This window comes from Hypomesus transpacificus, unplaced genomic scaffold (assembly GCF_021917145.1).
Source record: "Hypomesus transpacificus isolate Combined female unplaced genomic scaffold, fHypTra1 scaffold_48, whole genome shotgun sequence".
In the NCBI taxonomy this organism is placed as follows: domain Eukaryota; kingdom Metazoa; phylum Chordata; class Actinopteri; order Osmeriformes; family Osmeridae; genus Hypomesus; species Hypomesus transpacificus.
Genome location: NW_025813996.1, coordinates 1670089 through 1737591, shown reverse-complemented (window position 1 = coordinate 1737591; position 67503 = coordinate 1670089). Strand labels below are relative to the sequence as shown.

General features: G+C 45.0%; 6 protein-coding genes across 7 annotated transcripts in view; 4 read left to right on the top strand and 2 right to left on the bottom strand.

The window, feature by feature from the left end:
• The first annotated feature begins 31818 nt into the window (after window positions 1-31818).
• On the top strand, window positions 31819-33805 carry LOC124465352. The gene is made up of 2 exons (XM_047017081.1): window positions 31819-32079; window positions 32966-33805. The coding sequence occupies exons 1-2, from the start codon at window positions 31819-31821 to the stop codon at window positions 33803-33805; spliced, it is 1101 nt and encodes a 366-aa protein (XP_046873037.1).
• An 8098-nt stretch (window positions 33806-41903) lies between these two features.
• Window positions 41904-47158, bottom strand: LOC124465374. Its single transcript, XM_047017117.1, has 2 exons — window positions 46181-47158; window positions 41904-43280 (listed from the first exon to the last, which is right to left on the bottom strand). The coding sequence occupies exons 1-2, from the start codon at window positions 46826-46828 to the stop codon at window positions 43254-43256; spliced, it is 675 nt and encodes a 224-aa protein (XP_046873073.1). The 5' UTR covers window positions 46829-47158; the 3' UTR covers window positions 41904-43253.
• LOC124465373 (putative nuclease HARBI1) lies at window positions 43517-46173 on the bottom strand. 2 transcript variants are annotated; one of them, XM_047017115.1, is made up of 3 exons: window positions 44770-46173; window positions 44307-44691; window positions 43517-44194 (listed from the first exon to the last, which is right to left on the bottom strand). In XM_047017115.1, the coding sequence occupies exons 1-2, from the start codon at window positions 45437-45439 to the stop codon at window positions 44321-44323; spliced, it is 1041 nt and encodes a 346-aa protein (XP_046873071.1). In that variant the 5' UTR covers window positions 45440-46173; the 3' UTR covers window positions 43517-44194; window positions 44307-44320. The 2 variants fall into 2 exon arrangements, with proteins under 2 accessions (XP_046873071.1, XP_046873072.1); XM_047017116.1 differs by having other exon boundaries at window positions 43517-44175.
• On the top strand, window positions 43541-44298 carry LOC124465375 (nuclear apoptosis-inducing factor 1-like). The gene is made up of 2 exons (XM_047017118.1): window positions 43541-43952; window positions 44063-44298. The coding sequence occupies exons 1-2, from the start codon at window positions 43541-43543 to the stop codon at window positions 44275-44277; spliced, it is 627 nt and encodes a 208-aa protein (XP_046873074.1). The 3' UTR covers window positions 44278-44298.
• A 14400-nt stretch (window positions 47159-61558) lies between the features above and the next one.
• Window positions 61559-62392, top strand: LOC124465351 (induced myeloid leukemia cell differentiation protein Mcl-1-like). Its single transcript, XM_047017080.1, has 3 exons — window positions 61559-61849; window positions 61937-62187; window positions 62279-62392. Exons 1-3 carry the CDS (start codon window positions 61681-61683, stop codon window positions 62390-62392), a joined length of 534 nt encoding a protein of 177 aa, XP_046873036.1. The 5' UTR covers window positions 61559-61680.
• Window positions 62393-64313: 1921 nt separating this feature from the next.
• Window positions 64314-67503, top strand: part of LOC124465350 (cyclin-dependent kinase 3-like) — a 3911-nt gene continuing 721 nt past the window's right edge. Inside the window, exons 1-2 of the mRNA XM_047017079.1 lie at window positions 64314-64945; window positions 66426-66528. Of these exons, the coding sequence (XP_046873035.1) occupies window positions 64314-64945; window positions 66426-66528 (735 nt within the window). The remainder of the gene's footprint in view (window positions 64946-66425; window positions 66529-67503) is intronic.

Here is a 67503-nt window from a genome sequence, read left to right as displayed (position 1 = left end):
GCTACTCTCTCACAATTCACACGATCACGACAGACAAAACAGGTTGATAACATTTTAAATTTTCTCAGATAAACAAACCATGCTGAAAATCCACCGTGGGAATATAAAGGATCATCTTATCTTATTTTACCACATTCTGATAAAAAAAAAAAAAGGTTCTCATATATAAACTCTGTCCGTTCCTCCACACTTCCATCCAGATATCACAGCAGCCGTCTATGAGTGTGAGTCCCAATGCTGGGGAGACTTTACTCTATCTTTGACTGCACGGTGTAGAGCTGAACTTTATTGAAGACACACTGGTACGTTGTATTAATTGTTTTATTGTGTAATTTCTTATCAATAAACCACAAAGAACTCGGTATGGAATTTAACATAGTTTTCATCTCCTCCTAGATTTGAAAACTGTCTTGATCGAGATTCGAACTTCGGAGCTTGGTAACGAAAGGCGGCTACTCTACCCCTTCGGCCACGGTAAGGAATAAACTCACAAGGAAAAATTAGATATAAAAAGTTGAACATAGGCTAGAATAGGTTGGAGGTTGAATAAATTCTATGTGCATTTCTGTGTGAGAGAGAGAGAGAGAGAGAGAGAGAGAGAGAGCCTGCCCTGCACGTTTTAGACGTTTCCCTCCTCCAACACACCTGATTCAAATAAATGGGCCTGATAACGACCCATTCATTTGAATCAGGTGTGTTGGAGGAGGGAAACGTCTAAAACGTGCAGGGCAGGGGGTCCCGAGGACCAGGATTGAGAATCACTGCCTTATGTTATGCCAGGTGCTTGCGTTGTCTGTCTTAAGAATTTCAATCCTTTTGTTACTTTTAGTTCCATCCAGAAATCACAGCTGCCGTCTATGATAGTTTTCATCTCCTCCTAGATTTTAAAAAAAAAAATAACTGTCTTGATCGAGTTCTGAACTTGGGAGCTTGGTAACGACAGACGGCTACTCTAACCCTTCAGCCACGGTAAGGCATAAACTCACGAGGAAAAGTTAGATTTAAAAATTTGAACATAGGCATTTCTGTGTGCGAGAGAAGAGAGAGAGAGAGAGAGAGAGAGAGAGAATTGGTTGGACCATGTGGCTGGTTGGATGTTTTTGATTAAAATCAAATCTTTCTCTTACCCATTTAGTAAAGGGCAATTATTAACAATATATGGGCGGAGCTAGTTCAGGCATGGAACTCGGGCAGCGCGCGCCATATCACCCATCGCCGTGTTCTCAGCCCATAGGCTCACCTTGATAGGCGGCGCTATAAAGTCGCACACATGCACGCACACCCGTCCTCGATTACCCTTGTGTTCTGCGCTGCTGCCATTGCTTGTCGCTCCCCGTTCTTTGTGTTATGTTGGCCTGTCAGTCGTTCGCGTTTCCCTGTCTGTCTCTTCGGTCCCGGACGCCGTGTGCGTGTTTTGGGGATCTGAACGAAGGTTTCGAGCTGCTTCCCGATGATTCTCCATCCGTGAAGCCCTGCACCGATGGGGTCGGTGGAATTCGGGGCGCCGAGTCAGGCGCAGTTCCCGTTTGGCCTTGACGACCAACAAAGGACTGTCCGTTGTACAACATGGGGTTTGGCCACTTGGAGCTGTTCGGGGCCCCGGAAGCCGAGCGCTCAGGCAGCCGAGCAGGCGCTCCAAGCCGAGCAGGCGCTCCAAGCCGCTCAGGCGCTCCAAGCCGCTCAGGCGCTCCAAGCCGCTCAGGCTCTCCAAGCCGCTCAGGCGCTCCAAGCCGCTCAGGCGCTCCAAGGCGCTCAGGCGCTCCAAGGCGCTCAGGCGCTCCAAGGCGCTCCAAGCCGCTCAGGCGCTCCAAGCCGCTCAGGCGCTCCAAGCCGCTCAGGCGCTCCAAGCCGCTCGAGAAGGCGCTCAAGCCGATCAGGGGCTCGAGAAAGCGCTCAAGCCGAGCAGGCGCTCGAGAAAGCGCTCAAGCCGAGCAGGCGCTCGAGAAAGCGCTCAAGCCGAGCAGGCGCTCGAGAAAGCGCTCAAGCCGAGCAGGCGCTCGAGAAAGCGCTCAAGCCGAGCAGGCGCTCGAGAAAGGCGCTCAAGCCGAGCAGGCGCTCGAGAAAGCGCTCAAGCCGAGCAGGCGCTCGAGAAAGCGCTCAAGCCGAGCAGGCGCTCGAGAAAGCGCTCAAGCCGAGCAGGCGCTCGTGAAAGCGCTCAAGCCGAGCAGGCGCTCGAGAAAGCGCTCAAGCCGAGCAGGCGCTCGAGAAAGCGCTCAAGCCGAGCAGGCGCTCGAGAAAGCGCTCAAGCCGATCAGGGGCTCGAGAAAGCGCTCAAGCCGAGCAGGCGCTCGAGAAAGCGCTCAAGCCGAGCAGGCGCTCCAAGCCGCTCAGGCGCTCCAAGCCGCTCAGGCGCTCCAAGCCGCTCAGGCGCTCCAAGCCGCTCGAGAAGGCGCTCAAGCCGATCAGGGGCTCGAGAAAGCGCTCAAGCCGAGCAGGCGCTCGAGAAAGCGCTCAAGCCGAGCAGGCGCTCAGAAAGCGCTCAAGCCGAGCAGGCGCTCGAGAAAGCGCTCAAGCCGAGCAGGCGCTCGAGAAAGCGCTCAAGCCGAGCAGGCGCTCGAGAAAGCGCTCAAGCCGAGCAGGCGCTCGAGAAAGCGCTCAAGCCGATCAGGGGCTCGAGAAAGCGCTCAAGCCGAGCAGGCGCTCGAGAAAGCGCTCAAGCCGAGCAGGCGCTCGAGAAAGCGCTCAAGCCGAGCAGGCGCTCGAGAAAGCGCTCAAGCCGATCAGGGGCTCGAGAAAGCGCTCAAGCCGAGCAGGCGCTCGAGAAAGCGCTCAAGCCGATCAGGGGCTCGAGAAAGCGCTCAAGCCGAGCAGGCGCTCAGGAAGCTGAGCAGGCGCTCAGGAAGCTGAGCAGGCGCTCAGGAAACCGAGCAGGCGCTTAGGAAACAGGCGCTCAGGAAACCGAGAAGGCGCTCAAGCTGAGCAGGCCTCAAAGCTGAGCAGGCGCTCAGGAAACCGAGCAGGCGCTCGAGAAAGCGCTCAAGCTGAGCAGGCGCTCAGGAAGCTGAGCAGGCGCTCAGGAAGCTGAGCAGGCGCTCAGGAAACCGAGCAGGCGCTTAGGAAACAGGCGCTCAGGAAACCGAGAAGGCGCTCAAGCTGAGCAGGCCTCCAAGCTGAGCAGGCGCTCGAGCAGGAGCCCGAGAAGCAGCCGAGCAGGAGCTCGGTAGAAGCAGAGCAGGAGCTCGAGAAGCAGCCGAGCAGGAGCTCGAGAAGATCAGATCGCTCAAGCTGAGCAGGTCGCTCAAGCTGAGCGGGTCTGAGACCTCCGGTGACCAATGTGGTCCGCCTGTATCCTGTGGTTGGGTGGCTTCATACATTGCAAAGGTAGTATGTCTTCGGATCTCCATGCAGCCGTGGTGATCCACAGACTACCTCTGATGCGCTACGTCGCTGTCAGAATCCAGTGTCTACATGGGGACGTCGGTCCAGATGCCCTGGGAACAGCGGATGCACCGCTGATTTGTCTCACACATAGTTTTGTTGCTAGTAACAGTGGGATGTCATGTGGTCCTCCTGAGGCTCAGGACGAGCGACGCTCCGCTCTACACATAGTATAGACTGGCGAAGTGTCGGTGTTTTGGGGATTTAACTTGTTGCTCCCTGCCTCATGTCATGCATGCTGCAGTGAAGGCAGGGAGCGCTTCCCCATGTACATCCATTCCGTCAATGTTAAACCATTTGTCATGCGTATGAATAAATGGTGAAATCAATCACTTGAGTGTCTTGACTGAAATGTGCGGAGCTAGTTCAGGCATGGAACTCGGGCAGCGCGCGCCATATCACCCATCGCCGTGTTCTCAGCCCATAGGCTCAGCTTGATAGGCGGCGCTATAAAGTCGCACACTCGATTACCCTTGTGTTCTGCGCTGCTGCCACCCACCACCATCCCCTTCTCCCCCATGTGGTTTATCTGTTCTCCCCGTGGGGAATTTAACTTGTTGCTCCCTGCCTCATGTCATGCATGCTGCAGTGAAGGCAGGGAGCGCTTCCCCATGTACATCCATTCCGCCAATGTAAAACCATTTGTCATGTGTATGAATAAATGGTGAAATCAATCACGTGAGTGTCTTGACTGAAATGCTATTTATATTGCTTGTAATTGGGATGAAGTAAACATCTGTTGAGTATTTTACAGTTTTTTTTTACATTATACTCTGACTTTCCCTGTTTACACACTGATTTCAATTACACATCACCTTGTTGTCAAAACACTACACACAATGTTCAGTTGTTGCACACACTTGGAGTCTCAAGTAAAGTCTTGAGACTTTACTTCTCAAGTAAAGTCTCAAAGCATCGACCTACAACACACAACTATTCAAATCTCTAAACACTCAGGTCTGGTGAGCAATTTGCGATCAGGACTGCAGCATAAAAAGGGCCTTGAGCTTCTGTTTTGTTTGGTGAACAATGGAGAACTTAGAACATATCAACAACCAGAGAAGGAGAGGGGTACACAGCAAATATATGAGTGTTAAAATGTTAGGGACAGTGTTGAATCGAGAGTGTTGGTGTTGTTATAACACCACACAGTTATAAAATAGCACTGTTTGTATTGTCTGTGACTCATTTATGTTGTCAAATCAGAGTGTATTTTTCACTAATGTTAAAATTAAGTCCATTGGGTAGGTCAAAGCCACGCCCTCACACAACGTATCCTTGGAAAACGGCAGTTGGAAAACGGTCTCATAATTTTTCCACCTGCCCCATTTTCTTTCACGCGAGGAAGACAGTACATTTTATCACAAGGTAAGCGAGACTCTCTTAATCACATAATCGCACAATTATCATGTATATGATAAATAATATGTGTTTCTTAACTTCTGCTTTTTAAAGTTGTAACCATCTGTTTTTTGTATTGAACTAAGAGCAATTAGCTAAATGAACAAGACCTAGCCTAATAGCAACTCGGATTCCACTTCCAGAGCAAGGTGCTTAGCTACAGCCGTCAGGTAATAGCGTTATAAAGTTTAAAGTTGAGTCTACTGTAAAGTTATAGTGAACCGTTTACTCCCTAAAAAATGAACAGACTGTCTAAACTCCAGTAGCTTATATGGTATGCTGAACTGGAAAAGCGAAGTTAGTAGGCTGTGTTAGTTATATATGAGTTGATAGTTAAAATGCGTGTTTGGCGCGGGTATTGCTAGGCTAACTAGCAAGCTGGCTAACATAGCCAGCGACATGTGGTTGCTGCATGCTGAGATTGCTAGTAAAAACGTGTATGCTAGATTGGCGCGACATAATTTGACAATTACTCCGTGTCTGTCAGTAGTTTTATTTTTTAACTGATGTTGTTAATATCCGTTTAGAAAAAATAAAGCTCCCTTAGAAAAAAGGCAGTTACTAGATATGTGTAGCTCTATTATCGCTCAAGTACAAGCATCTGAAGTCTCTGAAAGTACTGTGCAGTCTTTAGTTGGTTCAATGGAGGAACTTATAAATGACGTCCATATCCAAGCACAGGATGCTGTTCTTAAATGTCTTTCATCTGAGGTAACTGAAGAAGCTCGAGATAAAGTTAAAGACTGTTTTGAGAAGCTTGAAAATTCATTTTCACTCCTCAATACGGAAACTAAGAGGCAAAGACATTTCAAGAAAAAATGGAAAATCGTCGAACCAGTAGAGCATGTTCTTGGTGTTCGCTCTGATGTACGCAAAGATAGAACTAGTGGTCTATACAGCAAATTCCAGTCAATGATAAATTTATGTATGTACCTATTTTGGGAACCCTTGAGTCAATGTTTACCAACCAGGAACTCAGCAACTGTTTCCAGCAAGTTAAGCTTCATGAAGATGGAATTTTCAAAGACATTAATGATGGTTCATATTTCAGAAATCATACATCATTTTCACAGCAAAAACATGCACTTCAAATTCAGCGATATTATGACGATTTCGAAACTGCCAATCCGCTAGGATCTAAAAAAAAGGAATACACAAACTTGGCTGTGTTTACTTCATTTTAAGAAATTTGCCAACAAAGCTGAATTCGGTTTTGATGAACATTCATCTTGTGGCACTTTTTCATTCAGAGGACTTTAAAAAAAAAATATGGTTTTGGTCCAATTCTACAGCCTTTTGTTGATGACTTAAAAGTTTTAGAGGTCCAGGGAATCCAGGTGCCCTTTTCAGATACACCATTGAAGAGATCTATTATTCAGGTTACTGGTGATAATTTAGCTATACATGGCCTTTTTGGTATGGTTGAGTCGTTCAGTGCAAGTTACTGTTGTCGATTTTGGTTAACTGACAAAGCAAGTTTGCAGTCAGTTTATTGAGGAAGACCCAGACTTAATTCTTCGCTCAAAGGAGCTCTACACTGAACACTGCAATACCATGGCACAAGATCCCTCTCTAATACACTCATTTGGTGTTAAGAGACCCTGTCCTCTAAATGCACTGCAGTTTATTCATTCCTCCGACAATTATGCAGTGGATATTATGCACGACTTACTAGAAGGTGTTGTTCAGTATGAGTTAAAACTTCTTTTTCAGTACTTGGTGAAGGACTTCATATGTTTAAACACCCTTTCACAAAGGATTCAGAGTTTTAACTATGGATACAATGAGAGAAAGAACAGACCCAGTGGAGTCAAAGTTAATGATGGTAGCAATGACCTTGGTCTCAATGCCATTCAGTCATGGTGCCTTCTGCGCAATACTCCCTTGATTTTTGGAGATTTAGTTGACCAGAACAACAGTTATTGGAACTTGATTTTACTTTTTCAGTTTTCACCTGACAATGATGAGACAACATATATTGTGCCCTACTGCAGTTTTGTCTGATATGCGTAGAATTGTTAAGTCTGAAATTGTGTAAAATGTATTAAATACAAAGGTCATTTTCTCTCCAATTTCTGCCATTAATTTTTTATTGAAGTTAGTGGGGTATGGGGAATTTTACACCCAAAAGAGTTATTCCTATTTACACCCAGAAGTGTTAGTATTAGTTTCAACACTAAGTGTTATCTTCACACTACACTGGTGTTGGTGTTAAAAAAGTGTTCCTTATTAACATTTTATTTTAACACTAACACCAGTGTAGTGTGAATACAGCACCGTAAAGTGTTATATAGTGTTGGTGCAGAGTTGATTTGTAACAATTTTGAGTGTTAAATCAACTAAACTTGTGTGATAGCTTTTTAACACTTTTAAAAGTGTGACTTTAACACGGTACAGAGTGGATGCATATAGACTCTTTTCTGGTGTTAAAATGAACACTGTGGGTGTTAATTTAACACTAGCGATTTTGCTGTGTAAGAGTGAGAGTAGGAAGAGGACAAGGAAGAGCAAAACTCTTTTGGCAAAACTCTAAACACATTCTCATTCACTAAATGACGTGGTTGACCGTGTGCTCAACCATGGTTTGAGCATGAGGGAGGCTGGCCAGAGGGTCCAACCAAATCTCAGCCGCTTCACAGCTGCTGCCATCATTAGAAACTTTAGAATGGAGAACGGGTATGAATTGTATTTGCCTTGTGTACTGAAATATGGCATATCAATAGAATACAGTGTGGTCACTGTATTTGTATATTGCAGGACTGAAAGAGAACCACGACCATGCCACATTCAGAAACATCCAGACCGTTACCCTCTCTACACTGTACCGTGTTCTCCGCAGGAATGCCATGCAGATGAAACAAGTGTTCAGTGCGAGAGAGTGTGAGAAAGTGTGAGGGCGTGTGAGAGCGTAGTTCTGCGCTCGAGCAGCAGGCTCTCAGGAGGAAGCGGAGCGGGCGCTCGAGCAGCCCTGACTGGATAAGTGGTTTTTATTTAAAAAAAAATCTTTGTCTTACCCATTTGGGGGTGGGGTGGGGATAAATGACGCATAGACAACTGAATAGCCATGAAGTTTTAATGAAATAACACAGATGGAGCTAAGCACAACAAAAAAAAGAGAGAGAGAGGAAGAAAAAGAGCAAGGGAGGGAGGGAGAGAGAGAATTGGACTAGTGGCCCCTAGTGAACCTGTGAATATCTGACAGTTTAAGTGGTTGGACCTTGTGACTGGTTGGATATATAACCCTGGAAAACTGGAGACACTGTCTACACTTCAATGGACGATGCATTGTTCATGGTTAGACGACCCGGGACAACTGGAATTTAGCAGTGTGAAGGTAGGAACGTTATTTTCCCACTATTGTCTTTCCGTAAGATATGTAGCAAATCTTTCCAATTATAATAGAACGTAGGTTTGTAACTACCGACCGATCCTTGAAAGTTGACAAGGTGCCCGTGACGCTCATCGATGCACACCTCGGGCACGCCGACATCTGGAGAAAGTTTGACATTGAAGTAATAAACGGGTCCATTAGGACAAGTCTCAAGCTGCAACCCGTCCGAGCTATAAATGTGTGCAACTGCCGAGGACTGATTAAACAAGAGACAGAGGATACAAGAAGACGGATTTATCTGCGGAGCCTCTCCAGTTGCCGTTCTACTTGCCACAAATTTGTTGTAAGAATTAAGTGTAATTAAGGAAGTTAGAGGCTCAGGATTGTGCTGACAGTAGACTAAATTACCTTTACATGAGCGTTGGTTAATACACAGAGGTAGGTCTTGGTCGTTCAACATGTCTATCAGCAAGGCTTTGTCGTAGACATTGCGAGCAATATTTCTGCCTGGTATAGCTCGTTCAGCGAATGAGGCTATCAGAGGACGTGGATTCTTGGCAAGCAGTTCCATCACGGACAACACGGGAGTGCAGCTTGTACACATGGAATTCGGTTCGTTGTTACACGTGCAGACTTGAGAGTTGAAACATTCATGAAATAAGATTCGAATGTCAGACGCGGACAGATGTCTACTTTGGTAAACCTTGCTAAAAACCTGAGATCTAATCAAATCCCTGTAATCTGCAATCCTCTCCTCTGAATACGTTACACTGGTGACTGGCTCCTCCGACAATTTATTAGACCAGCGCCACAGGTTGCGTGTTTGACGTTTTGAGCAGCCGTCCAATCTCCTGGAACACTTTGAACATAACGAATCTGGATTTTGACGTTCAGAAGAGCATCTAGAGCACATCCAAATGCAGCACACTTTCTCCTTGAAGCCTTCGAAGCAGGCACAGGCTGTGCAGAAAAATCCTTTTAGGGTTGAACATTTTGTAAAGTGTGGCTCCGTCAAATACCATCCCGGGTTGTGTTTGAAGCATGTGATACATACTCGAACGTTACAGTAACAGCTAAGTTTAATGCCAGACCTTTGTTGGTCTTTGTTGCTTTTAACCAGCGTGACTAAGCAAACGATACATTTTGAAGCGGAAAGTTTAAGATTTTTCCCACTGAATTTTCCAACGTTCCTATAGTTGACTGTGGATACTCTCCTGTATAAGTTTGTTGATTTTCGGACCGATTTCAGCAGTGCGGCTTTGCGAATATTGTCACTATCTTTCAGCAAGCCCTCTGGAACGTCACCGGAGAAGAAGGGGTTGTCTCTAATGGAAGCGACAGCTCTATGCTGTAGGCTGTTCAAAGCCCTGACTTTGGAGCCTGTCCCTGTGATAGAAGACATGGTATATGTCACTGGAGCTGAAGGTGTCTGTTTAAAGGATATAACAGAAGAGATGTTGACCCCTTGTCCCGCTCACAGATTTAATTTTAAACAAACTGTGTCAATGTTGCTCGACTGCGCTTCAATTAATAAGCAGTGTTCTTGTAAGTCATATCACTCTGCAGGTAATAGGAAGAAAATGTTGGCAGGCACTAAATGTTCTCCTAATGTACACAACAACCCTGAAAACCCCAGATGTAGCCCTCCAATCGGAGGATTGGTAGGCGTGAAGAAGAAGAATACTTCCGGGTGTAGCACTCGAGACCTGCAGGGTTACGAAAGTGTCAAAGACAAATCCAGGCCTCTACCTCTGTGGGGGTACGAAATTGACAGCCTAGTCACAGTGTACTGGTGGATTATGCAAAATAGAAGCCTCTATTATCCCAAATGTAGCAAAGCTGTTATTGTCTATCAAATGAAAAGGTCCACAAGCCTGCCACCTGGTCTGTACGTATATAGGACTCCCCTTTCTCACTTTGGATGCACAGTCGAAAGACCCTTGAAGGTACTGGATCAGTTCAACTTTGTCAGCCATTCAAACGACTTCGGAAAGTGGGACGAACTACCCAGCTCAATTACCATTGATATGTTCCCAGGTCATGACAACATCAGTGTTGTTTACAAGATCAAACGACCACTTCAAATTCATGTACCCGAATATGGGGACAGGCTGTATGGAGAGGCTAGAGCCATGGGGGTAGTAGACCCGAGTATGCCTGGCCACGGATGTGCGTATCACAATGTAGCCTTGCGGACGAAAGACGCATATGTTATTGATCTACGCTGGAAAGGCTTCCACACTAAAACAGCATGCATCAAAGCCATCCCTAGATTGAAAGGAATGCAGGCTGTAGTGTGGTCCAACCACAATGTCAACTGTCAGAATATAGAGTGTGCAATATTGCAGTGGATCTTAGGTTTGTTAAATGAACTACCGAAAGAAGTGCAGATGATAGACTATAGCCAGGAAAGGCTGGGAGTCATGTATATACAGATGGAGATGGACACGTTTCCCGGGCTTTTACCGGAACCTCCTAGTCGGAAGGAATCGTTCTTCATTCACGCATACTTTATTGGAGATTATCAGTTGGCAACAAATGCCATCGGCGAGATCACAAGCCCTAGAAGTAGAATAGGCACACCGTGTCTAAACGTCTCGACTCTCTCGGAATGGTACATCTTACCTGATTTGAAACACCGTACACCCACACCCTTTGACTGTGGCCTCAGACACGAGTGTGAATTTGTGATCACTGAGAAATTCAAAACGTCACTTCAAGAGTGGATTTTTAAACAAGACGGAAGCAGCTGCCAAGGACTGGCCGTCCAGTTCACTTTGTACTACGATGCCAACACCATGCAATACAAGACCATCATATCACACACAGTCATGGCCAATGACAGCTCATTGAACTTTTTCAAACTCTGAACCTTTTCTGAAAACTCTGAATTTACCACGCAGGTATGTTAGACAGCTTCAATATAAAATATAGACAAACGCAGTTTCGATAAGTTTCACATATTCACAGATGCGTCTACGATAAATGGCCCATTAAACTGTATAATTCTTGGTGAATCAACGTTCATTATTTTATTGTTGAGCAATAATTATTTTCTGCTATTATTTTATAGTGTCTCCAATGGATTACCAGGACGCTGTGGTCAAGTGGAAACGTGCCGCCTCGGCTCTCCACAGGGGAGCTCTCAATAATTGCGAAAAGTTCAAATTTACTGAGGATGTCATCAACTATTTGTGTACCTACCAAGAAGAAGGCCAACAGACAGCTATCCACCCTGGAACTGTCACACGTCAACATCGCGATTTCCACTACCAGTCTAACAATTTAACCGGCCGTGTTGGCCTTAGTGACTTTTTCTGGAATGGAGTAGCAAACTGTTGCCTACTGTGCAAGTATGTGAGGATGACTCAGACCGGTAGGTTTACGTATAAGATGTCAGATAATGTCAACCCTGAGAGGATCCCAGATGGAGAACTGGACTTGCGGCGCTTGGAACACCTGGCCGTAATGCATTCCCCTTACTTCGTCATGCTTTTTCTGGACATCGTGGAAAATAAACGCTACCGCTTTCACAAGAACGACAATGATAGACATTGTATTGCCAGCCATGTGTTTGCTAAACTCACAGAAGGAGAGGTTTTCGGAGAAGAGGAAGACTCCTTCAGATTTCTCAAGTCCTACTGGAGATTCCAGGATAGGCGCGGTTGTCGCGAACTAAACATCTCTATCCAGGACTTGGCGGGCCCGAGTGCAGATCTCACCAACGGGCCCCTTACCGACCTATCGTCAGGCGAAATTATTGAGTTTTCAGTTTAGCGATGCGCAAGGAAATTTAGGCTACTCATGATGTACAATTAAGGGTAACGACTGCTCCTTCTATGTGAAGATAGATTACGGTTTTTTAAAAGTGAACGGCTCTGACTCGCGAGTCTTTGGCTCTAGATTATGCTTGCTACAACACGGAATGAGCATAATGGAACAGTCAGTCATGAGCCGACGTATCTGCGACGTTTGAAATAGAGCACAGAGATGAGAAGAAAATCTGATCATTTACCGAGGCTTATCCGACGTTATGAATGACGTTTCGATCTGTCATGTGTGCTATCTGGGTACTAGTAAAAAAAAAACAGTCACTTCGATGGTGAATATTTAATTTTATGTTAGTTAGATATGCTAGTTTACATTTAGTCTATCTAGCTTTAGCTATTTTCCGACTACATCCTGCACAGTTTACTATATCTAACCTGGCCGCTGCCTGGTAGCCTAGGCCTATATATGCATTTTTATGACTTTTAATAGCCATGTCAACTGCATATACCAGACAGTAAACGTTATGTAATTATTAGCCTACCCTGGTGGCTGAGTTTCACACTCATTGCTGTTGCCGGGCTGGGGGTCAGACGTAGCGTCCTCTTCAACACGCTTCGCCACAATCCAAATGAGGATAGTTTTGACAGCTTTGCCATCCTTACATCTTGCTCTTTTCGTTCCTGCCGCTTTCTGGAGCCACTTTTATGTTAAAGGGCATGGCATGGGGTAGCCTAATTCGCTTCAAAACGCTAATGCAACACAACTGTAGTATCCCAACAACAACTGTCTGTGGTATTCCAACAACTGGATGGGAACAATCCTGTGTGGGTGGGCGGGAATCTTTGACAACAATATTACCCAGACACCTTGCTATTTTTCGAGGGCAATATTACTTAATAAAAACGACATTTGTTTTATTCTTCTTATCTCGAGTTGTACATTCGTGGAAATGTATGGAACCCCAGGATTGGCACGTTTGCTCACAGGAAACCTGAACCTCTTTACAGCTTCCTGGCGACAAGTTGTCTCTGTCATGAAATGTTGTCCAACTGCTCAGTTCCTTACTCTGGCCATGACAGTGTCTTACCTGTAATGAGCACAGTGTCCAATGGACAAGTGTCTACATTTTCATTGAGAGTTTTGGTTCCTCGGTTGCACATTGAAGACATTCTGAATTCAATTGTCAGGGCGTGCAATACCAGACGAACTCTGGGCCGTGGCACACATTGTAGCAGCATGTCGGAACCCAGGCTCGATTGTCTCGCTTTGGAAGACGTTGGCCATCCTAGGGCTGTCATGGTGCACGCTGTGACCACTCTGAATTCTCAATGGCAGACTTTAAGCTCTTGGATGATTAACCAACAAGGTAAACCTCTAGACCATCAACTGAGTTCTAATATCAACAATGTCTTTCTGGGGGTAATGGGCTCTCTTAGAGCTATATGTCTGCTAGACAAGAGACCTCCCCGATACCTGTATGCAGAGACACCGTCTCGAGAGTCTACACTTGCCACGGCATTCTTTGTCAAAGGTGAAACTGGAGAAGTTCTATCATTGTTGACATATGTATCATTGCCCAGAATGTACAGGTCTTCGAATAATAACGACGATGAAAATGATTTCCGCATGGCTTGTGCAAATCTAGCCCTGTGTACGTTGTACGCACATGAGACTGATGAGCGTTTCTATACCAAACGACAGGAGTGGAAACAACTATGGGAAGACGGAGGGAGCTTCTCTACAGCTGCACATTCAGGAGTCTCTGGAGATGGCGCAAGCCATACTACAGAGAACTATCGGCAGCGGGAAGCCTTTGCGATTGTTACAATACACGACTTTTGCAAAACTGGTTTGCTTGATCACGATATGTGGTATGCATTGGGGTCAAAAAACGTTGGATCAAGCGACATCAGCGGTGCCGATTCATCCCATGTTTGGTTGGGTGAACAGTCTAGAACGTTTGAAGCTCTGAAGAATAAGCTGCTAGCGTTGGGCTTCAGATGGCCCTTACATGTCAGTCTCATAGAAGTGCTGACGGACAGTGAAGCTTCTAGCCTGCGAGGGATACACCAGGGCTTCACTACACGAAACCCTGAGTTGTACCAGGGATTGAGCAACGCACTGACAATTGATAAAATAACAGCTTTGTCACGTTACAGACCCGCGGAAACTTCCAGAAAGTTGTCCAGCTGTACTATGGGATGTCAACATGGACACAAACGCTCTATCAACAGGCTTAGCCCTGAGATTCCAGATGTCACCACTGCTGAAAATGCTCTGAAACACTTGAGGAAAGTTGGTGTACCATTGGGCGAGGAAGTGCCCCGCAGCTCATTGTCCTCCTATCCTGCGGTTGTTAAACCGACGATGGAGGTTTATCTAGACGCTGCAAATTCTCAGGAAACCACCAACCTTCAAAATTGCAACACAATGAATGTGAGTATGCCTCACAGAGACATCTTCACACACTTACAATTAACGCCAAATGCGGTAAACATTATAATACACCCGATACCTGAAGTAACCAATAATAAAGAGCCTCTGGTGGTTAATAGGATTATAACGGAGAGTTTAAGTGCTGACATCAGTGACAAGCCCCCCAAACAGACACAGTCACAATCCGATGAGTCTCAAGCCCAGCTTCAATTTGACAGGCATAGTTCCAGGCAAGACATGTGTGGCCAAAGCAGACCTGATCAGTGTCAGATGTCACAACCTTTAGTGGTGGAACATCAACAGACTTCAGAAGTGACTCAAAAAAGGGAGACTGCGCCCCACGAACAAGAGTTTCTGAATTGTAACAAACGTTGGAGATCGTTAGGTTTTTCCACAAGAGACCTGGTCGAACATGGATATGCACCATACCAAACGATGACATATCTCACATGTGACAGTATCGCCAACTCTAGAAGAAAGGATGTTACAATCCCATCAACCCCAGAATCTATCAAACCCATAAGTGACCCTTGTGCAAGGTTGACTGAGCCACCACAGTGTGAGAATTGGGTGAGACCGAATGCTATACCACCCGTAATAGCTGTTATACGCAAGGATGCCCATAATCGAACGTTAAACTGGAAAAACGGAGTCGAATCTACTACATACACACATAGCGCCCTGCGCTACCCCACAGGGCTGTTATACAAAACACGGACGCCTTCTATTACACTGAACTGTGAAACAATGGCGCAGACCTATCAAACTGTGAATTTAGGGAGATCTCCACACAACGGCTTTAAACACGTGGAGCTGATAATCAAAGAATTTCCAACAAAAGAGACACCCCAAAACAAACTGCTGAAGATTAAAAGTAAATTGACACTTTATCTCGGTGCTGTATGTACTATCCCCAACATCAGCGGATTGTTGGCTCACAGGATTTACACTGAAGATGGACAGACTTTGAGAGTTATCTTAGATATGCACACCTCTCTTCAGGTACATCCATTTGTAGCCAGGACGTTCACATTACAGTTGTCGGAGACCCCGTTTCGACACACTCCGGCGGCAGGAGTGCTCGTCGGTGAGGCAGTCGGTGAATGGAACCTAGGCTGCGCTAATGGAATACATGTTATCCCAGAGACTGAGAAGTTCACACTGGCATATCATGTCACACAATGCCTTCTACGACTACAGATTTTATCTCTTAGAGTTCTAGGTTTCCCTATGAAGTGTATACAACCTGCAAGGATATGGAAATGGCGTGATGGATTTAGAGTTGACTTGGTGGGTTGCCTGATTGATACGTTCTACAATTGGACAGACCAGGATGTGGGGAGGGGAGCCACAGAAGGTTTGTCTACCATCTACATGACGCTGCAACAGCTGGGATTGTTCAACTATTTGCCAGCCTTGGTGAAAGATAAACTGGCGGAAATCAATAACCTAGTTTCATGCACAGCAAGCCAGAGAGGGGAAACGTCACCTCATTATGAGCATGCAGAGACCCAGTCCAACGACGACGTGCATTTACTCCATAGTGTGTACAATCAATGCGCATTCTCAGAGGAATGTATATCGGTTGACAGTAGTTGGGAGACCATACTAGGCTCTTATCAATACGAAGACGTCAAGTTGCAAACTCTCGGTATGATACTGCAGCCCTACGGACCCTTCAACATACAATTACAAAACCAAGGTTTCAAGTGGAACAGGGCCATTGTAGTTGAGCCTGTTCTCAGTGTAACCCCAAACCTTGCTAAGGGATTACATGTCTCCAAGGGTAGGGCCGTACCCAAGGTTTCAATCGAAGCCCCAATAGCTGACGATCAAACATCGGTAAGATTAGCAACCAACAGCAAGATGGAGATGAGCACTGGTGCAATCGAGCCTGTTCTCAGTGAAAACCCAAACCTCGCTCAGTCATCACATGTGTTGACGGGTAGGGCCCTACCCGAAGTTTCAATCAAAGACCCAATAGCTGACGATCAAACACCGGGACGATTAGCAACCTACAGCGAGATGGAAATGAGCACTGTGGGGGCCATCCTACAGCTTCGTAAGCCTTTTTATTTAGAACAGGACCCGGGTTTTGAGTGGTACAACGCCTTTATAGGTGAGCCTGTTACAATTCAGACTCCCGTGCCATCTGTTTTGGACACGGGATGTCTCTCGCTCTTGATAAATGACTCCTATGCAATGGTCACTGACAATGGATCTATTAACAACTGAGCCCCCCTGCACCTTTCACGGTGTCTCATGAGCAGCCCCTGTGCAGCTCGTTGTTGCTCGCGGGTGCCGCTGTCCAAGGTGTTGATTGGAATGCTGCCTTTGATACCTACTGAGGTGTGAAAATGTAAGACTTATTTTTGACCAATGTTTGTAGACATCTTCTTGACAGCGTAACATTTTAAATATGCAATAAGTGTAATTAATTATTTTTGGATTTTTTTTTTTTTTGTAGAGTGATTAAGACCTTTATACATATGACACATCAGACATGAAAATGAGTATTTTCTGTACCAATGTTTATAGACATCGTGTGACATTTAAAAAAATGCAATAAGTGTCATCTATTGGTGTTTAAACTGTGTTTTTTTGTAGAGTGATTAAGACCTTTGTCAAACTTTCATGGCAATTAAAACAACCCCTTTCTGATTCAGATTATAATACATGTCGTTTTGAAAATGCGTGACTTTGATTATTTCTCAACCACTGTTGTCACATGTTTGTAGAAATTTGTAGACATCGCCTTTACAGCGTGACATTTTAAATATGCAATAAGTGATTATTGGTTTTATACTGCGTTTTCTTTTTGTAGAGACATGTTTGGTGTCAGATGTTTTGGATATAATACAAACCCTTTGTCTATATGTGTCAACGGGCTTTATTACGGTTCACACACAAAGTAAATAAACACACGCAGAGTCACAAACACAAGGGTTTCACAGGTTCATAATGGTGGTCTTTGATAAGAAAATGAGTAACTTCTGGATTGTAGATGGGGTATGAGTTTTCCGTGATGACATCGGAAAGCTTACCATGAGCCTGTAGAATCAAGGCAACTTCGTCAACACTCAACCATCTCTTAGATTGCATGAGAAGAGTATTAAGTTGATCTGATGTTTTAGTTTCATGCAACTGTAGGTACACTTGGATCCCCGCATCACTCGGATTTTTTTGCATGTAGTCGACAGTTTTACCAACCAACTTTTTGCGAAGCTTGTAGTTGGAGTTTGCGGCTAAACCTAATAATACAGCTACCGTGTGAAATCCACAATAGCCATCCGATGGCACCTGTTTCACCTTCAAATTGTTGAGTCTGACATAGGCTGCTAATGTTCCAGAGTGATGGCAGTTGGAGGTAGACTTCTCCAGAGGTAACGGAATGGACAAAGTTAATGATTGGGAAATTACATGCCAGATACCGTTATTGTAGCAGATGGAACCGGGAGCCCATAATTCATCGTAAGACTGATTGCTGATATAATAGGTGTAACCTTTGACATTCAGCTCCACGTTTAGACGGAACATGCCTCCTACGATTGCTGTGATGGGTAAAAACTTGTTTTCTTCTCGACACAGTGTCTTGTAGATAGCTTCTATGTCATTACAGACTCCAAGCGATTTTGGGTTGTCGAGATTGAAACTTTTAACTACTAGGTGTATCATCACAGCGAGCGCAGCGGGTGTGGAGGGTAGCTGGGATTCGGTGACCTCAGGCGAGGCTGCTTTAGCTGATACCTGGCAACTCACATGATGCGTGAAAAGCACCCACAGTGCATCTATGAGTGTGGAGTATTGAGCTTTACACCCTCTAGTGTCCATCGTAGTTGGCTTCTTTGCATAGATGGTGGAGGCAATGTTTGTCATGCAAGGGATTGACAGGACCGGGGCTGACAATCGTTTAGGGTTACGGGGAGTATTGTTAAGCTTTGTCATAGTTAAAAATGTGTGATCTTTGCCAAATCCTAGCTTGTCTATATCTACCTGTAGCCCCTGACATATATAACGCCAGTTGCCATTGGCAACGTGTTCAGGTTCAGGTGAGGATGAATCGTCTTCGAATGTCCCATTGTTAAGGTTTGAGTCGTCAGACGAGTCAGACGAGTCGTCTGTCATTGACTTCACCACCTCGTCTGACAGTCCATTGCTGTCGGTATCTAAACTGTGAAATGTCTCGTACGGTTCGTCTTGGATTGTTTCACGTAATAATGATTCACGTAATAAATCATCGACACCAACATTATCCTGCTCGGTATCGAAAACCCAGAGGGATTTGCACCACGGGTCAAACCCATTGTCAAGTCCGTGCAGAGCCTGGGCAATTGGTCTACTGTGACATTTAGTTGACGTGCCCTTGATACTACTATGAAGTCCCAGTGCTATATTGCCAAGATATGCAAAGGGGGCTTCGCCGTGTTCGATGTACGACTCATTTCTACACTCTTTGGCGAACCACAAGTCTCGAAACTCTATTGCAGTCTTGACGCTGCTAGGATTCAGGTTCAGCCTTTTCATGTAAGGTAACTGTACCAAAAGCTCTGGACCGTATAGCTCTGCTATGTGTAAGACGGTGTCTATGTCGAGGAGATCCCTGAACACTATTCGTAAAGCTTGTACTACTTCTTTACCATCGAAGAATTCAACATTAGTCAACCCTTCTTTCCCCCGCCCTAGTTTCAGAGCTGCACATAGGTGTTTGTCAGCATCTGAACCTGCGTGAGACACTTTCTTCTTCAAGATGGGTTGCGTGTGAAGCGCTGCCGCGTACACCAACAGGTACCACGCCGCAAAGTACAACAACCCAGCTGAGGTAATGTAGACATCGACATCGTTGCTGTCAGATTTGTCGCCGCTGAACACCCGTAGTCCGCAAGCCGCAAAGGTTAAAGCTATGGTGGAGTTCACCAGTTGGTCAGGTGTACTATCACCCCTTCCCGCGAAGCATGGTAAAACTCCGTTTCGAAGGATATCTATCATAAGGTTCCTTTCTGATGTGCTTATAATATTGAAAGTAGCTAGAGTTTCCAAAGGAGCCCTGAAGTAGTTCATGTAATGTTCACAGCTTACTTTGACAACCCCCCCAGTGCTCATGGGTGTGAAACATTCTAACACTTCTGACGCAACGCGTCTCCACGCTCTTGCCAGCAACTCGAGTATGTAGACAGGGCTTGGTGACACGGGGAGAGCTAGTGCTTTGAACAATTGGTAACACGCCCTGGTGGAGTTGACAAATACGGGCCATATTAGCCCTGAGAACTTCTTAGTGTTAGGTGTCATCAATGTGAGTTGGTCAAGGGCCAGGGCAGACACTCTAGGGAAGCATGACACGAGAGCTTGTACAATAGTGTCTACATCTTGGGCCCTGGCTTCCATGGTGTCAGACGCTTCAGTGAGGACATCAACAGAGATCGAGATGTTTACATCCTCCTCGCTTCTAATCGGGTAAACGACAGGTTCTTCCTTAGACGCAAACCCGTTGTTCTGCTTCAAAACTTCTAATATCTCAGAGTTTGGAAGACAGTGATATTTATCTTTCGGTTCGACTGTGGTATGAGACCAGACTGACAGATGGTCGTTGGCGAACATGACAACAAGAGACTCTAAATCACACAGGGCTGTTTTAACCTTGTACTCATGGAAAGCTATGGAGTGTAGCATGATAGACTTACTCCAAACGTCTATCAGTTTTCCAGCGTCATAGCCCTCTGGCTCATGAATGTGATACAGAAGCCAGCATAGTTGAACCACAGCTTCGTTCCGTACCAGCCAATCGTGCTTTTTAGAAGCCTCTGCAGCGGCGCATTCCATGAGAAACACGCAAGATGTCAGAACTAGACTCTTGCAGCCGGCACATTCGATCTTGGTTATTAAGTTTTCTGAACATCGCACTGCCTCCACAGCGGACCAAGGGGTGTAGCCACACCATCTCATCTTGTCCAAGATGAATGTTATAATTCTGTGACCGTGAACCCTTGTATTTTGGTTCGGGCACTTTCTATGGTGAGTGAATACCATGCAATGGTTTCTGGTCACAGTGACGCTCTTCCAATTGTAAAACTCCTGTGCCCATCCGAGTTTTAACTCGTTGTTATTTTCCCCAAGTTTCTTCCGTTCTTTGATCCAGTCCGAACGAAGGATTACGTGGAGTATTGGTGCGAGCATGGCGTCGCAGGCAAACGGTCCAAACAGTTCTATAGCTTCGCTTATGTTATTTTTCTTCAACAGCCACTTGTTTGCCAGATACAGCAACCCATCGTCATTTTTTTGTTCAATTACTATTTTGTTCAGTTCTGGCAAATGCATGCATAGCATCCCAGCAAGCTTCAATCTCGAGACCGACTTTACACACACTGACATTTCTGATAGCCATGTGCCATTAGGGGAGACATCCCGCATGTGTATCGCACCTTGGAGAGCTATAATGTTTCGATCTCGATTTAGAAAGCGCAGCATGGTTTCCGACCTGGTAAATTGAATATCTGTCCAAATTGACTCGTCGTTCATATCCAACGCTTCTATATGAGTTGACATACACTCGGATAGCGCTACATCAAGGGGGATAATAGGTGTACTGCAGTTGGGGGTATAATTTAGACATATCGCCTCTTTCTGGATCGGGTAATTGTAGCAAAGTGCACATGACTCATAATCGTATTCTTCGTGATTATCATCCACCTTTGTATATAACAAGTAATCGCAATTGGAATCCATAGCGTAGACACATTATCCACAATATGTGTGCACTATATTAGTAGCTGCACACTCCATATATTACCAGATAAAAGGCAAGATTGGTCAGCGCAGAGGCTTCAGCTCTGATAACCGACACTGAGTCATGGAATCTCTGAGCTGGGATTGAGTCTGATCCACCTGTAGCTGGAGACAGCCCTCATTCATCGTTAGCTTTCTTACTTGTGAAACCAACATAGACCTCTCGTAGAGTAAAGTTTTCACTGACATCTCCCCCACCCCGACAAGAGCCTCCAACACTGTGAGATCACTGCGAATCTCAAAATACAAGTCGGTCATGTGTGCATCCCAAGTGCACTTCTGCAAAGTACAGTCTAGTTGATTACGAATGTCCTCTATTGCTGCATTGATCACCCCTTTGCGTTTGTCAAAATCCGTAGGTGCTGAGGATAAATTGATGTTTATGATCTTCAGCGCATCAGCGCAAGCTTTCCCTACAACCCTAGGGGTGACATACCCAACCTTGTGTAGCATGCGAGCGACGTAGGCTTTTGCCTCAGACCAAGGCTCGCCGTGACTTAAACCCGGCCTGTCGCAAGTCAAGGTTATGAATTCCATCACAGTGATATCTCCTGACACTTTGGAACGCATATCTATCCACATCTCCATATATCGAACGTAGAGATTAATGTAGTGATGGAGGATAATCCTGAGCGTCTCACTGTCCGTATTGCTTGTGTTTAAGGCATCGTGAATCGAAACGATGGTGTGATCACACTTAGCATCTTTCGTATCAGTTTGTTTTTGGACAGCTTCCCTCACTTGTTTCTTTGCTGCCAGACGAACCATCTCCTGCACGAGGTTGTTGCGCCCTAATGCAGCCTGTACCATGTAGTGGAGATGATCATCACTTGAATCGATTCTAAGTTTGGGATAACGCTCCAGGACTTTATTGAAACCAGTCATAAGCTCAGATACCGTACTGGTGTAACTGCTCAAGACACGTCTGTAGTTCTCAGCTGCAGACTTGCAATGTCTATCGTATGCCTCACATCGCATGCATTTACCATGATGGCCTTGTACTGGTGTCTTATCACCATCTATATCCCCGTCCATCCATGTTTGGGATATCCGTAATGGAAGGCTACTCTGGTCATCTCTGGAATGTCTAATGTCTTTGTGTTGGTAATAATAATCATTATCGTCATCGTCGTAATCGTCAAGATGAAGTATTGACATACTCTCTTCGCTGTCACTGGTTTCAAAATGTATGACTTTAAGTGGAGGTTTAGGTGTCTCATCAGATGAATCCTCTGAACTCATACTGATGTCATGAAGATTGTGAGAACTTTTCCTTTCCCATTCAACCGAACTCTCTCTCATTGATTCCGAGATGCTCCCTTTGAAAGATTGTACGTGACAAGCTCGGTCTTCGTTATCAAATGCCATCACATCATCGTTTAATCCTTTGTCGTATTCCAAGAATATATTTTCAATCACTTTCCTCAGAGTAGACGACAAGGAAAGAGAATGATCAAACGCGGAGTCTCTCTTCCAGAGAGAAAGGGGGTCTGTGAGGTTGGCCATAGTCTCGATAAAAGCCTGCTACTTTGTCAGGAACGAAACCCTCACTTGACTATCGCGTCAAACTGCTATAACCTGCAAGCGCTTCGCATGTGTGATAAATACATCTTTTACATCTACACTTGCCTCAAATGGGGAAAGTTCCATCTCAGTGAGGATGAACGATCGTCCTTATTTGGACACCGCTGTGATGTATTCGCACAATTAGATCCGAAATGGTTAGTGAAGTTCGTAGTGAGGTGTAGGGTGATTTACCAAGAGAAACTGAAAAGTTACCTTTCTTTCTCACCCCTCAGGATATCAAATGAAGTATGCAGAGTGAGGACAGACAATGCCACTTTCACAACGGTCGATGGCAGAGGTTGTGTGGTGCAAATTGAACATTTCCTAGACCCCTCTCTACCTAGGAAATTGTCAGTTGGAGATGAAGCATTTGCAATTTTTCAGGACACACTATCCGTCTTCTCTGACATGGCTTTCAGATTACAAGTAGGTGGAAAACGAAGGTCTCTTTCACTGGCGATCTGTCGAGTTTCGGACTCCCATGACAACCTGGCCGATTTATGTTTGAAATGCAAGACATCTTACACCGTCAAGGAGCTCGACATTCGAGGCTCGAAGGTGAGTTTGGGTTTCATCTACACGACTGACGGTTTATCACTTTACAGATTGGTCACCTCGTGGAAGACAGATATATGTTTGACATTTGACGCAGGTTGTCGAGCTGAGATAGTCCGCACACTGTGCGCTTTGGTCATGGGTGACTGCAAGTTGGGAGTGGACTTCAAACTGAAATGTGTTCTACCCGATGTAGGCAAAGGCTTAGATCTGAGAGAACTGGACCCTCTGGAGCTGGGCTCTGTGGTGGGAGATATCCCCGTCCCACCGGAGATTAAGCATGGTCATCTTGGGAATGAAGACTCCGACATCCTCAGCGGATGTGACAGCGAAGGCTTAGTGTCTCTTGGAGACATGAAAAGGGTCCCCTCAGGGTTCTCAATTCTTACCGAGAACAAGAATGTGATAGTCTTGCGACATATATTAAGAGACGCTGTGGTAATTGTACCCAAAAGTAGGGCTTGTATACAAAATGACTTCCAGGGGGCTTTTAATCTGCAGGATAGTGAGACAACGCCTCCGACTGGGTATATAACCGAATGGTTCCCCTGTGGTTACTCTCTTTTTAGAGTCGAGAGGGGTCTCCCCGGCGTCCCTCCTACCGTGATATGCTGCAATGCCAACGGAGATGAGGAAGACGAATACCCACGAAAAGACATTTCGGCGGACCAAGTGCCCACGCTGCACGTTACCAAAAGTTCCAAATATCACAGGGTCCTTCCGAGAGGCTTTAGGTCAAGCAGTCACCTATTTAGTCAATCAGTAAGCCTGCTACCTGGGAGAATGGAAATTGTAGCTCCGTCGACGCTAAGTTTCCCAGGGTGTGTTGCAATCATTTATGCCTTCTATGTCTTTAAATGGCTAAGCAAAGAGGACTCTGATGTTGATAAGACCCCTCTCCGGCTTTCGTTCATGACAACCCTGAAACTGAGAGAGGCTCAGGCTATGATGCTGTCTTATCTGTGTCTGACTGAATCATTTGTCACGTTAGATAAGAGCTGTTTCAGGCTGACGGTAAAATCCCATTCTGTTCTAACAGAACTCAGAAAGATCATCTCCCCCAAACCGAAAGTGCATCCAGGCCTCGCAGCCTTGGATTTTTCAACCGGAGAGAAGGTAATGTACGAGGAGCTGGAAGATGAGATAGTGGGAATCCGAGAGGGTTTAGTCAGTGAGGAGAGAGAGGAGACAGACTGCGCCGCTTCGAATGCGCAAGAGCCTGAATGTGACGGATGGACGGGTGGTAAGAGGGTTGACCGGGCAGCGCGAGGGTCGTGGTTCGGATTGCGTATCAGACGACACGTTCGAAGAAGATCTAATCATAGCGAATGTGTCAAAACGTCTATGCTCTTCTTAGCCATTTGGCAGAAAGCTGCAGGGTGAACTGCTTTGCCGGCTGCAGGTTGATCACCCTCAGTAGACACAGAGGCTCGTCGGTGTGGAGGAGGGGTGCAGACGTACCCTTTCACTCTCAAAAGATGAGGCTAAATACCATAGGTGCCTTCCTATGTGCTCAAGATCACAGGTTAGCGCCTTCGATGGCGAGGTGTTGTAACCCAAAACCTCTTCAGGGCTCCGAATTCTGGAACGGTTGTGCATTGTTGCCTCGTGGAGATGAAGAGGAGCTCCTTTTGCGTTCATATTCGATTACACTCGGTCCCGTATTTGAATTCGAGAAGGTAAATAATTTCCCGAGTAAGGTTAGAACCAGTCTGGGGGATTGGAGACTTATGCGGTTAGCTAATAAGTCCCACGACATCAACCGCTACCCGGGTACCACAGTGATAGACGGTTACACTATAGCTTTTGCTTCAGAATCTCCTCTCTTCTACCTGAGGAAGAATGGACCCTTGTTGCAGAAGCTGGAGTCTGTAGCAGTAGTCGTAGACAGCAGCTCGTCATATAGGACAAATGTGTTGACAAAAGAAGATCCAGAATGGCCAGATCCTGAACCAATAGATGCGCAAAAACGCATTAAGTGTAAACAAAAGAGCGTTGTAATTGACCAGATGTTCATGCGCAACGGACACAGGGACCCCTTAGAAGGATACAACGTGAACATGAGGTCTTGGAACAGCCTGATAGCTACAAGATGGACGTTCAAAAAGTCCCCCGTTGGAACGTCTACTTATTGGGATTGGGAGCTAGACTACCCCATCTCCGACAGCCTGATTGTAATAGGAGGGGGGTGTTCCAACATTGATACTGTAAAGTGGCTTTGTGATGCTCCTCCTGGCAGGTTTTATTTGGAGAAGAACAGTCGTGGATACAAACAAGTAACTCTTACAGGTCTCGGATGTCTGGAGATTGACTCTAGGAGGGCTCGAATCAAAGATCCTAAAGCGTGGAGAGGATTTGACTCCTTGTGCTCTCGTGTGCTGACATGTCCTACTGAAAAGCTTTGGACCAGAGGTGTTTGTAAGGTGGTCAACAAGGGACTGAATACTTTCAGACGTGAAACTATTGTACCGATAGCTAATTTGATTTTAATAGTAAAATCCGGAGAATGGTACGCTGCCCCTTGTCGTGATGACAACCAGCTGCACGGTCAGGTTGACGAGACTCTGTTTTTACACACCGAGATTTGCTCAGCATCGGAGTTGATTACAGCTTTAGCGTGTAGAATGCTTTCAGACGAGGTACATGAAGACCTGGAGATAAAATGCGAAAGACGTGGGGTGTACAATTACCTCCAGCGGGCACTGGTATGGTTTGCGGGTGCGACGGGACCTTTCAGATCACGGATGGTGACTATATTCACACCCGAGGCAGACTCAATGACAGATGTGTGGAGCTACTCTTTACCCCAGGGTTTAGACGTTCTGAAAACAAGTAGAACCGGATACCTTGTATCATGCAAGCCGCCGTGTTGCGATAAGGATGACGTAACTGTTCTGGTGACCAAGTCTAAAGAGGTAATTTGTGTTAATTGCACTGGCAACCTAGTGCTACATTCAAACCCGACAACCGTGAACATTTCGGAGTTGCAAGGAGAACCAGGGTTACATGTTGTCATCAAAACCCCAATTGACAGTGTGACAAGCTGTGATAGTGGCTGCTCTGTAGTGTACGTTGCCTGCAACCGTTCGCTGGCAGCATTCTGTAAAATGCACCGCATGCCAAAGGGTGTTAGAGGGCCTGAAACCTGGAAGAGATCATTACCGTGGTCAAAGAGGGATCCTGTTTTGTTCTGCTTGAAGGTGTCTGAGTTAAAGTACAGGTGGGAGTCAGGAACGTCTGATGTTAAGGAGGCTCTTACTTGTGATTCCAAGTTTTCTTATAGTCACGGTAATAAACTTCGAGACTGGAAGAGATGTTTTGATGGAAAACTGGTACCAAGGAGAGAGAGATTTTGGTACACGATTAACTACAAGAAGTCATTTGCTAGGTGCTATGAAAGTCAAATCGTGAGCAATGTTAGAAATGAAGAGGACTCGTCTAACAGAGGTTCCTTAAATGCTAACACTAACGAAAAGGGTATGTTTGGTAGGGTTGACGAATGTGAAATCGGACATGGAGAAATCGAAGATGATCATGTTGATGCTGAACCCGACAAGTCAGAAGCCCAAGTCCGGCAATCCCAAGCCCGTCCAGCCCAAGTCGGTCAAGCTCAAGTCCGTCAAACCCAAGTCAGTCAAACCCAAGTCAGTCAAACCCAAGACAATCAAACCCAAGTCCGTCAAGCCGAAGACCGTGAAGCAGACGCTAGTGACGCGGGAGACAGTGACGCGGGAGACAGTGACGCGGGAGATAGTGAAACCGAAGACGGAGCGGGCAAAGAAGACAACATCCTCGAACCTGTCACAGTTAGCTGCGAGTGGCGTGAGAGGGGGGCGTCTAGTTACGTCTTACTCAATTCCTGTCTAGAGGTAGAATTAGTCCCCATCCTCCCTCCAAAAGAAGGACATGTGTTCTTTGAACCAGTCTATAATGATGAATACAAGACAAGAGTGACATTGGATGACAAAGGCAAGTTGATAAAGTATTACAAACCTCATAAATCCTTCTCACTGATATATGACACTTACACTGTGTTAATTTACGGTTGCGGATTGAAACCAGTGTTTTCACACGAATCGTCGGATGTGATAGGGGCTAGGGTTCGTAATTTGGTTATTGGATCGCTTTCCCTAGCTGACAGATTATCCCCCTATGTCTATCCCAGCCGCCCAACAATTACAATTGTGGTGCACGAGGGCAGAGAAGAGATGTTGAAACTGGCTCGTGAGCTCAGTCGCTGTATCATTGTGACAACTGGCGGTGGTGGGAAGAGATCAGGCGCGATATCATACACATTCAGGGAGTTACCTCACAACCTAGAGAACGAGGCCGGCTTGCCATGGACGGGGAGCGACAAGTCTGCCCGTGACTACATCCTACCCGAGAAATTTATTGCTGACAGGGGTGTATCCGCATTTAGTCAACTGACAAAACTTTGGCCTTCCGTTTTAAATAGAACCGATGTGAAACACCCATCCTGTTCACGAGATCCCAGATGGATAGGACTCATGATGTGTCTGGCGGAATGGGGCGGTCACAAACAAATCGCCGATGCAGTAGCTCCGGGGGCGTTGGAGGCTCTGACATCGAGTCTTGTGAAGGTCAAGAAATTATACTGAGAGCGAGTGACCTTTACAATTTAGCCTGCAGAGCGAGGTTGGTAGGAGAGACTGACTCGCGACTACAGAATTTTATAGACTTGTTTGAAGAACCTAAACGGTCTTCCTTGACACCTAAAGACCCTTCTAATCAACAGGTGAATGAATACACAGTGTGGCTAACGGTCCGAGGTATACAAAAGGGAGACCATATAGTTACTAACCCGAACCAACCACTTACACTGTCCGAAGCGGTTGATTTATACTCCAAGCTGAGCAGAGAATTCATCACGTGTTCCCACGAAGAGTCGATGAACACATTGGATTCTCTGCAGGATTTCCTTTCACTCATGCTTCGCTATCCCATGATGCCCAAGCTGGCTATGGACACCAAGGAGTGTCCGGAGTGTTACTTTGAAACGGACATAACTATCGACACATGGGATGAAGTGAAGAGTAAGATTTTCTGCTACCATTTCACACTCAGACATGAGAATTTCCCCTTTGGGCAAACCCACACTCGCGATAATGAGGACGACCCCCGTCATTTCAACATTGACGACAACTGCGAAATGTCAACAGCCAGACCTTGCGGTAGCGTCTTCATAACTGATAGAACGAATGACAATTGCGATGAGCTTGACAATCTGAAACCTATCAAGTTCCTACAACAATTGGAGTCTCTCAAGAGACGGGACGAGATAATCAAACAGAAGACGTTGGGTAGGGAAATGTTCCACCGGGTCAAATCATATAGACACACACTGGAGGAGCTAGAGGCACCTAGGTATCTTAGCTCGTATCCCTTACGTTTACTCTATCAATTTTACGGGTCTCTGAATATGAGTCGCAGAAGAGCCAACTTCCTAGCTGAGCCATATCCTGCAGCAGAGGGTGACACACTCCAGGCTCGGGTGAATGTCGAACATCTTAGAATGAGCCTAATGGCCACAGCTTCCACTGGAAACAACGACGAGTTGATGTCTTACATGTGCATGGCGGTGATAGGTCCTATCCGTAGATATAACCAAAGATACACCATCATAGTTGAGAAAGTTGTGTTATTCAAGCACTTAATAGCGTCAGGCTTTCCTGTGGAGACAGCCTGGAATCTGGTAAAAACCATAACAGTCTCCAAGAGAGTCTCTATGATATCATTACCATTGGACAAGGGGGTTGCGCTACAGTTAAAAAAAATTGTCCAACCTACCACATATAACAGAAAGATTGCTTCTCTCATATGGTTGTTCTCACACATCACTGCATATTGCACACTTCGACAGCTGAATCCTGGATACGTGCAGATGGGCGACTCTCCCAACGACATATCCTTTGAAGGCATCTACGTATTTGACAATGGCCACGTCGGCTTCAAGTCGTCTACGACACCTGAGTCGTCAGGTAGAACCGTCATCGGATCTACAAGAGGAGACGCAGCCTCGGCTTACATGCCATTCTCACGAGTTTTGGAACTGCTTGCACTGCGGGATAGCGTTCAAGAAAGACTTTGCCGATAGAGTCTCCAAAGCCGGCCCTGAAAAATCTTACGAGGCATTGGTGCAGTTCGGTAACGCCCCTATAACTAGCATGGTCAACATGCAATGGAAACGTGAAGCTCTGGAAAAACACAACGCCGAGCGTTTAACATGCTCTCCTGTCAATCGTGAAAAGTTACTCAGTGAATATGTGGCAGGGAGGCAGAGTCGGCAGAATGTCGACTCTAGGCCCAAACGCAAGTCTAAGGCTACAATCAAGTGGAAAAGGCCTCTCTGCATGCAAAAGGAGAAGGACACATCTGCGAAAACGTCCAAATAAAGAATGTCCCAAGTATCAACTGTTGCAGTTTTAACCGACCACCATACAGAATGTCATCTTGTTTGCATATTTGATGTGTCAAATGTTGCAATAAACTTGTACTTCATCATTTGTCAATTGATTGTATTTTGTACTTTATTAACTGTTGACATGTGCAGTAATTAACAGAGAGACATACCGTCATGTGATTGATAAAGTTTACTGTACATTCATAATATGCACAGCATAGCAGAGTCGGCGTTCAACTTCGCGTTCAAGACGCTTCCTTCATAGCTAGAGGTGTCACAGACACATCACCTTCTCCGCTAGTCTACCCTCGTGCATTTCATAGGTCTCTGTGGTGCAGGGGGTTTTCCTTTTCCTCAGGAGTGCTCGATCATTCTTTACGTCTAGAGATGTGTTGAGCTGAGTCTCTGCTTGGTTTCTAACACCACACAAACCCAAAGTTTTGGAGAGGTCTCGGGAAGTCTGAATGCTAGCCATCGGCTGGTTTATTTTCTTCATGACGGCCAGATCCTTCTTTATGTCTATAGATGTCTTGAGTGGAGTCTCTGGTTGGGGTCTAAGGCCACACAAATCCAAATCATCGGAGAGGTCTTGGGGAGTCTGAATGTGAGCCAACGACGTCTGCTTTGCAGAACAACTAGCATCTGAAATGTATTTTTCCAATGTAACCGTGACAACGACGGGTAGGAAATTGTCAAGATTGTTGTGAGACAGAACACGTTTGATAAAATCTGGCTGGTTGACGTGCATATGGATACAAGTCGAGAGTGTGGACCACTTGCTGTGTTTAGTGAGAGTCTTATCAAAGCACATAATCACCAATGTCCTGGTGTTAAACAGGTCTCCCAGTATGCGATGCTTTAAATATGGGAAAAAGCATAACGCTAACATGACTACCATTGTATAGAAGTCAATTCTCCTGGCGTGTTTGTCATTGTATTTGCCTGAAAGTCTTTTCGTGAAGAGGTTGATCTTTTTGTCACAAGAGCTGAAGAGTGTAGACATGGCCACAGTGCTTTTTGTAACAGCATCCTTTACAACCGAAGGCATCACTATGTTGTAACCCAGTTCGGGATTGGCATTAAATGCTATCACCTCAGCCAACTCAAATATCCGAGTCATCCAGGAGAAGGAAGTGTTAGTTGATGAGGTGTTCAATCGCTGACTCTCCTCGGTGATGCGATATTGCATACCGAATTCTTCTGTTAACACTGTTGAGAACAATGCAATCATAACAGGCAGGCTAGCTTTGACTATAAGAGCATGCTCGTCGACGTCGAAGGAAGAGATAGTCCTATTTGGTTCGTGTGTGTTCCCACCGTAACCAGGTCCAATAGAATCCGTTTTGCCGGACATGTAGCATGGACCTCGGAACTCTAATAGAGGTTTCTGAAAAACAAGCAGAGATGCGACGGGACATGATGACTCTGGCGAATATCTGTGACATGGGTTCCGCGTCGTCATGTTTTTTACCAAAAGGCAACTGGAAGCCGAGCACACGTGCTTGCTGCAGTGGGTTTGGCAGACGTACCCGTGAATGTGATCTCTGAACGAGCATCCATTGTCAACGCAGTAGCTCACCCATTGAGGATCATCTATTAACTCTATGTGGACATGGTTCATGGCGGATCGGCTGATACACAGACCCGGTGGCTGTTCCTCCCTTTCTATATCTTGTTGCTGTCCGTGTTTTCCGTCTTTTAACTTTCTGACATTTCACCTTCCTCTCGCTGTTGTATTTTTATTATATGTCATTATATAATATATATATTATTATTATTAATACAATATTATTATTAATATAATATATATAAATATATATTATTATATAATAATAATAATGATTATTTTCCTTCACAGGCTAGCAGAGGACAGAGCGCCGATCTCATTATACTGGACGAAGTGGCCTTTGTGAATTATAAGGTACTGCTGGCTGTACTACCGCACATTGCACACAGAGGACGAAAACAAGTGCACATGACAAGTCATGTCAACAACACACCGTGGCTCAACAAAGTGGGAGATATCCGTAGGGAGGACGGTGAACCCGCTTACCACGTAGTGTCACAGAGCTTCAAGTGTAGGTATCATGAGAAGGACCCATGTCTAACATGTTCCTGTCTTGGAGTATACTGCCCCAATTATATAACAGTAAACAACCACCTGAAGCAACTGATGAACATGGTAACACCAAGGGGATTCGAGAGTGAAGTCACAGGCAGCAGCAGTACATCGTCTGCCGACACGAAGACCGACACGACAACCCCCTTTGAGCCGTCGATCATAAACAAATTCCTGTCGAATAACAGCTACACTCTGGAATACATGACTCGGGCCTCTGTGGAGAGAGTCTACATCTGCCTCGACCCGACCTTCGGAGGGGGTTCTAGGTCCTGTGCGGGGGTCTGCTGTGCTGTAGAATTGAAAGGTGGCAATCTAGTGGTGAGTTTTCCGTATTCGATTGATTGTCACTATTGACTGTCACCAGAAGTTCACTAAATATGTATCCGTAATCCAGGGGTCTGTGTGGTTGACAGTTATGTAGTCTATTTGATGGCGGGGTTAGGTCCAATAGGGTTACGATGTAAGAACTTATACGATCCGCGTCCTGGATGGCCAACGTGGTCTCTGCGTCAGACACGAAACAAGAAATCAGGTCAACTGCCTGAGCCCAGGTGCCACATGTACACTTGGAGTCTGACAGTCTCACCATCCATCCCGTAACTGCTAGAGATATGATGACGCGAATTGAGCTTCTACCTCGTCTACATTCTTTGATGACAGCCATATATTTCAGGGTGCCGCTGCGGATGATATCAGCTGATGCGAATGCTGCTAGTACCATGTTCTCGTAGCCCTTCCATTTGCAACTCGACATACATTTGTTTACGAAGTATTCCGGGACACGATTGCCTATTGCAAGTGTTATAACACTCAATAACTTGCAAGGAACGTCACAAGATTCCCATTCTACGTTTTCTTCTTCTACGAGTCTGCTTTTTTTGTAAACGGAAATCAAGGCGTCCATCATGAGTATCCTAGCAGACGAGAAGGAGACAATTCTACTGTAGAGGGTTCTGAGCTGTCCACAGTCCATGGTAGAGTAGAAAAGAATGTTGCGTTGGAATGTAGCGTATACTATCATAAATTCGTAATCCGATAGGAGGTAGTCCCATGGAGCAGTCATCAGTCTTTCAACTACCTCTCGAGCAGCTTTACAAGCAGGACATGACATGATGATTATCCACTTAGTTGTATCACACCGACCCTCTCTGTTTTTATGTATTATTCTCATCTTAATATACACAACATTAACTCTCCATCACAGGTGATGGGGCTGGAGGAATTGGAGATACGCGATTTGGATCAAGTTACTAGAGTCTACGCTGCTCTGCTAAGCGGGCACATTAGATTACTGAAACTCATGATGCCAAGAGTGATATGGAAAGGATTACCCGCGGTGATGGTGGTCGAACGAAACACCTACGTCAACGCCTTATACGAGGTCAAATGTCTGATGGAGCAGTCACTCGTGCGATCCGGTTTCAAATTACAGTTCTATAAGAAGTGGTCACCAGACAACAACAAGTTTATGTTAGGGAAGTACGTTGGTGCCAATACCAAACTTGCTATGGTTCACAGTACAGTCTCTGCAATCACTAGGAAAACGCTGTATTACTGCGACACCGTAATGTCCTTGGGGTGGGCAGTGCTACACGAGGCTACGAAGAAAGCTCAGACGCTCGAGTCTACAATTGGAAGTTCCAAGGGTAAAGGTTCTAGCAACAAGATGGGTTCCAATAAGGACATATTCATGTACAGGCGTTCCAGAAAAGGCCTCAACCTCGCCACGGATGTAACGGCGAGTGTATTGGAGACGTGTGACATTATGTCCTTACCAGATAATAGGCTCACTGACCATCTACATGCCCAGCAAGGACAATGTTTATTGGGAAAATTGAGAGAAGAAATGTCAATGGTCACCATCACAGAGTCTACAAAATCTACTACGGTGACGACAGGGGGTAAAAGGTCTGTGAACGGAGAATACACCAGAGACGACATGTTGTCAGCATTCTTACTTCTGTGTCACACCAGAGATGAGTTATCCAGGGGTGACCCGTTCATTAAATTATGTGGCGAGGTATATGACGTGACAGTGAAGTGATATCTATATATATTCTATATCTGCATTCCGGTGTTGTCTGATCTGACTTAATAAAAACCACACAGCTGTAGAGATGAGATACACCGTCTTTATTATGAGAAATTACAGTTTACAGAAATGTATTGGTTTACCCAGCATCTACACATCTAATGTCTATTAGATACATTTAGTCATTTAGCAGACCCACTAATACAGAGCAACTTTCATTAAGTACAGGGACATATCCCCGAGGCAAGTAGTGTGAAGTGCCTTGCCCAAGGACACAACGTCATTTGGCACGGCCAGAATCGAACCGGCAACATTCTGATTAATAGCTCGATTCCCTAACCGCCCAGCCATCTGACCCCTCAGTATTATGAGCCATATATAAGTGGTGGAGGTCATTCCTTAGCGGAATGTTGCAAACTCAATCTCCTTCGTCGTCAGAGTCCATAAACACAACCCCCTTTGGTTCGCAGTTGACATAGATATTTCCAACTGGTCTAAACCAACCAAACAATTCATCGTATTCTAAGCCTTTGCTACGTCGATACGCTACGTCGTCTGGGTGGTAATAAATGAGAGCTTGATCGAAGTCTGAGGAGAACCCCGACTCCTCAATGTCATCGCTGTCCTCGTGGTGATTGCTGTCCTCTTTAACATCAGAGTCTCCCTCAGAGCTCATCACGTAGTATTCATTTCCTAAACAGCTGTTATATTCGTAGAACATTTGCGAATGTCGATCAGCAGTGTTGATGGGGTCACTGTTGGTCTGAGGATGTGTTGATGATGTGACCGGGATTGCGGTAGAATCCATGGTACCCAAATTAGATTTATGTCATCTACAGAATATCTGTAGTTTCTATCTGATTTGGAGTTGGGTTTCTTTCGTTTAATAGCCTCAGATCCAAACTCGATTGGATACCTTGAATGCAGTCCTTCTGTAATCAGATACTGGCTACACCTCACCATTGGTGCACACTATATAAGTATTTTCAGTAAGACATTAGGGTTTCCGTCTGAGTTTAAACCGCAGGTTGGAGAATGCAGGAAACTCTGGTCTGACAGCTGAGGAGTACAGTTGGATTAACCGTGCTTATGAAAATGTAAGCAATAATCCATGTTCTCCATGTTTGGGTTGATAAGTGTAAAAAACCGTATCACAGAACTTAATATTCAGTTCTATTCAGGGTCTTACTGCACTGTTCTATTTTGTTGTCAGGTTCTTATCACACTGGTTACTCCCTGCTTGTCTTTATTTACACAGTCCTGATGTCTGACATATATACACGGAGCCAGTTGCCCAAACTGGCAACTGCTGTCATGACAGCAAATCAGTGTGGCTCCAACTGTGGATCCCAATCTTTGACGAGATTGTCAAACTGTTGTGTTTTTGGACAGGACCCTCGTGGTTATGACATATCCATAAATAAGGATAATATAATACACATTCTCGTAAACCAGTTACTTCTCAAGTTCAGTGAAAATTCCAACTCTGAACAGTCCGCTTCCACCAGCCACTGAGCGCCCAGAAGCAGTACCCTCTCTCTTAAGTCATTAGACGTAGAGTTGTCTGTGATGAAGCGGAAATAAGCAGCGTAAAGGGGCTGTAGTTGGATGAGTAACTCTCTGCCGTTCCGTATCTCACTACTGTTGATATCATTCTCGTTCACCCATATTGAGTCTAATGAGAGGACCTTCTCGTCCCCTTCCGCGTTGATCGGGAGGGGGTAATTGGCGTAGAGGTTGTAGAACCTACCTTTACTCAAACTTGCTGCCTCTCCGCATATTGTAATCAGGTTAGTGTGGGCACAATTGGAGAGGCGCATTGTCTGTTCACACAGGTCGGGGTTGGTAGTCCACAGTGACAATGCCACACGTAGGTTCTGCTGTCGCAGGTGGCGAAACTTGACGTCTTCAGAGAGTCGATCTACATGTACCAGTCGTCCAGTTGTTGTCAACCAGAAGGCTTTAACGTCTTGGTTGTAGGCTGTCTTGTCATGTCTGTACAGCTCCGGTTGTTCACTTGTCATCATTGTACGGTTGAAGCCTATTGATTCTCTATCGGTTAACGAGCGTGGTCTATTTACCAAGTCACTGGTGTTACACATTGGCAGCCCAGAAAAAAGCCAACAGTATCGGAAGTGAATCTTCATTGGTAACGTAAACTCCATCACTGTAGCTCGTGAAGGGCTGACTCGTTCCTGATCAGTGTGACACATTGAAAAGCTATCGGTGATGCATTCACTGGGACAAAGTACGACATCGTCGTCTTCGTTGGAAGTCCAGTTGGTCCCCGGGTGTAATACATCTACGGGGTCGAGATTCCGACATCGAGCGTTGTCCATGAACCCGGATGACGCCTTGTGGTTGCTCAGTGAGTTGGTGATAGATCCCGTGGACACTTCTCGGTGTATAGCTATTGGGATAGCTGTCGACTGTGTGAGAATGAGGCTCTCTGAAGAGGACCTCAACACAGAGAGACAGCAGATTGAGAATGCTAGAATAACAGAGTACAATCGCCTGATAAAAGACCGTCTAGCACAAGCCACATTGATAAAGAATCTTGGACTGGACGGTGCCAAGGCTAGGATGCGTGAGCTAAGACTTCATGATACGTCGCTGAAGGACAAGTCTTTCTCTATCATGTATCGTTTTAAATGCCTAATAGAGAGGGTCTTTGAATACTTTCGATTTAAAGCTATGAAGATGGAACCTTTTCAGATTGAGCTCTTCAGGGGTGTGGTGTTGGGTGTCACAATGAAACAGTTTGGTGATTCACTCTACAAGTATAAACATGCTCTCCTAGACCACCTGTACTTGGCCCCTCTGGGCTCTGAGAACTACAACTACGTAAACCCTGCTCTCGGACACGCTTTCCAGGTGGATAAAAAATTCACCCACTACGCCAACCCCTACACCCTATGTAGAATCCCGAGGCAGTGCGGAAAAACCATGATGATGAGGCTATTACTAGCGGCGGTGTTGCTACACTTGGACATCAACGTAATGGTTCAGGCTCAAAATAAACACATGTGCACCACTTTTAGAGTGGGTGTGGAAGACATAATGCTGGAAATTCAACAAATGCCATCCTTTAAAGTTGTGGAGAAACCCGTCCGCATCTGTGGTAACCCAGAAAATAGAACCTACAAATTCCTCCTGGGTTACAAAGGATCGTCCTTTGTACATTTCCTGTCTTCCAGCAACGACGTGAGTAAATGTCTACATCTTACTGTAGTAATATTGCACGATGTGTCTGTTTCCATACTTTTCTATCCTTTCTGCACCGGGTCTTGTATGATATTGGTAACATCTATGACACCCCGAATCGTGTCACATCCCTCATGTGTGTATATTGTCTGTCCGTATATTCCAACGTGTTGATTTCTCCAAATGTTAACAAAAGTGCCTATTTGGCAAGTTAAATCGCAACGGAAGGTGAGTTTACAAATTGTCTGACTAGTTGAAGTCAAAGCCTTGTAGCTCATTTTACTCACAATAGCATACATTGGTAATGATCTGTGAAGTCATATTTGACTAACACAAGGAAGAGGATAAAGACATGGATAAAGCAGCCATGGGGACGATTTCTGCCAACCTACAATATACGAAAATATAATCTCCAAGAATGGGAAATATGTAGCCACCGGCATTGACCCGCACTGGGATATGGCTATGCACAGCAGGCTTGAATGGATGACAGTGACAAATGGAGGTAAGAATATCCAACCAGGTGATACGTCTAGTTTTGCCCATCAAGTCATGATATTGGGGCTACCTCCGAAAAAAGAGACTTCCCAGACATCACTACCTAGTGATGGACCCGGGAGCCCCTTCGCGTCCAACACATCAAAGTTTGGCTGGTTGGGTGACCCCTCTAATATGCAATACACAGGGAAAGGAGATGCTCACAAGTGTTGGAGTTGCGGTTTGACCATCTCAAACTTTGTACCAGGTGACACGTTACTTAATCAACATGCATTTTTCACAGAAGGGGCGTGTTCTTATCTGAAGGGCAACTACACCCCTGATCGTCTAAAGATTGAGATTGGACAAGAAAGATTCCGCAGGGGGTTTGTGGCTCATCCAAACGCGATTAATGCGCCTGACGCGTGGAATTGTTCAGCTGTAGAAGTTAAAAATCGAATATATGTGACACTGGCTGAGCAGCAATGGTGTTACATGTGTGGACGTCCCCCTGGATCGCACGGATCTCAATGTTATCAAAAAATGAGACTGCTAATAGACAAGCTTGAATCTAGTCTTAATGATGTAATCTTATAGATTACATAATCTGAGATACTCCCGGCTGACTGTGCACAGGTATTAACTTTGAGCATGCAACGTTTGATATTATATCCCTTATGATAATGGGAAATGTTTTTATCAACATTCCTAATAAAATACTACGCTGCCAAAGTTCTACCTTAACCCCGCCTCCCCCAACTTTTGTGTGATTTAATCCAACGGTGTATGCATCTCAGTTATATCTAGACCGCTGAGACCATTTGCTAACCAGTGAGAAGTGTGGGTCTGGTCTCCTGTGAATATTCACTTAGTGATCTCTGACAACTTGCCTGAGCTACGTTGATTCAAGTCTATATTCCCGTCAGCTTCTATTGTCCTGTGTCTTTGGTGACATCATATAACAGCGTATAACTTGAAGATGTCTACATTGAAACGGAAGCAAGTTGCCTCAAGTGATGAGGGGTCATCTTCAAAACCCCCTGTGAATTTATACTTTACTCGAGGGCAGTGCGAAGATGAGTGGCACATGTGGAATATATCATGCCGTGAACTAACACTGCAAGTAGGGGAAATTGTACATGCCTACATTATATCCTCGGACTTCGATGATACAATTAGTCTCACCACTTCTGTACTTGTGAATCTCACAATCCCGGCATCTGGGGAAATTACCTGCCTACTGGGTTGGGACTTAAAAATTGAAGGCGATTACTCTGAACACGTGCTACATCTGCAATCGGCGGCTACTCAGGGTGATTTTGTTGACATGTGTATGTCAAAGGGTGTCAAGTGTGTACAATTTTTGAAACATCATATACAAAGGTCTCAGGATGCCGAATATGAGCTTGGTTCACAAGTACACTCACTTTTCGTTCAGACAGTACACGAGATGCTCAGCAGAAGCTACGACATCATGCATCATTACCCTTTATATAACCGTGCTCTCAGTCTTTACTACTCCGGTAAGGTTAGCTTGGAGCCCCCACTACTTAAAGATATGATATGCACGGGGGGACTACTGGATCGGAGTGCTGCGGAGCATCGCTCCCTACACGGGATCACATTGGAAGGAAAGGATCACATCACGTTTACAAAGTGGAACTACCCTGATAATACAGAAAATCGACACAAAGAACAGGGTGAACCACAAGGGTTAGATGCGATAGATGAATCATCAATGAATCGCGACAGAGACACAATAGACCATTGTGAATGGAACGTAGGCGCAGCCAAAAGACAAAGTGTCAGCGCGTCGACGTGCTCCGTGTCACCTCGTCGAATGGAAGAAACGTCTGACACCTTTACTGTCAACACGTTCAAAACATTCAACAACCTCTCGGGAACTCTTATGGACAGACCGAGCGCTTTTCCTTACATCTTCACACTACACGTGAGTGGCGATCTGACTTTTGATGATTTGGTCGACTATTGTATTAATCGCACCCATGAGTCTATGGCTATTCTACCACCGCGTCAAAACTGGGGCTCCGTCAACCCTGTGCTGCTTATGGAAGACCCTGTTGACCCTGTGACTGGTAGGACGCTTCATCGCTACACGGTCTCTTCCAGAGGGCACTTGAGTACAATTGTGTCAAACAGTAGTTTCTGCTACAACGAGGTGTTTTTACCCGGTAGACCTGTGAGCAGATTGAACCTAGACTTGGACCTCAAGTGTTGTCAGAAATGTAGCATGAAATTCACTACCAAGGCAGACCGCTCCACCAAGTTTAAAGTCGCCAACGCTTTGGCGACGAGTTTGATATTTGTGATACTTGAGTCTTTGCTGAAGATTGCAAAAGTGAAAAACGAAGAGCTGTGCAGTGACCTGTCCATCAAAGAGCTGGTCAAGGCTGTGGGTAAAATTGCTGTGTATGTCAGGGCTTCATCCGTCAAGCTGAGTCTGAGAATGCTCTGGTATCTACCGGTGGAACTTTGCAGTTTTGAAGGTATAGAGGCTTACAGGCCTTTACTAGATGAGATGGAGAAGGTCTCTACCAACTACGTTCTACTGTCTTACCCAGCTGACGCTAGATCGTGCGGACTGTGTGACTTGGGAGAGGAGCTGAAAACAGAAGGTTGTGAAAATGTAGGCTCAAGGTGTTTGAAGCTCGACTCTCGTTGTGCTAAAAACAGATGTTTGTCCATCGACAAGGCACCGTACTCGTTTAGGAAGTCTGTACGACTCCCCAACTGTTATAAGGAGTGCTCAAGTTTCGAGTATGTGGACACGTTTAACACTCATGACATCGAAGACCCCGGCTTTGATAACCCTCTATCCCTTTCCGTTGGACTTTCCTCCAATCCAATACTTGTCGATGTGACGTCACTTGGAATCCGCTTTCAAGGGGTTTTGAAAGCTAGAGGGGCTTCCCAAACGTCGGTAATCTCCAACCTCGACGAAGCGCCTGATCGATCTCGGGTGGAAACCGAAGCTCGGAGACTGTCGCTGCTGTGGGGTGTCAACGTGACTGCCAATAAGAGCAGCTCTGGAGTTTTTTACGTTGAGGCTACTGAAAAATCGAATACATATCCTTGTCCTATACATAAAAGAATACATCACAACTTCAAGTTGAGAGCACTGGTCTTTGCTACACAAACTAAGCCAAAATGTTTTGTAGATTAGCGTGTATCTGATCCAAGGTAAACGCTTATGGTTGTCTTGTCTACGTATTGACAAAGCCTGCGTGACACCCATCTTTTCCGTAACATATATATATGTATATCTGTTTTAACCAGAGTCTGCTAGCTCCACATTTCTGGGAGACTTCTGTGCGAGCCCTGTCATGACTGTAGTTTTCATGATATCAGCCCTGTGGTGACCGTCAAATTGTATTCTTATTTCGATCCAGTCTGTATCGACAAAAATGTTTTTTAATTTTTTTTTAATCTTTTAAATACTGCAACTTTCTTTTTAAGATCAATGACTACAATGCTGCTCACCGTGCCGTTCCCAATAACTGCCTTGCATGTGTTAGGTTGTATGGCCAGCCTGAGACAAAACAATTTACTTGACATGAGGAATCTCCGCAACTGCCGGACCGATGGAGACTACTGCTCCGTGTTTAACTTTGCTCTTGTTCGCTGCACGGACACCAATGTGAGACTGTGTCGCTACCGATGTCCTCTAGGTCAACCCTCTGTGCGATACAGTCCCATACCAGGACCCCTATGTGCATCTGTATGCCCTTTTGGGTATTTTGTGAGTACGTTTCGAGGCAAAGAGACTTGTAGGCTGCACAGTTTCTTCTGTCCTGAAGGCAGAAGTGTCATATTACCTGGTACGTCCTGGCATGACACTATTTGTGGAGATCCGGATGATTACAACATATTGAACCTTCTAACTAGTGTAAAGTCAACCCCGCTTCTTGACACATTGAATAAGCTGACTGTACAGTGGGTGCGTGATATACCGGGTTATGTAGTCCAAGAGCTGTGTGGAGAGATGAACATTCCTGCCAATAGGACATCTTGCTTCTTCAAGTTTGAAGAAATGTTACATGGTATGCCGTCGCCAGCTGAGTTGCTGTACTACAGACTTAACAAACTTTTGTTTTACGATATATCCAAGCAACTCTACGATACCGTGGTGAAACCGTTTGCCGCTACTACAGCTATACGGCCCGACGTATCGATACATTTCCTACAACCCAACCCGTGGTGGGTAGGCAATACGATACATGTCATACAGACCAGAGTTACCATCCCTTTGGGCATGTCACAAAGATACATCCCCAACGCATTAACCCTTTGAAGCGTACGAACATACCGGTATGTCCAGTCCTGGCTGGTCCCTGGAGCGTACGGACATACCCGTATGTTTAGAACGCGTCCTTAGAATGTCCAGTTTGGCTTATTACCTAACAATAAACTCTTCAAAATTAGACTACGTGTATATTATAAACATACGTCTTGATGCACTGTATATTTTGAGAAAGTTTACCTTTATTATCCATATGAAAACGTTCAAACAAATTAGTTTAGCTAATGTTAGCTAATAGCTAACCAAAAATAACTCACGCTTTACTCACGTCACCTGGTAAACCATAAAATTATCCGTTTTCCTTGACTTGGCTATCACTTCCAACACATGTTACTTTTGTACAACCAACTACAGATCGAAATAATAGATATACGTTCACTAATATGCATCTAAAACATCCGACAAAAGTTTGTCTTTCGTCTTGTTTTGAGCTACTAGAGGCCATCTTTGATTTTTTTTAATCTTCCGGCAACAAATATGACCCTTGATGATGTACCACTTGACCCCGTACGCCTCAGTATTTTCTCGTGAGAAGAGTAGGTTATCTCGTTGACCCTTTGACACCCACAATGCATTGAGTACTGATCAAAACAATAAACATGGCAGCCCACGTTATCGGTAATAGCAATTAGCCTATCATCCTATACACTACCATTACCACTAAAATCATACACCACAACCACAATATGTTAATATTTGAATATCGGAATAGCAACTACTTCCCTAATTTGCAACAACGTGTTTTAAAAAGGAATATACGTTTAATTTTACCACAGTACAGTAACTTTTTACTAATATTTGTCGTCAGACTCGTCACTCACATGATTCCCGCTCATATGATTTGCGCTCACATTCACCAGTCAGAGAAATATAACTTTTCCACAATGATGACACATTGAGTACATATGTTATGCCAGGTTGCTTAGCTTTGTCTTGTCCCAAGAATTTCGGTGCCCAGTCTGACCTTGTGTTGTTGTGTGCATCTGACAATAAAATACTTTAACTTGAAGTGTTTTTAAATTCTGATGGTAATCTTGCCGAATAACACGTGTGGCACACCCAAATAATATGGCACACCTAAATGAAAACAGATTATAAACAGACGAATCAATTTGGCATTACAACGTTTTAATTCAAGGCATTGGTTCTAGTCGAGGCAAACTCCTGCGACTGTGAACACAGAAACACTGACATGTGGTGCCCACAACCTGCCGTTCCGCTGGACCATCCGGCTGACCCTTACTACAAAAGTCCCACCGGCATCAATACTAATATTGCTGGTACAGCCACAGCAACATCCCACAACTTTCTACATCGAGTGCGCGTTACTGTTTCGCGCTGCGCATCAGTGCAGGTTTATAGCCTATTGGTGATTGATCACATTATGAAAATTGCACATTTACTGGGTATTTGGGTGGCTCTGAAAAGAGCCTTTGTGTTGTTTCGTAAGCCACACGCTTACAGGACGGTTCTCAGGCCGACCAGGGGTCTCATTTATAAAGCTTTGCGTGGGATTCACGTGGAAGCTGGCGTACGGAAGAAATGTAGGATGTACGTGCGAACAAAAATATTCGGATTTATAAAACAGTGCGCACTCACGTCCTACGCCTGTTTCCCTTTATAAATCACAATCAACTCTAAATCTGGCGCAGCTTTGGCGGCTGTGTGGCACGCCCATATTGCCTATAAATAGTCAATGAAACGCCCCTAATTAATATTAATTCTGGGCCAGCAGAGAAAGAAACATGGCAAGCGCAGGAAAAAAAACAAAAAAAAGAAATTTCTTAGACTGCGAGATCGAAGTTTTGGTTGGGGAGGTGGAGAAAAGAAAAAAGATTTTGTTTGGAGGGCACAGTATGGGAGTCACTAATGCCAAAAAAACTTTGGAGTGGCAAACTCTTGCTGAGGCAGTGAATGCCACTGCATCAGAAGATCGGACTGTGGCCGAACTGAAAAAAAAATGGTCAGACATTAAAGTCGAGGCCAAAAAGCGCCTGGCGCACCATCGCCAGAGCGTGTCTGCCACGGGCGGGGGAAAGGGGACGCCGGAACTGACCCCTCTTGATGAGAGGCTGGCAGGCATCATCGGCGAGTCCCTCTTGAGTGGAGTGGTGACAGAGGCGGAGGGGGACACCGACGTGCCAGCAGATGAAATGGGTATGTAGGCTTATTTGCAATTGCTTTTATGGAATGAGTAAAATAAATGCATTCAAGTCACTCGTGTATGTACAAAACACTTTATTTACACAAATCCCTTTTTTTTTTAGTTGCTGCATGTTCCAGTGGAGAGGGTGGTGCAGCTGAACCTCCACGTGCCTCTCCGTCTCCGTCTCCGTCTCCATCTCCATCCAGCAGCGGGCGTGTCCTCACCGACGCAGTCCTTGCCATGCAGAGGGAAACTATTCAGTGCATCAGGGAAGTGGCAGGAGAGTTAAAGGCCATCAAGACAGTGTTGTCCGAAATGAGCAAAAAAATGAAATAATTTGTTAATAAACAATTGTATTTCCATACCTTGTTTGGTGTTTTCACAACCGCCGCATCACAGCCAAACGCTGGCGCACAGCCGCACCGTTTGGCTGAAATGCCTGGGGCTGGGGGTCGGGGTCGGGTCGAACACATGCAGCTTCCGCTCCAGGGGGTAGAGGCACATTTTGCAGTTGTGCCATATTATGTAGCACAGCACATGCACGTATCATCTGGCACACCTTCTCCGGTCTATATAAAAGCATCCCTCCAGTGCGGTCTAGGCACCGCCATCTGCCTTTAAACAGGCCTATGGTGCGCTCCACCACAGACCGTGTCTGGGTATGGCTGATGTTATACTGCCTTTCCTCCGCGCTCTGGGGGTTGGCGAAAGGCGTGAGCAGCCACTGCTTCAGTGGATACCCACTGTCCCCTGCAAGGATAGTGAAATAATTAGATACTGAAGTACAGAGAAAATGCCTTTTAAGATGTTCACATCAATCAAACTTACCCAGAATCCAGCCATCACGCACAGCCCCAGCCTCAAGTCTCCGACCAACACTGCTTTGTCTCAGAATGAATGAGTCATGGGTTGACCCAGGCCACCGAGCTACAACATTTACGAGTAACATGTCCGCATCACAAATGACTTGGACATTTATTGAATGAAAATGCTTTCGATTAACGAAAGCATTTTCATTCATACTCGGCGCCCTTATAGCAACATGAGTGCAGTCAATGGCACCGATTACATTTGGGAAACCGGACATTGCTGCAAATTGCGCTTTTTTGTTTGCCTGTTCAGCCACCGTGTAAGGAAACTTGATGTAAAGATGTGTCAAACTTACAATTCCTCCTAACACGTCTGGCATAACACGGCTGAGGGTTGGCTGAGATATCCCCGACCTGTCAGCCAACTCCCTCTGAAAAGTGCCGGTTGCCAGAAAACCCAGTGTGGTCAGAACTTGAAGTGGGACTGGCACGGCGTTATTGCGCCGGGTGTTCCTCGCCAAAGCTGGGCCCAACACCGCGCACAGCTCGAGCAGGACAGCGCGCGGCAGTCTGAATCTGCTTATCAGCCACTCGTCCCCATTGGCCAGCAAGTCTGTGTGCTCTCTAAAAATTCTCTCCCTCCTTATTCTCTGTCGAGCAACGTCTTCAAAAAAAGCCAATTCAGCCATTTTGCGTCATTACGCATTGTGCTGGCATGCCTTTTTATACCCATCCATTTGATTGAACCTAACATGCTACAGGTGTGGGAGTTCATCTAATTCGTAAATTATGGAAACAACAAATGGTGTTGCACAACAAGCATGTATAATCATAATTCAACTCCCTGATTTGAACACGATTTAGGCTACAAAAAACAGACATTTAAAACAAACGATAAGCGCTATGTGCTCCTATCGCCAGACGGAAGCCTCGAGAAAAAGCATCCGTGTAAACTTGTCCTTATCGCCTTATTATTTATGAAAATAAATTCCATAACATGCACATTTTGTTTAATAATTACAGAACATGGTTTTATTTGCAAATATATATTTATATGAATTTATGATAGACTACTAGTTTTCTTTATTTTCCCCCCGCACTGCATAGAGAATCTATGAAACAGGTGTTTGTGTATTAATTGTAAGAATGGCTTTTGAGAATTCTTAATATGATTAGGCCTAATCAGAGGCAATAATTTGATTTATTTTACACATTGGTCTCAGTTTCAAAATGTTTCCGCGTTTCATTCTTCTGCCAACGGCGTCGCCGTTTTTCCTTTCTCCACTTTCTGTGCGTACGCATGGGTCAGAGCTTGCGTGGAGGACCGCACTCTTCCCGTCAAGTTTGGTTTTTATAAATGCCAATATTTGCTTAGAAATTGGCGTGCGCCCTCTTCTGGGCGTACGCAAGCTTTATAAATGAGGCCCCAGGACATTCTCGAGGAACAGCTCGTTCCCCCTACGGTTCAGATGAACCCCGTCCCTCCTAAAAACGTCCTGGTCATGGCGGATGTTGCTGTTGGCGACTCCAACTCTGCGCATGAAGCCGGCCACTCCGGCATTCACGAACCGCCTTGACCTCTCAATGCCATAGGCACTGCGGCCCCTCGCCTGGCTCCGGTACACTCTCCGCTGGATGATATCGGAGAACAGCACCATGGTGTCGGGGAACATCCAGTGGATGCAGTCGAGGTCTCGCCTAATGCTGCGCAAAAGGCTACACCCCGACTGCGACCCGAGATTGTTCCCCCCGAGATGGATAACCATCACGGCCGGTGCTGGTCCCGACGTCCGGCGAAGGAGTGGCACCAGCTGCTCCCACCTCATCCCGCGTCGGCCCATCCAGTGGACCTGGCAGTCCAGCCCCAGGGTTCGGGTGAACCTTGCAGACCGGGTGGCGGTCAGGTGGCGCTCCAGCCAGTGGACGATTGATGATCCAACGATCCAGATATCCATTGTAATAGTAATAAAGTAATTGATAGATATTGACAGCAAATAAAGGTAAAGATATGTAAATAAGTTGGCACGCCTCCAAAATTTCAAGGGGGATAGGCGGCAAGATGCTATGCCACTGTACATTTGACCCCTCCCACCGGTCACTCGCTATGACGAGCTAACCAAAGCAAGAGAAAACAAAGCAGCCTACCTGATCCCTATTAGCCACATTAGCTCATATCTCTGTCCACATAACTAACGTGCACACATCATAAACACGTTAAAATCACTATATGTGAATATTTGAAAATCGGAACAGTATATACACCGTACGTAGCAATAACCTGGTGAAAAGAAAGACATTACGTTGTATTTGACCACACTAACTTTTTACAAGTAATTTATTTTCACTTACTGATCCACCCATACTGCATTGCAATGTAAACAAATATGGCTGCCCCCATCAACGGCAAATCAATAGCTTTTGGAAGCTAACTTGTTGTCATCTGTACAACTTCCATATAAAAGGCAATTTTGGGTTCATTTGAATATATTGGATAATCGGAATATCTGATACGCCCCCTATATGTAAAAATATGTGAAAACATAAGCAAATCAAATATTTATACCTTAGCACTGCTGAGATTCTTTCCCCATTCAATGACAAATGACGTAACGTTGCTGTCAGTGTCTCTCGCAACCCGCCACTTGCTACTCGTACTCGACAAGGACAACACCGACAGCAAACTTACAGCAAACAAACGGCATTTAGTCAATTAGCAGACTCACTTTTCCAGAGTATTACTCCAGAAATGGCATATTTTTCGGGCAAAAGGAAGCAACTCACAGACATCGACATCCAAGAAATGTTTTTTAATTCAGATGAAGAAGAGGAGTACAACACCGATGCAAGTAGCAGTGATGACAGTGATGGTGAGGGTCTGCCCCCAAACCTAGAGGACCTTGCAAACCCAGAGGCCGAAGGTCCCTCTAGTGAAGGCGAAATGGAAATGGGGGATGAAGTGGAGGAGGTGAGTTCCACGAGCTGGTGGGCCGCCAGTGATTTCTCTCCCCCTGGACCCAGAGTTGTGTTTAATGAAACACTGTCTGGGGTGCAGACCCCCCCCAAAGATTCCACTGAGGCTCAGTGTTTCAAACTGTTCCTCACAGAAGAACTAGTCGAGGAGATAGTGGAGGAAACAAACCGCTATGCTTCAGTGCAGCAGGAGATGATGCCGTCCGGAGTAAAAGGCAAGATTGCTAAATGGGTGCGGACAACCGTGAATGAGATGTACTCATTCTTGGTCGCTGTCCTCCTGATGGGAATTGTGAGAAAGTCGTCCCTCCGAGACTACTGGACCACAGATCCCATCCTCCTGACCCCCTTCTTCGCCACAATTTTTTCCCAGGACCGTTTCCTGCTTCTCCTCCGTTGCTTGCACTTTGTCGACAGTGCAAGCGCTAACGTAAATGATCCCCTGCACAAGATCAGAAATGTGTTTAGTGCTCTCACCACTTCATTCCAAAGGGTTTTTGTGCCACACAGAGACCTCTGTGTCGATGAATCCCTAATGAAGTGGAAGGGTAGGCTGGCATTTCGGCAGTACATCCCATCAAAAAGGCATAGGTTTGGTGTCAAATTCTTTGTCCTTTGTGATGTGTTGACCGGTTACGTGCAGGACATGATCATTTACACGGGATCCACCACTGACATCACCCACTTTCCAGGACTTGGGATATCTGGCTCGGTCGTGATGACCTTACTTGCACCCCACCTAAAAAAGGGCCACGTCCTGTACATCGACAACTGGTACAGCAGTCCAACATTGTTCCAGCACCTCCTCTCCCGAGGAACGGGGGCCTGTGGGACCGTTCGTGCAAATCGGAAGGGGATGCCAGCCTTCAGCCCTAAAATGAAGAAGGGTGAAGTGGAGTTCAAACAAAATGGCAGTCAGTTGGCCGTTAAGTGGCATGATAAACGTGACGTTCATATGCTCACCACTGTTCATTCATCAGTGATGTCAGCCACGGCAAGGATTGATCATGCCACCGGGGAGAGGAAACTCAAGCCAGCTTGTGTTCTTGACTATAACAAGAAGATGGGGGCTGTGGACAAGGCGGACATGGTGAACAGCTTTGTCGAATGTGCCAGGAAGACTACCAAGTGGTATAAGAAAGTCTTCTTTCACTTGGTAGACACTGCTGTTCTCAATGGCCACATCGTCCACCGTCAACAGTCTGGTGAGAGAAATGCACAATACATTTCAAATTACATAATTTCCTTACAAAGCTTTTAAAATAATTGAGTTGCTGTGATTACTGATTCCTACTCATTTACTTCATTCTGATTAGGGAGAGTCATCCCTTACCAGGAATACAGACTGAACTTGATGAAACAGCTGCTCGAGGTGCATCATACACCTCGACGCCCATCCACCGGTGGCCGTCCCACATCAGACAATCCATCAAGATAACACATTTCCACCTTCGCCGTTGAGTGGGCAAACTAGAACCTAAAGATTTTCCAGGAGCTTGCTTGATCGCCTTGTAGCTAGGGGTCAGGGAATAATTTTCCAGTCTCGCCTTTATTGGCTCAAATTGGCTGACTGGTTTTTCGATTCCCTCTGGAAAAGCAGTTTTTAATTATATAAAATAAAAACAATTGTTTCAAATACTGAACTACTGTGTCTTTTGTACATGTATCCTGTGATTTAGAGGCCTGTGCAATTTACTCAGCTAGCATACAGTACGATATGGGTAAACCATGTTCATGAAATAAGTTACTAGCGTTAGATGAAAGCCTGCCAGACAACAATAATCGTGCATTGCAATCCATTTGGACCGAAGACTTCTGCAGTATTTAGTATAAGGTAAAATCCGACTACACTAAATAACGCTACGTAACATGGCTACTAGTTAGTAACAGCTAGGTTAGCTAGGTTAGTTGAATTACACTCTAGCTAGTTGAATTACACTATTACGAGCTAGCTAGTTTAGCAAACACATCACCTCGTAAAGTACAACAGTTAATACTTTCATCTCAATATCATGCAAAATATGTGTTGTAACTTCAGTTGAACAAACACTTCACTTACCAGAAAAACGTCGCCATGAAAGGTAAACATGGTCCCACGAGGCGGATGAAATGCATCAAGGAGGAGGGGGGTGGGGGGTGGTCGTAATATTCTAAACAACCAATGGGTTGTTGCCTGGTCAAAGCTACGGGGTCCAACAGGTTCAACTCAAAATGCGAATAGAGAAATGCTTAAATTGTACAGCAATTCGACATTAATGCGTCATAATTAATTTCTGGAACGTTAAAATTGATCCAAAATCACGCGCATTAAAAACTCACCCTGGGGGACCAGTCAAACAATTTAGAACGTACGTGTGAAAGGGTTAAATTGGTACACAGGTAAGATGGTGGGGAAGTGGATAGCAGGAGCCAACAAGACGAATGTCATGTATTCCGAACAGCGTTACAACATCGAGAGAGGTCTTGACTGGACAAAAGCGGAGTCGGTTGGATTCTTTGTGGACGTGTTGGACATCTCGCTAAGTCTGGAAAATATCAACTGCGGTCTGTTCAAATCTGTCTTTGTCACAGTCGAACTGTATGACAAACACGTGGCAGGCGTGTTAAGGTTAAACAACAGTCTCGATGTAAACTGTTTCTGGAAACCCAAGTTGCACCCTGCCTGCAATTGCACCCATTCTTTATTACATTACATCAACCCCAGTGGTCTCTGCTCACCAACATGCATCATGACTCCTTTCGCACATCTGTCAAAAGGAGTTGAGGGTAGCAATAATGACTGGACACTGGAAATCACACAGGAGGACCCCGACACCTCGTTCAAAAACCAGGGTCGGATTCTTTACGGCTCAGTGCCACCTAAAACTGAACGCTTCTGTCTCGTCACAACAAACATTTTCACCTTCTTGCCTGGACCGGCACGAGACACGCCCTCAGCTCCTCTAGATGTGATAAGATGTGATGTTATACTCATTGACTTTGACGTCTGGATAGAAGACCCCCCTGGGAGTGTCAATGAGCAGTACTTCAACATAGCTGTGCGATCCGTATTGAAGACAGCCAGCGCTAAACATTCTAAGTTGTACATACCACTAGCAGCCGAAAATACCCTGGAAAGTATAACCCGTCAGGGCTGGAGAGGTAAGATCGGCATGAAAATAAGATTCTTACACTCTCGCAAAGCAGCACCTTGCCAGGAAGAGCTTGCTGCCGTACTAGACTGGATACTGACATTACAGTTGCAGAACAACCGATCGCCTCGAGTGGTAGTCATAGACGTGAACGTCGAGACCGTGAAGTCTTCAGACTTTGATGCAATAAACAACCTATATGGAACAAAGTTACACTTGATACCCGGGCTGTTAGCTCACCAGATTTCTGATAGTATACGGAGCCTGAGGTACACTGTCTATAATTACTTTAAATGTACCAGTGACGAGGAGAGATGTTCTAGTCTGGTAACAGTACACCGGGATGATGGTAAACCTCTCTACCAGCGAAACCACACTCACCAGTTGCCATGAGTGCCATGATGTTCAACCCCTCTCCCACATTTGTGTTGTGTGCCGAGACGGAGACGTTGTCATTGTTTGCCCAAATAACTTCCAGCCGGTCGACATGAAGGACAGTGTAGGAGAAACGCTAACTTATCAACATTATAGACCTCAGTTTAACAATCCTTCCCAATCTCAACGTTTGACACCTCAGCAGCAGCAAGCTGAAACAGTCTTACAGGAATTGGGGTTACTCGTTTCATCACACGGAGCGTTTCTAAACTTGGACACCATATCCATCTTCAGTCACAACGGAACATGTTGTGAGCAAGTTATTCCTGGTCGCTGGTCAGTGGGAGATTATACCCTCGACAATCCTTATATGATCAAACTGCCCCATGAAGAAATGCACCCGGAGAGGACTGAATTGTTTGTTTTCGAGGAGCTGTGCGAGAGGTCAAACAACCGTGCAGGTATAGTAGTTTCCATCCCCTCTGCAGACTACGTTGTCGATGCTGACTGTAGCAGGGTGAGGTTCCTCAATAGAAATCTTAAAACGAGTTCTGAGGGGTCTGGTGTAAGTAGAGTACATTACTCTAAGCGTAACCTCACTGGAATAATCGCTGACATGGCCAAGTGGGGCGTTGCTAAGTACTCACTGGGGTACCTTGACTACACATTCGGTAACTCGGGAGGAATGACAATCTTCACTTGGCTCTCACATACAATCAACTCAGCTGCAGAGAAGATCAGGACTTTACATTATCGTTACACAAGGAATTCGACATTTGGAGACGGCACATACTCGTATGCAAACGTGAATGGGGTATACAAACTTGAAGGAAGTATGTTTTTCCAGCATGTGACTGACGCTGTAACGCCGATAAAAAGTTTTATCCCTGTTCCAGACATACCAGACCTAAGATTGGGCTTGTCGTCAGATATGAATGTCGGTGCTCCGTTACCCGCTGGGGAATTCAACTTCCGAGACAGTATTGAGAATGTAAAGTTCATACCTTACGGCGCACATGTAGTTAGCCTAAATCGCAAGAATATGACAGTCTTTGTCGATCATGAAAAGGGTAGAATCTGCAGGCATTCGCCTGGTTCTATGGTTGTGCGCAGCAATGGTCTCAGATTACCTTCCTTTGGTCTATATAGTGGAGAAGATGACAGCCTTCAAAATGATTGCTGCAGTCACATTACTGGGGTTGAATATCGCGCTAGGATATTTGTGCCTCTACCAAACGCTGTAGCCTTCAGGGAGCCTTTTCTGCAGACAATATTAAACTTGAGTCACTGGCTCGGGACACCTGTGCTCACGACCGAGGAAGACCTGTGGCTTTCCAGTGGAGGAGTTATGACAAGTCCCCGCACGCTCCCCTTTCCACAAGTGACATTGGGGACGTCGTCAACTCTCGACAGTATGCACTTGATATCGAAAACTGTCGAGTGTATCACAGGCTCGAGTTCTTGTATGGAGTTGGGAGACTACGCAGATAACAATTGGCCCCAAGGTGGCACAGGTTACCCAATCGCAATCTCGAGCTCTGTGGACAAAAACAATCGAATTGTGGTTAAAATGATAATCCATGTCAACCACGGTGCGATAAGCGTTAAGATTCCGTGTGACACTAAACCGTTTTCACTGGGATCTGAGCAGCCGGCTTTTCCTCTGCCCACGCCGGGTTATTACGTACAGACACTACAGCCTTGGATTTCCAAAGTGAAAAATTACATGTTGAATGTGGAACCGCTCATTGCTCGTATCACACAACCCCTGATGTTACTTTATTGCCCTGACGTTGATCATATGCTAGTTGGTCACCTTCCCTCATCAGAGGCCCACCACCAAAAAAGCTTTGACTGTGTAAGTGGAATGGACGAGTATCTAAGCGATGCGAGGGGCGTCTTCTTCCAATTTACATCTTTGATCGAAGGGAACAGAAATACATCAGAGTTGACAGCAAAGCGTGTAGAGACAGTGGCGACTCGCACATCTGCGTTGTGCCTGATCTCTACTGTACTTGCTGTACTAATCAACATTACTTTGATTCTAATGCTCTGCCACACGTCTAAGGGGATAGCTTTTAACCAACACCGATATAGGAAACTTCAATAATGACCAACAACATCGTAATCTCTCTCAGATCTGTTTACCCTCTCCTGCTACCTCTGTGTCTTAATCTTTACTCCGTGTCTAGTCGAGACTCACCGTTGAGCGCAATGGTCGCCGAAGTAGGTTCGTCGTCGTCTTTGCTTAGAAATGGTAACGCGTCTCCTGACTCCCTGGAGCACAGGGTGATACTCAACCCAGGTAGATGGAAGATACGTGCATCGGATACATCGAGTGTGTACTTTGTGTACAATTTCATTTTAGGCTTCAAATGGACTGAGCTTGAAGTCGACTACCCTGAGTGTTCTCAGGTGGTTTGCAGAGGCTTACCTGACTCTCATAAAGGTTGCGACGAGTTGTGTTTTCACGACACTTGGCGCGACGCGACTGTAACATTGACAACGGCTACACTCGAGTATAATAGGGCAATGTCAGTACTTGACGCGGCCTTCAACGACCTTGCGGCTCTTATGAACACTCAAATCGTCCATCAACATTGGAGTGCATCAGATCCCGTATCCAAACTATTGTCACACCATGGCAAGGTCTCATCTTCAGATCGTCACGTTGTGGACGTTATGCATCACTACAGGACGTTGATCGAGGAGGTCCTGGGGAATGTAGTGAAACATTTCCCGGGTACAAAGTCTCACGCCTCTCTCAATGCTGAATCCCCCTTAGACAGTCAGTTGATGTCGAGGTTGAACGGTACGAGGAGGTTCGATATATTACTGGACACTTGGAAAAGTGGAGCCTTCAAATTGGCCGTCCAGCTCAACGCTGTCACCTTTGCTTTCCAGAGAGCCCACCAGCGCTTGATGTCCTGTGCGCAAGGTGTGCAGAGGGCTGATATGACCGGATGTGAACCCGGTTTCATTGAGGAGTTTTACACCGACATTCCTGTGGCCAGCCGGTCTCTGTCGTCTTCTAGGCTTGTGATGGTTGTCAAGAGGGATAATTGGAATCCCGTTGTACTATCCCGATGGTATATGCCCTTCATCGACTCTTCGAAAGGTAACAGAACCTGTTGGCTAGATAGGCACATGGTGAGTGACACACAGTTTAACTACAGGGTACCCATTTGTGACTCGAGAGGGGTATGTGAACCCTTGGAAGTCGACGATGAGACAATGTCAGCCTGTGACGTGAATGAGAACGGAGAGTTGAGTATGGAGTGTCCTGTTGTATGTGGCCGCCCATGCTTCGGTCCCATCTGCTACCAGTCTCAATCGGAAACGTACACACTAAAGACCGCATCGAGTGAAGCGCGTGTTGCCAACGGGACGCCCTATATGAGTCTGATCAGGACACCTACGAGTCCTAGGATATTGTCAAATGTGCATTCTCTGTCAGAGGTCGACATAAACTTATCTCTCGTTACCCTTCGGAACCACTCCCTTCGGGCTTCTGAGTTGCTACAGCGAGGGGAGAGGATGTTACAGAAAATCATCACTATGGATGCGACCGCTCGGAAATACATTGCTGAAATGTCAGCTGAGACAGCAGCTCCAGCACAGGGCGTTAAATGTCTTGACTGTGAGAGCGTGATAGGCCGCAGTCATTTCATGGCAGTCCTTTCCGTCACCCTATCCGCTCTAACATGTCCTTTATTAATCATTCTGGTCATAAAACTGATGACTTTTACAGAGAATCAAGGTGTACGTGTAAGGACAAAGGGAAGCATTTTGTAGAATTTTATATGATTGTTCACAATCCCACATTATCACTGGATTAGCGCGTCTGATAAACAATGGTCTTTTCAACTACACTGTTGCAATATCTACTTGTTACAACATCGACCGTCACTAGTCTGTACGCCGAGGGACGACCTATAACTTCTAATTCACAGGCCCCGAACACCCCTTTGTAACTTAGTAGTATGCCCGGTGACATTGACGTGGCGGGTTTGGGCTTCATCGTATCAATAGACAAGGGGAGGTCTCTGTCACTGAATACAAGGGTGTCAGGAATGCCTCATCAACGGGCAATGCTATCCACATCATCACCAGCCTCAGCGATCTACCAATTTAAGAGGTTGTAGAGCACTAACACTTGCTACACGACCTACACTCGGCTTAAGTTTTATATATTAACTTTGCTCACATCAAGCTCCTTTTGTAGTAGAGACATCACCTCCAATCGTCACTTATAGATTCACATCTGTTACAGCAGAAACAGTCAGGCGACACATGATGGCTTCCGCTATAACTTCTACCAGAGCCAAAGCCTCTGCTAAAGCTACGGTTATACCCTTGAAACCTTCACCGTTGATCCCCGAACAAAAGAGATATGTATACAAACCATCGGCAATGACTGCTTCAGTCCAGGACGTCGTCAAGTTTGCACAGTCTAACGGAGTGAAGATAGACGTCCCTCAAACTCCCTACGCTACTACTAAACTGGTTCAGACGCTTTGTTCCGTTAAAGAGTCAGGCTTGTGGAACCGCAATTGCGAGAGAGCCCTCATCGAACACCTCCCTTTGAGAGAGCATCACGCTGCTTTCCTGTCACACAACATGTTCGTGACCATGATTGGTGTTGTAGTTGCCAGAGCTATAGAACAAGCAACCAGCGGATGGGAAGACACTCTGGACCTATTGGCCAATCGCTATTATGTGAGAAGCATCGCGTGTCACGACTCTAGTAAGACCAGCGCGATGGAAGCAGTCGCCTACTCAGGTATTATGGCCGTACACATTGAGAAAGACACCCTGGTTGACAAAGTAAAGAAACAGACTCTCCTCAACCAACGTTACGGAGGTGGCCAGACTGAAGAGGAAAAAAAAGCCTCTACACTGGAAAAATTCTACACAGACCCAAATACTCTCACGACACCCATGGCAAACTTTGGTTTCAAGCACCATTATGAGAATAATCCCCATCACCCTGAGCATTTTACCAATGGTGAGATACCTGACATCAATCTAGTGGAAGCAATCGTGGACGGTTTGGCTTGTATATTTGAAAGAAACAAGACTCATACTGATGTTAACTCGTGGCTTAACATTTACTACGTTGACAGGTTCACTGGTCATAACAAAGATCTTGCCCAATACATTATAGAGGCTCTTAAAAACTATATAACCAATGCAGATTACAAAGCCCTAGAGACCTTCCGAATGTCAATTTTTTCTATAATCGGAGAACACATCCCGTTTACAGTGTGTAGCAATTGTAATCCTGACAAAGCTAAAAAAAAAATATTGATTTAACATCATGTTTTCAACAAAATGATTACTGTCAAATGTTTCCGAAATGAGCCGTCTACCCTTTAAAGGTGTGATAAGTGTCTGATATGTATGACATACTATATTAACGTATTAACGTACTAAACAATGTCTTAGAAAGTGGGCGGTAAAATCTTTAAACGAAGCAGATTCAAAGGAGGAACTTTGATTTACTTTCTTGTTATCCCCTTTATGCTACTCGGAAGATGTCGCTGTATTTTCCTTAGTTGTCAAACTGTCACTGTATTGGTAGTTATGTTTATATACAGTGTAATTTGCATGACAGTGAGACATCATGTATTGTCTGAGCTCAATTGTCACTGGTTTAATAAACAACTTCCTTGTACAACATCATTCTGCCTCCTGTTTATTGTTCACCTTTTATAATGCAACAGTGAGTAAGCCAGGATGTTCATCTACATGACATTTAAACCCTTGAATGTGACAGGCTTTATAGTCCCGGTGTCCTGTCCTATGTCAACCTAAACTTTCACTAGCCGGATGTTTAAACCATAGTCATATGATGAGCCATGATCATTGGTTAGCTATAGACTGGAAGATTGACCCATGGTTAGATGATTGAGGTGTGGTCTGAAGAAATGCAGATTGGTGTGGTCGGAGGCGTGGTCTGAAGAAATGCAGATTGGTGTGGTCGGATATCTAAACCTTGATTGGAGGTTTGACGGTGTATATATATACAGGATAGTGTCACTGAAAGGGGTTGTGTGACGGATAATAATTCAAAGTTCAACATTCAACATCAAGATTCTTCAGACTCTGAAATGGAACCCTCCGATCGAGATTCTCTTCAAGGAAATTCCTCTTCTGTGGCTATATCATATTACCCACATAGCAAGGCCCAGAGAAAGCAGAAACTAGTAACTCTCGAGACGTTTGAGGGTGAGAATGCCTGTCGTCCATTTGCTTCACTTGTAATCAAATTCCCCAAACTGGACTTCGGTATGTCAGAAATGGGCAAGGCTGAACTGGAGGCAGCTTTAACTGACCAATTTAAATTGCATACTAAAAACTTTGCAAACGAAACCGGAATTGATCACCCTAACCCACAGGAGTTAACCTGTGATGCCATCACAGACTATCAGAAACATCGACTGGCGTCAGTCAGTTGGTTGGCTAGTCTCATGCCTTTTCATGTGTTTGTCACAGAGAACCAGAAGTCTACTCTTTTACAGGCTGTGAATGTCATGGACAGATACATAACTACATGTGTCGACCTCGGTGAGGACCTGAGTCAGCTGTTGAAAAATATCAGTAACATCAGAGCAGCATGCATGGCGCTTTCAATCAAGATGCATTCTGTTGACACGGTCTTCGACATGGATGACTTGAACCAATGGAATACCGGGGTAGAAAGGGCAGACGTTGTAGACTCTTCAAATGAGACGGGCAGTGCAAACGAAGTTACCGTCTACAGCTCAACGGATGTAAAGAGCACATGTGAGGCTGAAATGCAAATAATTACCAAATTGAGAGGAGCGGTATTCCCCGCCAATGGTGAAACCATGATCAATGTACTTTCCAAGTATTTAATCCTGGAATATCTCAGTGGACAACCAGTGGAGAACAGGCACCTTAATACAGCTGATTATAAAAATGTCATCTTGACAGCTGTCGATTTTCTCTCTAAAATTGCAGTAGACACCAGTTTGTTACGATTCAAGAGATGGAAGTGTATTGCTGCATGTTGTTTTCTCGGGGTGATTGATGTATACCTCCCAACAACAGAAGATGCCCTCTGTCTAGAATTCAGTTTAATCTCCCTCTTTGGAAAGTTGAAACCTGACGACCTTACCATATGGGAACTTTGTGACATTACAAAGTCATTGACACAAGGTTGTGTCGTGTGCAGCACTTTGTTTGTTTGTCCCACTGTGCACAGTTCTCTACGGAAGATATCCTCTATGTCATGTTGCGAGTGTAAGAATGGTAATGTGGTGGAGACAACTGTCTGAAATGTTTCTGTCTGTAATAGGGAACTTGTGATTATGGTCTATAAAACGATCTCCTGTCTTTTGCTCTGGGCATCTCTGCCAGTACCTTCTGCTCATTATTCTACTGTTGTAAATTCTGCTTTATGCATCAATAAAACAGTTGTGTTTGATTCAAAAGAACATCTGTGCCTTCTTCAAACCTTCTGAATCTTCAAACCTTCTGAATTTAGCCCCTACAGTAATCTTACTAGAGGAAAACACTGATAGTGTGACTGGAGATTCAAAGTGTTAGATACAACTGATGATAAAGTAACACTTTAGTCTGTGTATTGATACTTTGTTTTATACCACCATCGTGGCCTTGTCCACCCATTGATGGACATCGTCACATTCCAAAGGTTTGCCTTGAGCATGAAATCAGTTGTGCCTTGAGCATGAAATCAGTTGTGCCACAAGCAGCTGTCACGGATTCCCGTAAGACATTTGTCTTATGATGTAGTATCCAACCACACTACTTTTATCCAACTAACCTTTAACCAACCTGACCATTTTATCCAACCAAGGAAATAAACAACTTATAAATTCGAGACACAATGGATCCCCCCCAAGACTTTTTATGAACCCATCTCAACACCAAGAGTGCTATATTTGAGTGAACCATGCGGACTTCAGATGATAACAACATCGAACCTCGCCAAATGTCAGAGGTGCTGATATTTGGGGGGCTTCCCATGATCGTGCCACTCACTGACTGGCAGCTAGACACAGATAGAAATTCTAGCAGCCGTCCGCTGCGCATCCCTCAGATGCAGTTTGGTCAAAGTGTGAGAAATGAATACGAACTGCTAAACGACCCTCGCGTCATGATCCTCGTATGTGGGACTTACGATACGTATAAGTGTGTCGATTGTAACATAGTACTATCTGGCTACAAAAGAGGTGACCCTGGTTTAAATGAACATGTGCATAGAGGAGGAGGAGAGTGTCGTTATATCAAGACGATATACAGGGGTCGTGAAAAGGAGCTTCTGGTTTTACGAGGAAAACTTCGCTTCCAGCAGGGCCTTATAGCGTTCCCTGAGTTCTTGTTGTATTCCAACAATGGATACGTTAACATTTCAGGGGTGGGACACTGCAGCATCTGCACATGTCCGTTTGGAGAAGATCATTATATCGCATGTGAGGAGATTCGCAAAGGCCTCAGGTGGAAGCTGAAGAACTTGAAAGTTAAGTCCATTAACGATGCTCCTTTGTTCAAAGGACCCGAGCCGTCCTTCAGCTTGTGCAACAATATCGAATCTGATAGTTCTTTAGTACACTTCAGCAGAGACTTTACTGTATTGGGAGAGTCTGCCAACATGTGTTATCGTCCACAGACGCTTGACACGCATGTATGTTTTCAGTGTCATCTCTCAGTCCAAGATTTTGTGCAAAATGATACATTACTGGGTGAACACATATATCACGTCTACAATGAAGGAGGCCAATGTCCATACCTTGAAGATCGATTCAAAGATCGAAAACATACATTGGTGGCAATACTGGGGATGGAACGTTTCAGAAAGGGATCAATTGCCTTCCCGGACAGTATCACCGACGCTGTTTACGGGTGTACTACAATCGGCGTGGGGACCTATTGTCTTGTCTGCAGTGCCATGACCGTCCAGGGGATACAGCTACGCCCTCAGGGACATCATCCGCACTGTGAAGAAATGACCAAATCTCTTACCAGTAAGCTGAAAAATATTACATTTATAATGTAACTACAATGGATTAGATAACTTAGCCGCAACGGTATGAAGTGACCCTGACGGCAACTCTGCATATCTTGTGTCAATGGAAGATTTCGGATACTTGCACATCTGTACCACTGTCCTCTATTCACATAATGTCCAACTGTAGCAGACATGTCAGAATGAACGGTAGTTTAATTTGACTGTCTATGTTATCATATGGCTATGCCCGTTTCTGATTCTTTAATAAAATACATGTACATCAACCTTTCGCATTATTCATGTAGTTGGAAGATGAAGGTGTACGTCATACCCGGGGTTTTTCCAGTTTGTGATATGTGTCACACAGAGATTAACCAACCTGACCATTTTATCCAACCAAGGAAAATGAACAATTTATAAATTCGAGACCCAGTGTATCTCCCCACAACTGAGACGTAAGCACTGGTAAAGTGGACACCATCAAGTATCACGCAGTGCACAATTATGGATTTGTTTGGAACACCGATACAATTGCCTGGGCCTTTCCGTGAGATTACGGAATTTGACTACCCTTACCATCGGACACCAACACGTAGTACCAAGCAGGTCAAGTCAACCGAGCCGAAACCTGATATACTTCCAGTGAAGGCAACAACTCTAACCCGAGTGCCTACGAGGGACGCTGAGGAATTGGACGAGAATGATGTTCCAATGCCGCACACTCTCCAAAGTGGGACATCAGACCATGCCCCGTTGATCAGATGTGACTTTGTTTTTGATCAACCGTCGGATGAAGACGCGCAACTGTTGGACGTTTGTCCCCACCGAGTTGGCGAGTGTGATAGACATGAATCCTGGGTGTTAAACAACCTGGCAATACGGTAGTTTCATCAATGTGAATTTTCAACCACTGTAATCACATGTGCCACCTTGTACTATCAAAAATAAACTCAAAGACGATGTACACCATGATACCCTGGCCGAAACTGTATGAAGTGACCCTGACGCCAACTCGGCATATCTTGTGTCAATGGAAAATTTTGTAAGCACGTCTTCCTGTGAGACAAAAAGGAAGCAGTCTCTCTCGGAACTCGGAAGTGATTGCATTATACTTGCATGCTCTACAACTGTCCTCTATTAACATAATGTCCAACTGTAGCAAACATGTCAGCAGTTTAATTTGACTGTCTATGTTATCATATAACTATGACTGTTTCTGATTCTGACGTTGTTTAATAAAATACATGTACATCAACCTTTTCGCATTATTCATGTAGTTGGACGATGGTGTATGTCGTACCACTAATTGGGGAGGGGCCTTGACATTAGTCACTTGCTGTAAGTTGGTGATAAGCTGCCAGTTAGACTTAAATTGTCAACTTGGTTGTTCAAATTCTAGAGGAGTCTAGTTGTGTCATCGGTAGGTAGCTACGCGGCATCCAAAGACAACATTGACATGTCTAGCCCCAGGCGTGATGTCTACACAGAGACTTCTCAACTCGTTAAATGCTTCCTAGGGGAATTTACAGGAGTGGTTAAACCTAGCTGGAAAGAAAAGGAACCTATGTCAACGATGAAAAGGGTTGTGGGCAAATTATTAGAGAAGCACGCCAGAGTATACAATGGTAGGTAATAATTTGTCTCTAGGTAATAATCCAATGGCATAAACTCGAAGCTGGTATGCTCAATGTTGTCTATATTTGCTTTTAAAGGTATGATCAGGACAATTTCATGTGCTGACGTAGAGGGCAATGCGAAGTTAGTCGGTGTAGTAGCAATTGACCTTTTTGAAGACGGCATCGTCAACTGGGGCCGTGTCGCCAGCCTGTTAGCCTTTGGAGCTGTAGTGTGTCAACATCTAAAGGACAGGGGCGTGGACAACTGTGTAGAGTTGGTGGGAGAGGAGATAGCTGTCTACCTGGCCACCAACCAGGAGACTTGGCTACTCAAAAACAACACCTGGGTAAGCTGCGTAACGGCCTAACGGATAACGTTTCAACTTGTAACATTGAGTGTAAGAGTGTAATCTAATGTTAATTACCATTTTGTCACAGGACGGCTTTGTCAAATTCTTTCAAGTGACAGAAGTGGAGTCCACATTGAGGAACACAATCGTGAAATGTGTCGACATGGCAGCAACACTGATTTTGTTGACACTGAAGTTCTGAATTCGACCCACTGCTCTGGTGTTACATTTACACATTTTGAAATGTAATAATAAAAGCTTAAATCACACGCTTAAACCGTATATTCGTTCTTTATTTGCTACAAATGGTTTATGTCAGTGTTATAACACATGGGGCATAGATACAAATTTCATATTTGGAGACAAATCAACGTACCCAATACACATACAATATCATATTCAGTTCAGTCTTCGTGTTCGGTCTTCACGTTGGTGTCGCTACACCGCATTTTTATATTTTACATTTTTAATAAGGGCCGCTCAGTGCAGCAACTGTCTCATCGGCGAAGTGACCGAAGTCGCAACATCCCCCTTCAAAATTGCAAGGGTCACTCAGTGCAGCGACTGTCTCATTGGCGAAGTGACCGAAGTCGCAACATCCTCCTTCAAATTTGCAAGGGTCGCTCAGTGCAGCGTTTGTCTCCTCTTTGACATTGCTACACCACATTGATGATGTGTAAGGGTCGATCAGCGCAGCGACGGTGTCCACTGGAGTGGTGGTGGAGTCCTTGGTGGCCACAACGGAAATGTGTAAAGGGCAGCAGCCCGAGACTACTTGATCGTTGGTGATGCATAATGACTGCAAATCACATGGACACTTAATATCAGGGTCTGTAATCCACACGATATCAGCGGTGTTGTCAATCCTGCTACCTTGGAATACGCATATCGGTTTTTCGGCATTTTCGCAAGCTTCTACTGAGCATGTCAGTTTGTTATCTACAATCCAAGTAATCCCAGAGGTTTTGTCAAACTTGGAAGCTTTGAGTACGCATAACAGTTTACTGTCAAAAATCCACACAATCGCTGAGATTCCGTTAACCTGACAAGTTTGGAGTATTGATGCCAGTTCGTCTACACTCAACACAAGGTCGGGTATTCTTGTGCAAATCTTGCAAGCTGGGCGTTTGTCGTCTGTGATCTTGGGGGTGTCGGCGATCTTGTCAACTTGACCTTTAGTTGCGTCACTCCAGATGTTATCCAAGACATATTTCCAGTAGAGGTTTGACTTTGAATGTGTTAGGGGTTTGTAAAACTTGTGCCCTGCGGTTTCAACGGCTCCGATTGCCTTTAGGACGTAGACAATGTCTTGCATCCTGCGCTTTGGAATGTTTAAACGTTTAGCAAAGTTGTTTATAGAAAACACTCTTGGATGAGTACACATGGACTGATATGTGACATTGCTTTGATATACCAGGGTATTTCGTTCGTAGATAGGGAACTCGAACCGCTTTGTGTTGAATTTGAATTGTCTCCGATATTTTATCAGCAGCCCAACACCTTCCAGGACGTGCAAGATATCAATTAACCTGCGATATGTTACATTCAGTAGATCGGCTGCAAACCCGCAGGTAAAAGTGTCTGGCAAATTCCCCATCTGATTTAGGAACCGTTCAGTCAGTCTTGTCATCTCCGTATTCTGCTCATAGGCTTTCTCAAGCGCGGGTTTCTCAAGCGCGGGTTTCTCTAGAGCAGGTTCCTTACGAGCAGCCATCGTTGTTGACCGTATAATATGATGCTAAATCTCTTCAGAATTAATGTCTAAAATACTTTTTAGCTTGTCCTTTTATCCCAAGTATATCCCAACCACACAGTAAGAACACCTGTATTGACAATCTAAATTGACAATCCCCCCCCCATCTAATCGCTGCTGTTAAACTAAACTATACTTTCTTTGTCCAACCACAAGGAGAACAAAAATATTTGTATCTTTCATCCCGAGTTTAACAGCTTAAATGCCCCCTTAAGTTTTTGAAGCCTTGTAGTGGCTGGCTGTAACAGTCAAGGTCGGATTGTCAGTCGTTGTTAGACGTAACAGTTTTTTATGGAACACCCCTTTATAAAGCCTCCCATTCAGCTTATCCACAACTATAGCTGAAAGGTTATATCCCACCAGACCCAGAATGGAGAATTACATAAAGGAAGACATTATCGGCGAAGGTGCCTTTGGAACCGTATACAAAGTCAAATGTAGGGTGACAGGAAATGTATTTGCCTTGAAGTATCACGTTCGCGGTGTGGAGGATTCGACAGTGAGAGAGTTGTCCTGTCTCGCTTCACTGAGTGGTCATCCTCACATAATCCGGATGTGCGATTGTTTCGTAGACGATGGAACGCTTGCCATGCTCATGCCCTACGTACCCTACAAGCTGAGCGAACTGATTCACAACGAACAAGCTGAGGCATCCCACTTCCGTCAAGACCGGCCACCACAGTCCCTCCCGTTGAGTTTTGTGGCCCATTTTTCTAGCCAAGTGGCCAGTGCTCTGTCCTACATGCACAGATTGAGTATAGTGCACAGAGACCTGACACCTTTCAACGTGCTACTGACAGAAGGTCTCACTGTCAAGGTGGCCGACATGGGCCTTTCCAGACAAATCTCAAAATGGATGAGCTTGAATGTGGTCACTGTTGCATACAGGGCTCCTGAATTGTTTGGTGTAGGTGATTTTGGAGATTACACTTGTTCCATAGACATGTGGAGTCTGGGCGTAATGATAGCGGACGCCATGGAAAGAAGGATGGTATTTCGTGGGTATGACAAAACGACCCACTTTCAGCACAGGGACGGAACTATTCATCAAACAGGGAATGAAACTGTGTCCACCCACCAGCTCATTGTACAGAGTCTGTGTCCCCGAAACCACCCTTCTGCACAAATCCAACCCTGTAACCCTATGACTACAATGCCTACTGCAATGGGATGCGATGTCGTTCGAAGAATCGTCTTGAAATTATTGACTTTCCATGAGACCAAGAGACTTCCGGCTCACGAACTGTTACAGGATAGAGAGTGGATGACGCTTGCGTCTTGCATGACTGAAGAAGATATGAATGTGGTCAGAAACCAGGTTGAACGATAGAAAGTTGAGAAAAATAAAAGAGGACTGTGTGTATAATGGTTTTTTTTTCAATTAGATCTTTACAACACTGTTCACACACTTTTATTCATTCGGTGTATTATTCTACAATGTCAGTATACATCTACAATATTCAAACGATTTACATATCTCGATTAGTTATATTAGTAGTAATGTGATGACATAATGCGTTTTGTTACTGTCATATACAGGATTAGAGTTTACAATAGTTGTTACAAGACCCTTGTATCATGGCATGAGAGTCCTTAAGTAATTCATAATAATAAACTCTTGAAATCTACTTGTTGCACGTGTTGCATCATTCGACATCTCCCTGCAATACAATATGGTCTGTTCCAATTACATCTACCATGCAGGTGTTTTTATCATCTTCACAATGTATGGGTTGGGAGAAACTGGGACCTTCACATTTACCATCCGATTTATGTATAAACACAGGGTTGGATAGATGATCAATTTGGTTGACAGTTAGTTTTGCCAAGTTGTATATGTAAGAACCATTAATTTTGACAGATATCAGGTAGTAGAATCTCAAGTTTTGGTCTCTGTGTACCATGATAGCGTAACGGCATCTCGTATGGTTTTTACCGTGTAACTCGTGTGCACCCTCTGGACTCCAACATATAAGAATGCAGCATTTCAATCTGTCGGACAGTCGTTCCATCTCTGAGCAATGACACATGTTTGGTTTAATTTCAGAGATGACCTTGAAATCTTCTTCTCTTGCTTGTAAAACGCTTAGTAAAGTATGAACGGGCTTATCATGTCCCAGGTGGACAAGCTTGATATCACCCTCACCTTTCAGGTGCATTACAACATTCAAGGGAATCGGTAGCCTAAGGGTGGTATCTTCTGACCCGTCACCGGTGAACTTGAAAACCTTTCTATGACCACTGCCGTCTTGTTCGACTGATGAAATAACAGTTTCAGGGTGTGATAGGAATTGATGTTGTGTTTCATATTGTACATCCTCTAACTTCAGGACGCGAGCGGTCGTTGTTTCTACTTCTGAGTCTCGTTTCATGTCAGAATCACATTCTTGCTTTTTAAAAGGTTGTTCCATTTTGGTATCTTCTGAATATTGTAAGGTTGTCAATTTTCTTTTAAGAGGGGTTTTGATTACTCTTTGTGTAGACGATTGAACCTCCACTTCCATGGGTACATGCTGCTGCTGCTGCAGAGTGAGTATGATGTCCCGTATCTGATTCTCATAGTCGTGGAAAAAATTACCTGGAGTGTAAGAGACACACATTGCTTGTTCCATGTCATCATCAGAATCCGTCTTGACCACTTTAAGACATCTCCCCTGAATGAACGTACTAAGTCTTTCAAGGGATGCGTCTTTCAGAAGTTTGATTTCATCTAGCACACTTGTGACATTACACTCAAGAATGTCAAAACCGAAACACTGCTGCATTGTAGCCAATTTAATGTTAGCTAGTTTCAAATCCTCGTCCACAGTTGTTAACATGTCAACTTTTTCAGATAGAGTCCTCACTGTTAGTTTGAGCTTAATGTTATTGTCTTCATGGAAAGCGATGGAACGTGAAAGCTCCTCGATTTGCTTAGACGACATGTTGTCCATTGATCTCCTTTCAAGCTTAAAATCATCAACAATTTTAACTTGGTCACTTCTGAGCACTTCTATTGTAGTCTTTAGCGAGGATATTGTCTGTAGAAGGGTGTCGCGGGACCGTGTTAGACTCTCGATTTGAGCAATAAATTCTGCTTTTGTTTCTAAATGTCGTTTATGCGTTTCCTCACTTGTGGAGTTTTTCTTGGCCAGCTGAGTTGTCAACTTATCACATTGCACCCTCCACCTCTTCCTCTCTGCTGTGTGTGCATTTGTTATTCTACTCATATCTCTGGTGAGGTCATCGTATAACTCTCGATACTTGTTCAAACGGTCTTGTAATTCACTGTAACGAGTGTCTCTTTCAATACTCTGTGTATGGTGTTCTACATCACAAATCTTTGACAGCTCCTCTTTTTGATGCATGGTAGCCTGAGTGCGGTACAGACAACTAGACACGTCTGCAAAGTCGGCTTGTAAACGGTCGATTTCCTTCCTAGCGGATGTTAACTCGTTCTGCTGTTTTACATATTCATTTCTCAGAAGGACAAGTTTGTCACTGCGTTGCTTCAACGTCGAACTGAGATCACATCCTATATCCAGTACAGTGTCCCAGTGTATCTTGAGGGACTCAATGAT

Coding starts and splice junctions, on each gene's coding strand:
- LOC124465374 (XM_047017117.1), bottom strand. CDS start 46,828: ATGTACAGTGGCATAGCATCTTGCCGCCTATCCCCCTTGAAATTTTGG. Junction 43,281..46,180: donor AGCTGTTCCTCGAGAATGTC/CTGGGGCCTCAT, acceptor TAAATGAGACCC/CTGGTCGGCCTGAGAACCGT.
- LOC124465373 (XM_047017115.1), bottom strand. CDS start 45,439: ATGGCTGAATTGGCTTTTTTTGAAGACGTTGCTCGACAGAGAATAAGG. Junction 44,692..44,769: donor GCGTGATGGCTGGATTCTGG/GTAAGTTTGATT, acceptor CTATCCTTGCAG/GGGACAGTGGGTATCCACTG.
- LOC124465375 (XM_047017118.1), top strand. CDS start 43,541: ATGGCAAGCGCAGGAAAAAAAACAAAAAAAAGAAATTTCTTAGACTGC. Junction 43,953..44,062: donor CGTGCCAGCAGATGAAATGG/GTATGTAGGCTT, acceptor TTTTTTTTTTAG/TTGCTGCATGTTCCAGTGGA.
- LOC124465351 (XM_047017080.1), top strand. CDS start 61,681: ATGTCTAGCCCCAGGCGTGATGTCTACACAGAGACTTCTCAACTCGTT. Junction 61,850..61,936: donor GCACGCCAGAGTATACAATG/GTAGGTAATAAT, acceptor TTGCTTTTAAAG/GTATGATCAGGACAATTTCA. Junction 62,188..62,278: donor TACTCAAAAACAACACCTGG/GTAAGCTGCGTA, acceptor ATTTTGTCACAG/GACGGCTTTGTCAAATTCTT.
- LOC124465352 (XM_047017081.1), top strand. CDS start 31,819: ATGGTAACACCAAGGGGATTCGAGAGTGAAGTCACAGGCAGCAGCAGT. Junction 32,080..32,965: donor TGAAAGGTGGCAATCTAGTG/GTGAGTTTTCCG, acceptor TCTCCATCACAG/GTGATGGGGCTGGAGGAATT.